The sequence below is a fragment of the Somniosus microcephalus genome, unplaced genomic scaffold, assembly GCF_052327205.1.
Source record: "Somniosus microcephalus isolate GS21.2 unplaced genomic scaffold, FLI_Smic_1.0 unresolved_chr5, whole genome shotgun sequence".
NCBI classification, from domain to species: Eukaryota; Metazoa; Chordata; class Chondrichthyes; order Squaliformes; family Somniosidae; genus Somniosus; species Somniosus microcephalus.
In genome coordinates, this window is record NW_028225183.1 from 51,189,801 (window position 1) to 51,261,889 (window position 72,089).

The 72,089-nt window shown below is 43.5% G+C and overlaps 4 non-coding genes across 4 annotated transcripts; all 4 read right to left on the reverse strand.

Annotated features, from left to right (window-relative positions):
• Positions 1-29,997: 29,997 nt before the first annotated feature.
• On the reverse strand, positions 29,998-30,070 carry trnak-uuu (transfer RNA lysine (anticodon UUU)). Its single transcript has one exon. It is a non-coding gene; the product is annotated as a tRNA-Lys (tRNA).
• Positions 30,071-33,585: 3,515 nt separating this feature from the next.
• trnak-uuu (transfer RNA lysine (anticodon UUU)) lies at positions 33,586-33,658 on the reverse strand. Its single transcript has one exon. It is a non-coding gene; the product is annotated as a tRNA-Lys (tRNA).
• A 1,732-nt stretch (positions 33,659-35,390) lies between these two features.
• trnak-uuu (transfer RNA lysine (anticodon UUU)) lies at positions 35,391-35,463 on the reverse strand. The gene has a single exon. It is a non-coding gene; the product is annotated as a tRNA-Lys (tRNA).
• A 1,717-nt stretch (positions 35,464-37,180) lies between these two features.
• trnak-uuu (transfer RNA lysine (anticodon UUU)) lies at positions 37,181-37,253 on the reverse strand. The gene has a single exon. It is a non-coding gene; the product is annotated as a tRNA-Lys (tRNA).
• Between the last annotated feature and the right edge of the window lie 34,836 nt (positions 37,254-72,089).

The following is a 72,089-nucleotide window of genomic DNA, read 5'->3' on the forward strand; positions in this document are numbered from 1 at the left end:
GATTGTGTACCCTGACTGTGGAGTCCTGAACTAGGGGTCAACGTTTCAGAATAAGGGGCCGGCCGGTTAGGATTGAGATGAGGAGAAATTGCTTCATTCTAAGAGTTGTGTATCTTTTGAATTTTCCACCGCAGAAGGCTCTGGCTTTTCAGTCGTTGAGTACATTCATAACCGAGATGGATTTGTACATTACGGAAATCAAGGTATATGGGGTTCGGTAGGTAATTTTCAGTTGAGGTAGAGGATCAGCTACGATCTTATTGAAAGGCGGAGCAGGATCGATGGCCGCATGGCCAAATCCTGCTCCTATTCCTTTTGATCTAATGTACCGATCTTGGCCGGCGGGGTTGAGAACTGTGGCCGGTCTGGCTTAGTTCATTAATAAGCATCGCAGTAGGAAGTAGCATAAACTGGAAAATGGCTGCTCGGACGACATGCATTTTCTTCAATGGGTTACCAAATAAATATTTTCGACGGTTAAAATTGCTATCACGGTTTCAAGAGCATTAAACAATTTAGTATTTCACCTGTGGTCTAGGCCTCTCGTGATGCCGTGATGTAATAATGGGGTGAAGTGCTTGTTTTACTTTCTGCTTGAATCTTTGTTTGATTGTAGATTTGATTGTGTCTCGGGAACCGAAAGGCAGCGGTTAAATTGCAGTAAAAACGGGTCATATGGGACGACGGTCTCATTTCCATATGTTGAACAGAATCGAATCTCCGCGGGGAAACACCAATGGATTTGCAAGTCCATCGTCTTAACCACTCGGCCACGACTACCGCGTTAGGCAGTTGGACCCACGCACCTTCACCTTTGCTGCAAAATCGGTGCCTCTGCTGTGAACGCTCTGTTACATAATCACTTGGGTTCCTGTGGAATAATTCCAATTGCAAAAGTTTTTTTTAGCTGTCCCTGTGGCGCAATAGGCCAGCGCATTCGGCTGTTAATTGAAAGGTTGGTGGCTCGAGCCCATCCAGAGACGTAACCAGGTTTTACTTTTTGCAAACATATCTATCTATTGTATATAAATGGGGTCTTTGATTCCGTGAAAAGAACAGTGGTGAGCAAACTGCTGCTGCCTTCCTGCTTCCAATGGGAACAATGGCTTCATCGATCAGTCTTCTGCCAGGCAGCCTGGATTTTCTACTTCCCTTATACCAGTATTCCAAGTGCAGAGTTCTTGTCATGAAAATCCAGCAGGAAAATCGGCCACAGTAGATAATCCATTCTGAAAACACTTTTCTATACTTTCCTCAGTTATACACTTACATGGATTAGAACGGAAAGCTTGAAACAATAACAATTGCCAGACAACTTCAGCTGCCTTGCATCGCTCCACACCCTGATCACGTGACAACAACCAACCAATCACATACAGCGGCTCGAGAACTCCCCATTTGAATGTGTCCAATCAGGGCCTGAAGATTGAGCTGCTCCGTCACAATCAGCTCCAGTAGTTTGGAGGACTCGGTTGTGAGCAGATGACTTGTTCCTGTCACTGGCGCTGCGGCCGAGAAGCGAGCAGCCCCTGCAATCTCTTGTTTTCAGCCGAATTCTAGAAGTATGAATTTCTAATCACAAAATCTTTGAAGCGAGCTGTTTTGGTTGCTACGTTCGAATGCGGTTTAGTGACTCTCACGGGCCTTGTGCTTTTTTTTTTGCGTGCGGTTTGCAGTGTGTGATCGCTTAACGTTTTGAGACTGAAACGAAGTGCAATGCCTGATTCAAATTGCTGCTTCATATGGCGTTCGGCAAAATTGAGGCAATTCGACACCAGGAACTGGATTCAACTCGCCTTTTCTCTCATGTGCTGCTTTTGTCCCTTTATACGGCCGCGTGTGTGTCAGAGAATGTGGTTGGAGAATAAATCTGAGGCTGCATTCTATTTCCTGCTGGTTGTCCATCCACTTAAACATTGTTTTCTGTGGTGAAATGAAATCAGCAAACTGTTCGAAGGAAGAACATATTAATTCTTTCAGTGCTTGACTGAGCGGATGCTGAGACGCTATTTACCCTGGCTGTGGAGTCCTGATCTAGGGGACAAAGTTTCAGAATAAGGGGCCGGCCATTTAGGATTGAGTTGAGGAGAAATTGCTTAATTTTAATGATTGTGTATCTTTGGGATTCTCTACAGCAGAGAGCTGTGGCTGTTCATTCGTAGAGTACATTCCTAACCTAGATGGATTTTTACATTACGGAAATCATTCTATATGGGACTAGGTCGGTAATTTTCAGTTGAGGTAGAGGATCAGCCATGATCTTATTGAATGGCGGAGCAGGATCGAGTGCCGCATGGCCAAATCCTGCTCCTATTTCTTATGATCTAATGTACCGATCTTGGCCGGGTGGGTTGAGAACAGTGGCTCGTCTGGCTTAGTTCATTAAATAAACATCGCAGTAGGAAGCAGCTTCAACTGGAAGATGGCTGCGCGGACGACGTGCATTTTCTTCAATGTGTTGCAAAATAAATATTTTCGATGGTTAAAATTGCTTTCACGGTTTCAAGAGCATTAAACAACATAGTATTCGCCTGCGGCCGAGGTCTCTATTGATGCCGTGATGTGCTTGTCATACTTTCTGCTGGAATTGTTGTTTGATTATAGCTTTGAATCTCGGCACAGAATTAAGTAAACACGGATCATTTGGGACGACGTCCACGGTGCCGTAGTCGGCAGAATTTGAACCTGCGCGGGGAAACCCCAACTGGATTTTTAGTTCATCGCCTTAACCACTCGGGCATGAGAACGCTGACGGTGGATTGGACCCACGCAGCTTCTCATTTGCTGCAAAATAGGTGCCTCTGCTGTGAGCGCTCTGCCATATAATCACTTGGGACGCTGTGGAATAATTCCAATTGCAAAGAATTTTTCGTCTGTCCCTGTGGCGCAATGGTGCCAGCGCTGTTCGCCTGTTAACTAGAAAGGTTGGTGGTTCGAGCCCACCCAGGAACGAAAGCGTATTTTAATTTTTGCAAACATATCTATTGTAGAAAAATGGAGTCTTTGATTCCGTGAAATGGACAGTGGTGAGCATACTGCTGCTGCCTTCCTGCTTCCAATGGGAACAATCGCTTCAGCGATCAGTCTTCTGCCAGGCAGACTGGATATTCTACTTCGGTTACACCAATATTCCAAGTGCAGCGTTCTTGCCATGAAAATCAAGTTGGAAATTCGGCCACAGTAGATCATCCATTCTGAAAACACTTTTATACACTTTCCACAGTTTTACACTTACATGGACAAGAATGGAAAGCTTGAAGCAATAACAATTGCCAGGCAACTTCAGCTTCCTTGCATCGCCCCACACCCTGATCATGTGTCAACAACCATTCAATCTCTTACAGTGGCGAGAGAACACCCCCATTTGAGTGTGTCCAATCAGGGCATGAGGATTGAGCTGCTCCGTCACAATCAGCTCCAGTACGTTGGAGGACTCGGTTGTGAGCGGATGACTTCTTCCTGTCGCTGGGGCCGCGACCGAGAAGCGAGCAGCCCCTGCAATCTCTTGTTTTCAGCCAAATGCTAGAGGTATGAATTTGTAATCACAAAATCTTTGACAACTGATTTGGCTGCTGTATTTGAATGTGTTTTAGTGACTCGCACCGGCCTTGTGCTTTTCTTTTTGCGTACGGTTTGCATTGTGTGATCGTTTAACGTTTTGAAACTGAAATTTAATGCAATGTCTGATTCAAATTGTTGCTCCATATGGCGTTTGGTCAAATGAAGGCAATTCGACACTACGAACGGGATTTAAATCGCGTTTCCTCTGGTGTGCTGCTTTTGCTCTTTACAGGGCCGCGTGCGTGTCAGGGAATGTGGTTGGAGAAAAGATCTGCGGCTGCATTGTATTTCCTGCTGGTTGTCCATCCAGTTAAACATTGTTTTCTGTGGTGAAATGAAATCAGCAGACTCGACGAAGGAAGAACATGTAAATTATTTCCAGGCTTGACTTAGCCGATGCTTAGAGGTTGTTTACCCTTGCTGTGGAGTCCTGAACTAGGGGCCAAAGTTTCAGAATAAGGGGCCAGCCATTTAGGATTGAGAGGAGGAGAAATTGCTTCATTCTAAGGGTTGAGTGTCTTTGGAATCTTCTACCGCAGTGGGCTGTGGAAGTCTGAGTACATTCCTAACAGAGATGGATTTTTCATTACGGAAATCAAGGTATATGGGGCTAGGTCGGTAATTTTCAGTTGAGGTAGAGGATCAGCCATGATCTTATTGAATGGCGGAGCAGGATCGAGTGCCGCATGGCCAAATCCTGCTCCTCTTTCTTATGTTGTAAAGAACCGATTTTGGCCGGCGGGGTTGAGAACTGTGGTTGGTCTGGCTTAGTTCATTAATAATCATCGCAGTAGGTAGTAGGATGAACTGGATAATGGCTGCGCGGACGACGTGCATTTTCTTCAATGGGTTGCAAAATAAATATTTTCGACGGTTAAAATTGCTTTCACGGTTTCAAGAGAATTAAACAATGTAGTATTTCTCTTGTGGCCCAGGCCTCTCATGATGCCTTTATGTAATAATGGGGTGAAGTGCTTGTTTAACTTTCTGCTTGAATCGTTGTTTGATTGTAGCTTTGAATGTGTCTCAGGAACCGAAAGGCAGCGGTTAAAATGCAGTAAAAACGGGTCACTTGGGAAGAGGTCCTCATTTCCGTAGTCGGCAGGATTCGAATCTGCAGAGGGAAACCCCAATGGATTTTAAATCCATCGCATTAACCACTCGGCCTCGACTACCCCGATAGTCGATTGGACCCAAGCACCTTCTCATTTGCTGCAAAATCGGTGCCTCTGCTGTGAATGCTCTGTTACATAAGCACTTGGGTTCCTGTGAAGTAATTCCAATTCCAATTGCAAAGCGCTTTTGATCTGTCTCTGTTGCGCAATAAGCCAGTGCGTTCGGCCGTTAATTAAAAGATTGGTGGCTCGAGCCCATCCAGAGACGTGACCAGGTTTTACTTTTTACAAATATATCTATTGTATAAAAATGGAGTCTTTGATTCCGTGAAAGGAACAGTGGTGAGCATGCTGCTGCTGCCTTCCTGCTTCCAATGGGAACAATCGCTTCATCGATCCGTCTTCTGCCAGGCAGCCTGGATATTCTACTTCCCTTATACCAATATTCCAAGTGCAGATTTCTTGCCATGAAAATCCAGCAGGAATATCGGCCACAGTAGATAATCCATTCTGAAAACACTTTTGTATACTTTCCTCAGTTTTACACTTACATGGATTAGAACGGAAACCTTGAAACAATAACAATTGCCAGACAACTTCAGCTTCCTTGCATCGCTCCGCACCCTGATCACGTGGCAACAACCAACCAATCACATACAGCGGCGCAAGAACGCCCCCATTTGAATGTGTCCAATCAGGTCCTGAGGATTGAGCGCTCGGTTAGCGTCAGCTCCAGCAGGTTGAAGGACTCGGTTTTGAGCGGATGATTTGTTCCTATCGCCGGCGCTGCGGCCGAGAAGCGAGCAGCCCCTGCAATCTCTTCTTTTCAGCCAAATTCTAGAGGTATGAATTTCTAATCACAAAATCTTTGAAGCGAGCTGATTTGGTTGCTCTGTTTGAATGCACTTTAGTGACTGTCACGGGCCTTGTCCTTTTCCTTTTGCGTGCGGTTTTCAGTGTGTGATCGCTTAACGTTTTGAGACTGAAATGAAGTGCAATGTTTGATTCAAATTGCTGCTTCATATGGCGTTCGGCCAAATTGAGGCAATTAGACACTACGGACGGGAGTCTAATCGCCTTTTCTCTCGTGTGCTGCTTTTGTCCCTTTATACGGCCGCGTGCGTGTCAGAGAATGTGGGAGGAGAAGAAATCTGTGGCAGCTTGTCCATCCAGTTAAACATTGTTTTCTGTGGTGACATGAAATCAGCAGACTGTACGAAGGAAGAACATATATATTCTTTCAGGGCTTGACTGTGCGGATGCTGACAGGCTGTTTACCCTTTTTTAAATTTATTTCCTTGATGGGATGTGGGCGTCGCTGGCCGGCTAGGCCTGCATGTAGTGCCAATCCCTAATTGCCCTTGAGAAGATGGTGGTGAGCCGCCTTCTTGAACAGCTGCAGTCCTTATGGTGTAGGTACAACCACAATGCTGTTAGGAAGGGAGTTCCAGGATTTTGCCCAGCGACAGTGAAGGAACGGTGATACAGGTCCAAGTCAGGATGGTGTGTGGCTTGGAGGGGAGCTTGTAGGTGGTGATCTTTCCATGTGTCTGCTGCCCTTGTCCTTCTAAGTGGTAGAGGTCGCGGGTTTGGAAGGTGCTGTTGAAGGAGCTTTGGCGTGTTGCTGCAGTGCATCTTGTAGATGGTACACACTGCAGCCACAGTGCACCGGTGGTGGAGGGGATGAATTTTGAAGGTGGTGGATGGAGTGCCAATCAAGCGGGCTGCTTTATCCTGAATGGTGTCGAGCTTCTTGAGTGTTGTTGGAGCTGCACTCATCCAGGCAAGTGGAGAGTATTCCATCACACTCCTGACTTGTGCCTTGCAGATGGTGGAAAGGCTTTGGAGAGTCAGAAGGTGAGACATCGACGCAGAATTCCCAGCCTCTAGCCTGCTCTTGCAGCCACAGTATTTATATGGCTGGTCCAGTTCAGCTTCTGATCAATGGTAACCCCCAGGATGTTGATAGGGGGGGATTCAGCAATGGTAATGCCATTGAATGTCAAGGGGAGATGGTCATTGCCTGGCACTTGTGTGGTGCGAATGTTACTTGCCACTTGTCAGCCCAAGCCTGAATTTTGTCCAGGTCTTGCTGCATATGGACACGGACTGCATCAGTATCTGACGAGTCTCGAATGGTGCTGAACAGTGTGCAATCATCAGCGAACATCCCCACTTCTGACCTTATGATGGAGGGAAGGTCATTAATGAAAAAGCTGAAGTTGGTTGGGCCTAGGACACTGCCCCGAGGAACTCCTGCTGTGATGTCATGTGATTGAGATGAATGACCTCCAACAACCATAGCCAACTTCCTTTGTGCTAGGTATGATTCCAACCAATGGAGAGTTTTCCCCATGATTCCCATTGACTTCAGTTTAGCTAGGGCTCCTTGATGCTACACTTGATCAAATGCTGCCTTGATGTCAAGGGCAGTCACTCTCATCTTACCTCTTGAGTTCAGCTCTTTTGTCCATGTTTGGACCAAGGCTGTAATGAGGTCAGGAGCTGAGTGGCCCTGGCGGAACCCAAACTGGGCGTCAGTTAGCAGGTTATTGCTGAGTAAGTGCCGCTTGATAGCACTTTCGACGACACCTTCCATCACTTTGCTGATGATTGAGAGTAGACTGATGGGATGATAATTGGCCGGGTCGGATTTGTCCTGCTTTTTGTAGACAGGACATACTTGGGCAATTTTCCACATTGCCGGGTAGATGCCAGTGTTGTAGCTGTACTGGAACAGATTGGCTAGGGGCGCAGCTAGTTCTGGAGCACAAGTCTTCAGTACTATTGCCGGAATGTTGTCAGGGCCCATAGCCTTTGCAGTGTCCAGTGTCTTCAGCCGTTTCTTGATATCACGTGGAGTGGATTGAATGGGCTGAAGACTGGCATCTGTGATGCTGGGGACCTAAGTAGGAGGCCGAGTTGGATCATCCACTCAGCACTTCTGGCTGAAGAGAGTTGCAAATGCTTCAGCCTTGTCTTTTGCACTCACGTGCTGTGCTCCACCATCATTGAGGATGGGGATATTTTTGGAGCCTCCTCCTCCTGTTAACTGTTTAATTGTCCACCACCACTCACGACTGGATGTGGTAAGACTGTGGAGCTTTGACTTGTTCCGAAGGTTGTGAGATCGCTTAGCTCTTTCTATCGCATGTTGCTTCTGTTGTTGGGCATGCAGGTAGTCCAGTGTTGTAGCCTCACCAGGTTGCAACCTCATTTTTCGGTGTGCCTGGTGATTTTCCCGGCATGCTCTCCTGCACTCTTCGTTAAAGCAGGGTTGATCTCCCAGCTTGATGGTAATGGTAGAGTGAGGGATATTCCGGGCCATGAGGTTACAGATTGTGGTTGACTACAATTCTGCTGCTGCTGCTGGCCAACAGCGCCTCATGGATGCCCAGTTTTGAGTTGCCGGATCTGTTCGAAATCTGTCCCATTTAGCACGGTGGTAGTGCCACACAACACGGTGGAGGGTATCTTCAACATGATGACGGGGCTTCGTCTCCACAAGGAGTGTGCGGTGGTCACTTCCACCAATGTTGTCATGGACAGATGCATCTGCAACAGGTTGATTGGTGAGGACGAGTTCAAGTAGCTTTTTCCCTCTTGTTGGTTCCCTCACCACCTGTCGCAGACCCAGTCTGGCAGCTATATCCGTTAGGATTCGGCCAGCTCAGTCAGTTGAGGTGCTACCGAGCCACTCTTGGTGATGGACTTTGAAGTCCCCCACCCAGAGGATATTTTGTGCCCTTGCCACTCTCAGACCTTCTTCCAATTGGTTTTCAACATGAAGGAGTACTGATTCATCAGCTGAGGGAGGGTGTTAGGTGGTAATTAGCAGGAGGTTTCCTTGCCCATGTTTGAATTGATGCCATGAGACCTCATGGGGTCCTGAGTCAATGTTGCGGTCTCCCAGGGCTACTCCCTCCCGACTGTATACCACTGTGCCACCACCTCTGGTGGGTCTGTCCTGCCAGTGGGACAGGGCATACCCAGCGATGGTGATGTCTGGGACATTGGTTTTAAGGTAAAATTCGGTAATTATGACTATGTCAGGCTGTTGCTTGACTAGTCTGTGGGACAGCTCTCCCAATTTTGGCACAAGCCCCCAGATGTTGGTAAGGAGGACTTTGCAGGGTCGACAGGGCTGGGTTTGCCGTTGTTATTGTCGTTTCCGGTGCCGAAGTCGATGCCGGGTGGTCCAACCGGTTTTATTCTTATTCTTTTTTGTAGCAGTTGTTTACAGCTGAGTGGCTTGCTAGGCCATTTCAGAGGGCATTAAGAGTCAACCACATTGCTGTGGGTGTGGAGTCACATGTGGGCAGACCAGGTAAGGACGGCAGATTTCCTTCCCTAAAGGACATTACTGAACCAGATGGGTTTTTGCAACAATCGACAATGGTATCATGGTCGCCATTACTAAGTCTAACATTTTAATTCCAGAATTAAATTTAAATTCCTCCAGCTGCCGTGGTGGGATTTGAACCCATATGCCTCAAAGCATTTGATCGAGTTTCATGGCTTCCAAATCTAGTGACATAACCACGACGCCACCGATATTTCATCGCAATGCTATATATTTCATTGCAAATTACTACGATATTGTTTAGTGCTATTCCATTCTGATGTCCTATTGCAATGCTAATGACTGTTATATTGAAAAATGATATTCCACTAAAATTTTCTATTGCATTGCAAATGACTGCGATATTATTAATTGGCATTCCATTGCCATGTCCTATTGCACTGCAAATGAATATTATATTGCAAATTGATATTCCATCGCAATGCTCTATTTCATTACAAATGACTACGGTATTGTTAAGTGGTATTCCATTCTCCCATTGCAATGTTCTATTGCACTGCAAATGGCTATTATATTGCTAAGTGATATTCCATTACAATGTGCTGTTGAATTGCAATGCTGATTTTATTGAAAAATCGATATTGCATTGTAATGTTCTCTTGCACTGCAAATGACTAGTATGTTGCAAAGTGATATTCCACTGCTATGTTCCATTGCATTACAAATGACTACGATATTTTTAACTGGTATTCCATTGTAATGTGCTATTTCATTGCTAATGACTGCTATACTTCAAAATGATATTCCATTGCAATGTTCTATTGCATTGCAAATGACTATATTATTCCAAAATGATATTCCATTGCAATGTGCTATTGCATTTTAAGTCACAATTATATTGCTAAGTGATATTCCATTGCAATATGCTACTGCATTGCAAATGACTACGATATATTAAGTTGTATTCCATTGTAATGTCCTATTCCATTGCTAATGACTGTTATATTGCAAAATGATATTCCATTGCAATGTTCTACTGCACTACAAATGACTTTATATTCAAAATTAATATTCCATTGCATTGTGCCATTGCTTTTCAAATCATTATTACATTGCTAAGTGATATTCCATTGCAATATGCTTTTGCATTGCAAATGACATTTAAATTGCAAAGAGATATACCATTGCAATGTTCTATTGCATTTCAAATGACGGTTAAATTGCAAAGCGATATTCCATTGCAGTAATCTATTGCATTGCAAATTACTATGATATTGCAAAGTGATATTCCATTGCTATGTCCTATTGCTTTTCAAATGACAGTTGTATTGCAAAATCTTATTACATTCCAATGTGCTATTGCATTGCAAATGACTATTATATAGCAAAGATATATTCCATCATAATATACTATTGCATTGCAAATGACGTTTATATTGCAAAGCAATATTCCATTACAATGTTCAATTGCATTGCAAATGACTACGATATATTAATGGCCCAGAAATTCGGGTCAGAGGCTTCCCGCGGGTGCAAGCCCCCGATGTGCACTTACCTTGTGTGCCGGCTGTTGAGCTGCGGGTCCCCATGGAATTCCGATCCTGGGCCTGGTCCAGCAGCCAGTGCGCAGGGCTTGCGTATCCCAGGGTCGCAGTTAGTTCGATGCATCCCCTGGGATCACGTGGGCCATGGGCAGCCAATCGGAGCAGGTAATGCTTCATTCATAATCTGACAGGAAGAACTGTCAAGACTTATAAATACTATGCCGCCAAAATAGCACTAAACATTCAAATACATTTTTAAAAAACATCTCATTTTTTAAATAAACTATAAATTACATGAAATAACTATTTTAAACAATAATTTAAATTTTTGAAAAAGTAATTTTATATTCTAACGGAGCTAAATATAAACTTACCTTCCGTTAAAGTATTTAAAAATAATAAACCTGTGGAAAAAGGTTTAATTATAATTTTTCATCACTTACCTTTTAAAAAGCAGGCCGTATGCCACTTTTTACATTTTTAAATCCTGTAGGTTTTCGACCCAGGGAAAACGAGTAAAAAAACGTAAGTTTGATGCGCACGCGCAGCCTCCCCCGCGCACGCATTCGACCTCTGAACCCCTTCCTTCAGAGGAATGGAAGTGCCGGTTTCCCGCGCATGCTCAGTGCATGCAGGAAACTGGCACTTCCATCGGGCCTACGGGTGAGTACCCCGTGCGTACTCACTCGTGGAGACCCGAATTTCTGGGCCATTAAGTGGTATTCCATTGTAATGTCCTATTGCATTGCTAATGACTGTTATATTTCAAAATGATATTCCATTGCAATGTTCTATTGCATTGCAAATGACTATGATATTCCATTGCAATTTGCAATTGCATTTCAAATGACTATTACATTGCTAAGTGGTATTCCATTGCAATGTGCTTTTACATTGCTAATGACTATTATATTGCAAAGAGAGATTCCATTGCAATGTTCTATTGCATTGCAAATGACGATTATATTACAAAGCGATATTCCATTGCAATGTGCGATTGCATTGCACATGACGATTATATTGCAAAGAGATATCCCATTACATTCTTCTATTGCATTGCATATGACTATCATAATGCAAAGAGATATTCTATTGCAATATTCTATTGCATTGCAAATGACTATTACATTGCAAAATGATATTCCATTGCTATATGCTATAGCATTGCAAATGATTACGATATTTTAAAGTGGTATTCCATTGTAATATTCTATTGCTTTGCTAATGATTGTTATATTGCAGTGTGATATTCAATTGCATTGTGCTTTAGCATTGTAAATGACTATTATATTGCAATGTGATATTCCATTGCAAGGTTCTACTGCATTGCAAATTACTATTATATTCCAAAATGATATTCCATTGCAATGTGACTATTATAAGAACATAAGAAGAACATAAGAAAAAGGAGCAGGAGTAGGCCAATCGGCCCCTCGAGCCTGCTCCGCCTTTCAATAAGATCATGGCTGATCTGATCCTAACCGCCAATCCACTATCACAGAAACATCTCCTGAATCTAACAGAATTAGACACACGAATTAGGATCCAGATCAGGTTACACAGCCCATGGGCCCGCTCCGCTACCCACAGGGCCATGACCGATCCGAACCTAGACTCATGTCCAAATTCCTGCCCGCTCCCCGTAACCCTTAATTCCCTTTGCTTCTAGGAAACTGTCTATTTCTGTTTTAAATTTATGTAATGATGTAGCTTCTACAGCTTTTTGGGGCAGCATATTCCATGGACTTACCACCCTCTGAGTGAAGTAGTTCCTCCTCATCTCAGTTTTGAAAGAGCAGCCCCTTATTCTAAGACTATGCCCCCTAGTTCTAGTTTCACCCATCATCGGGAACATCCTCCCCGCATCCACCCGATCCAACCCCGTCACAATCTTATATGTTTCAATAAGATCGCTTCTCATTCTTCTGAACTCCAATGAGTAGAGTCCCAATCTACTCAACCTCTCCTCATATGTCCATCCCCTCATCCCCGGGATTAAACGAGTGAACCTTCTTTGTACTGACTCGAGTGCAAGTATGTCCTTTCTTAAGTATGGACACCAAAACTGTACGCAGTATTCCAGTTGCGGTCTCACCAATACCTTGTACAACTGAAGCAATACCTCCCTATTTTTATATTCTATCCCCTTAGCAATGAAAGCCAACATTCCATTGGCCTTCTTAATCACTTGCTGTACCTGCATACTAACCTTTTGAGTTTCGTGCACCAGGACCCCCAGATCCCTTTGTACTTCAGTACTTTCAGTTTCTTGCCATTAAGATAATAACTTGCTCTACGATTTTTCCTGCCAAAGTGCAAAAACTCACACTTTCCAGCATTGTATTCCATCTGCCAAATCTCTGCCCACTTACTTAGCCTGCCTATGTCCCCTTGCAGGTTTTTAATGTCCTCCTCACTCACTACTTTCACTCCCATCTTAGTATCATCTGCAAATTTTATATGTTACACTCGGTCCCCTCCTCCAAATCGTTATATTAGATTGTAAAGATTTGGGGACCCAGCACTGGCCCCTGCAGAACACCACTAGTTACTGATTGCCAGTCTGAGAATGAACCATTTATCCCAACTCTCTGCCTTCTGTTAGATAGCCAATCCTCTATCCATGCCAGAATATTACCCCCAATCCCGTGATTTTTTATCTTAAGCAATAATCTTTTGTGTGGCACCTTGTCAAATGCCTTTTGGAAGACTAAATACAATACGTCCACTGGTTCCCCTTTATCCACCCTATACGTTACTTCCTCAAAGAACTCCAGCAAATTTGTCAAACATGACTTCCCCTTCGTAAAGCCATGCTGACTTTGTCCAATTAAATTATGATTATCCAAATGTCCTGTTACTGTCTCCTTAATAATGGACTCCAAAATTTTACCTACCACAAATGTTAGGCTAACCGGTCTATAAATTAAGCCTTCTGTCTACTGCCCTTTTTAAATAAGGGTGTTACATTAGCAGTTTTCCAGTCTGCCGGGACCTTTGCCGAGTCCAGGGAGTTTTGGAAAATTATTACCAATGCATCCACAATCCCTACTGCCACTTCCCTCAAGACCCTAGGATGTAAGCCATCAGGTCCAGGTGATTTATCCGCCTTGAGTCCCATTATTTTACCGAGTACCACTTCCTTAGTGATTTTGATCGTGTTTAGCTCCTCCCCCCCTGTAGCCCCCTGTTTGTCCAGTGTTGGGATATCCTTAGTGTCTTCTACTGTAAAGACTGATATAAAATATTCATTCAGTGTTTTTGCCATCTCCATATTTCCCACCATTAATTTCCCGGTCTCATCCTCTAAGGGACCAACATTTACTTTAGCCACCCTTTTTCTTTTTATATAACTATAAAAACTCTTACTATCTGTTATTATATTTTTTGCTAATTTACTTTCATTATCTATATTCCCTTTCTTAATCCATCTTTTTGTTATTTCTTGCTGTCTTTTAAAGTTTTCCCAATCCTCTATCCTCCCACTAGATTTGGCTACCTTATATGCCCTTGTTTTTAGTCGAATACTGTCCTTAATTTCTTTACTTAGCCACGGATGGCTGTCTTTTCTTTTACTCCCTTTTCTTCTCAGTGGATTATATATTTTTTGGAAGTTGTAAAATAACTCCTTAAATGTACACCACTGATCATGTATCGTCTTACCCTTTAATCTATTTTCCCAATCCACTCGACTCAACTCCGCTCTCATACCTTCATAATCTCCTTTATTCAAGCTTAGCACGCTTGTTTGAGATCCATCCTTTTCACCCTCTAATTGAATATGGAATTCAACCATGTTATGGTCACTCATTCCAAGGGGATCCTTTACTAGGACATTTTTATTTAATCCTGTCTCGTTACACAGGACCAGATCTAAGGTTGCCTGCCCCCTGGTCGGTTCAGTTACATACTGCTCAAGAAACCCATCCCTAATACACTCAATGAACTCATCCTCAAGGCAGCCCTGCCCAATTTGATTTGTCCAATTAATATGATAGTTAAAAAACCCATAATTATAAATGCTCCCCTATTACAAACCTCAACTATTTCCTGATTGATACTCCGTCCAACAGGGTTGCAAATGTTCGAAGGCCTATAGACTACCCCCACTAGTGTTTTTTTTTCCCTTATTATTCCTTACCTCCACCCAAACTGTTTCATTATCCTGATCTTTTGACCCAATATCATTTCTGTGTATTACAGTGATTCCTTCCTTTATTAACATAGCCACCCCACCTCCCCTCCCTTCCTGCCTGTCCTTCCTGATCGTTAAATAACCTGGTATGTTTAGATCCCAGGCATTGTCACCTGCAGCCATTTTTCTGTAATGGCCACAAGATCATACCCATATGTGGTTATTTGTGCCATTAACTCGTCTATTTTGTTACGAATGCTACGTGCATTCAGATAGAGAACTTTCAAATATGTTTTGTGACACTTAGTTCCTGCTTTTGCCCTTTTTATTACCTTACCTTTTACTCCATACCTTCTGCCCCTTCCTGACACGCTCTGGTTTTTAATTTCCCCACTACTACCTAAGTCTATGACCTTCTCTGTTGTCATTTTTATTATTTGCTCTCTAGGAACCTCCCCCCCACTAGTTAGTTTAAAGCCCTCTCTACAGCCGTAGTTATATGATCCGCCAGGACTCTAGTCCCAGCATTGGCCAAGTGAAGCCCTTCCCAATGGAACAGTTCCCTCCTGCCCCAGTACTAGTGCCAGTGTCCCAGGAAGCAAAACCCATTTCTCCCACACCAGTCTTTGAGCCACGCATTTAAATCTCTAATTTTATTTGTCCTAGCCAAATTCGCTCGTGGCTCAGGTAATAAGAGATTATTACCCTTGTGGTTCTGCTTTTTAATTTGGCCCCTAGCTGCTGAAGCTCCCTCAGCAGAACCTCCTTCCTTTTCCTATCTATGTCGTTGGTATCAACATGGACCACGACAACTGGATCCTCCCCCTCCCACTCAAAGTTTCTCTCCAGTCCAGAGGAGATGTCCTTAACCCTAGCACCGGGCATTCAACACAGCCTTCAGGACTCTCGCTCTCGGCTGCAAAGAACTCAATATACAGCAAAGATATATTACATCCTAATATTCTATTGCATTGCAACTTATGATTATATTGCAAAGTGATATTCCATTACAATGTGCTATTGCATTGCAAATGGGGGTTATACTGCAAAGCGATATTACATTACAATGTGATATTGCATTGCAAATGACGATTACATTATAACGGGAATTTCCATTGCAATATTCTATTGCATTGAAATAGACTATTATATTCCAAAATGAAATTCCATTTCAACGTTCTATTGCTTTTCAAATGACAATTATATTGCTAAGTGGTATTCCATTGCAATATTCTATTGCATTGCATATGACGGTTATATTGCCAAGCGATATTCCATTGCAATGTGCTATTGCATTGCAAATGATGATCATATTTTGTAGCGATAATCCATTACAATGTGCTATTGCATTGCAGATGACTATGATATTGCCAACAGATATTCCATTCCAATATTTTTCGCATTGCAAATGACTATTGTATTGCAAAATGAAATTCCATTGCAACGTGCTATTGCATTGCAAATGATTACGATATCTTAAAATGGTATTGCATTGTAATCACAGAAACCCCACAATGCAAATAGAGGCCATTTCGGCCCATCAAGCCATATCCCACCCGATTCCCGTAACCCCTACACCAACACATATCCCCGTATATTTTAATCTCCCTAACACTAATGGTCAATTTATCATGGCCAATCAACCTAATCCACACATCTATTGGACTGTGGGAAGAAACCGGAGCACCCGGAGAAACCCCACACAAACATGGGGAGAATGTGCAAACTTCACACAGACAGTCACCCGAGGCAGGATTCGAACCCGCGTCCCTGGCGCTGTGAGGCAACAGGGCTAACCACTATGCCACTTTGCTGTCCTATTGCATTGCTAATGATTCTTATATTACAGTGTGATATTTCATTCCAAGGTTCTATTGCATTGCAAATGACTATTATATACTGGGGATACTCTCAGGACTCTCGGGAGCTGCAAGCCTACATTTCGTTGTACTGCACTTGTGCACTAACAATGACAATAAAATGACAATAAAAGTTGATTTGATTTTGATTTGATTTGATTTGAAAATGATATTCCATTGTAACGTGGTATTGCATTGCAAATGACTTTTATGTAGCAAATATATATTCCGTCCTAATAATCTATTGCCTTGCAAATTAGGATTATATTGCAAAGTGATATTCCATTACAATGTGCTATTGCATTGCAAATGATTATTATTTTATAACGGGATTTTCCATTGCAATGTTCTACTGCTTGCCAATGACTTTATTTTCCAAAATGATATTCCATTGCAATGTGCTATTGCATTTCAAATGAAAATTATATTGCTAACTGATATTCCATTGCAATGTGCTATTGCATTGCAAATGACTATCATTTTGTTAAGTGGTATTCCATTGTAATGTCCCATTGCATTGCAAATGATTGTTATATTGCAAAATAATAGTCCATTGCAATGTACTACTGCATTGAAAATGACTAGTGTATTGCAAAGTGATAAACTATCGCAATGAAATATTGCATTACAAATGACTATGATATTTTTATGTGGTGTTGTGTATGTACCTTTAAGAGAAGAACTGATTTATACTGCAATACCGGCAGTGACCACACCTGTATAAAAAGCCATAGCAGGCTTCTGTACGTCAGTCTTAAGTTTACCCTCTGTTCAGTAAATACCTGTTTCATTGTTCTCCTGCAGTCCGTGTATTATTGATACTCGGACACTAGAAGTGGTGTTCCATTGTAATGTCCTATTTCATTGCAAATGATTGTTATATTGCAAAATGATAGTCCATTCTAATGTCCTGTTGCATTGATAATGACAGTTATAGTAAATTGATTATCCATTTCAATGTTCTATTGCATTACAAATGACTACGATATTGTTAAGTGGTGTTCCATTGTAATGTGCTATTTCATTGCTAATGACTGTTATATTGCAAAATGATTTTCCATTGCAATGTTCCATTGCACGGCAAATGACTATTATATTCCATTGCAAAGTGCTGTTGCATCGCAAATGATGATTTTATTGCAAAGCGATATTCCATTGCAATGTTCTATTGCATTGCAAATGACTACAATATTTTTGAGTGGTATTCCATTGCAATAACCTACTGCATTCCTAATGATTGTTGTATTGTAAAATGAGATTCCATTACAAGGTTCTGTTGCATGGCAAATTACAATTATATTGCAAAGTGATATGCCAGTGCAATGTGCTATTGCATTGCAAATGTCTATCATATTGCAAAGTTAATTTCCATCTCCATGTTCTATTGCATTGCAAATGTCTATTACAATAAAATTGATGTTCCATTGTAATGTCTTGCTGCATTGCAAAGGATTACGTGATTGTTATGTGACGAACATAGAGCAAAGTCAGATTCCATTGCAAAGGCAGACTCCACTCCAAAGCACTATTATATTGCCAAGGGATATTCAATTGCATTGTTCTGTTGCATCGCAAATGACAATAATATTCAAAATGATGTTTCATTGCAATGTTCTGTTGCATTGCAAGCGACTATTATATTGCAAGGTGATATTACATTGCTTTCTGCTATTGCACCTCAAATGAATAATATATTACGAAGGAATATTCCATTGCAAAGTGCAATTTCATTGCAAATGACTATTGTAATGCAAAGCCTGCTTCCATTGCAAAGGAAGTTTCCACTACAAAGCACTATTATATTGCAAAATGATATTCCATTGCAATGTTCTATTGCATTGCAAATGACTACGATATTGTTAAGTGTTATTCCATTGTAATGTCCTATTGCATTGCGAATGACCGTCATATTGCAAAATGATATTCCATTGCAATGTTCTGTACCACTGCAAATGACTTTTATATTGCAAAGTGATATTCCATTGCAATGTGCTATTGCGTTGCAAATAATGATTCTATGGCTGAAATAAAGAATAGATTTGCCTTTCTAATCTAGGCTTTATTAACTTAAAAATCCGGTAGCACATCTTCAACACCCAGTCCCAACTAAAGGCTGGAAAGAACTGAATTTAAGATGGCCACCACAAATCACATGACATCAACTACCAATGAGATTACAGCATATATCTCAAGGCAGGAAGCAAACAACCAATCACAATACTTCTTACTAAACATAAAGAATAATCATCACATTCACCACTCCTTTTAAAAAATACTCCAACCTAAATAACCTTTACAATTTATAATTAATTATTTACAACTAAAACTATGCACAGACAAAATAAAACTATTCAACATGACACAATACTAAGTGAGCAACAACAAATAATAACATTGCACATAAGTATTAAGTATCTCTCAACTAAAACAATATAATATAATATTTCAACAATTTTAAAACATTACTATCAATTTAAAAGTCCATTTTCAATTGGTCGACCGGATATCTTGTTCATGTCGACCTTCTTAACCTTGGTGAAATTCCTTGCCCTCCCACACCAGGAGACACAGAAGTATCTCCTGCAGGAAGGCTATCCATATCCCGATTTTTAACGGTTTCCGGATTAGAAATCCCATCAGGAGGTAAACTGGGACGGTCATGAACATCCATCGAGGGCTGACTAATAGAAGTATAATTATCTGCAGTCGGATTGGAAATATTCGTAGTATCTGTAACAGCATCCACATTATCTGAATCATGACTATTGTTAATATCCTCAGAAGAGGGCTGGCCACCACAAGGAGCCAAGTCTTCAATTGAAACGGTACTTTCTTTCCCATCTTGGAATCGAATATGAGCATATTGGGAATTTGCCTCCAACAGCTCCACCTCCTCCACTAAAGGATCATATTTTGACAATCTAACATGGCATCGAAGCAGCACAGGTCCCTGCATAGTAAGCCATGAAGGTACCGAATATCCTGTAGTAGATCTCTGCGGATAGTTAAAGAGCCTTTCATGGGGGGTCACATTAGTAGCCATTGAAAGCAATGATCTAATGGAATGCAGGGCGTCAGGCAGTACCATTTCCCACTGTGTATTCTTAAGGTTCCGGGATGTCAAAGCCAACATAACTGCCTTCCAGATCACCCCATTGTATCATTCGCACTGTCCATTACCCTGGGGATTATACGGGGTAGTTCTGCTAGTAGAAATTCCCCGACTCTGGAGGAATTCCTTCAACTGGGAAGACATAAAAGAACTTCACTGATCCGAATGGATATACGCAGGCATCCCAAAGATGACAAAAAGTTGAGTCAGACATTTGATAACTGTAGCAGCTGATACATCTGCGCAAGGAAAAGCAAAAGGGAACCTTGAAAACTCATCCACAACAGTAAATATATATCGGTTTTGAGTAGTTGAAGGAAGAGGCCCCTTGAAATCGACGCTCAAACGTTCAAAAGGAGAAGTAGCCTTTATAAGATGAGCTTGTTGAGGCTTAAAGAAATTCGGTTTACACTGAGCACAGATAGAACATGATGAAGTCATCCGCTTGACGTCTTCAACTGAAAAGGGCAAATTCTTACTGCGTACGAAGTGTATCATCCTCGTAACCCCAGGATGGCATAAGGCATTGTGAAGATTAATAAGCGTATCTCCGTGAATCACAGAACAATAAGCCCTCGACAGCGCATCAGCAGCAACATTATCCTTCCCCGGACGATAAACTATATCAAAATGGTAACATGCCAACTCAATCCTCCACCTCATTATTTTATCATTCTTAATCTTTCCAAAATGTTTGACATCAAACATAAAGGACACAGACTTTTGATCAGTTACCAACGTAAAATGTCGCACCGATAAATAATGTCTCCATTTACGCAGTGCTTCTACTATTGCATACGCCTCTTTCTCCAATGAAGAATGTCTTTTTTCACTATTGTTCAAGGTAAGTGAGAAAAAGGCCACAGGTCTTCCATTTTGGTTCAGAGTGTGGTAAACCACTGTTTGTATTCCACTGTGTACATGCCTGGACATGCCGCGGCTGACTCCTCCCACAAGTCCTAATATAAAGGTGACTGCTCCCCAGCCCTTTGTATTCTGGATCGGTCGACCACTCGAGGCAGACCTTCATTCTTTTGTTAATAAAAGCCTTTAGTTACTCTCTTAACTCTCAGTCTTTTATGAGTAATTGATAGCGCATCAATTTTATTAACAAAATTTTTATAATGGAGAAGATCCTCACACCAGCATGCCTGGACTTAGATCACCGGGAGGCGGACTCATCCACCAAGTTTGCTCACTGGCTTAAGTGTTTGGAAAAATTCCTGACCGCCTCCGCAGCAATCAAATTGGACGAGGACAAACTGGATGTCCTGACCTCCAAAGTGAACCACCGAGTGTACTCGGTCATCCAAGATGCGACCTCGTACGCAGATGCTATCAAGCTCCTCAAAGACCAGTACACGCGCCCAGTGAACGGAGTGTACGCCAGGCACCTTCTGGGGAGTCGTAAACAGCAACCTGGGGAATCGACCGTGGAATACCTTCAGGCACTGTCTGTGCTTGGCCGGGCCTGTGGTTGTAAGGATGTAAAGGCCGCCGTGTACACAGAGGAACTTATCCGGGATGCTTTTGTAGCGGGCCACAGATCCAATTACACATGACAGCGACTGTTGGAGCAGAGTAACCTCGACCTCAACAAGGCCTCTGAACTCGCACTATCATTGGATGCAGCCTACCGGGGCATGGATGCCTACTCCTCTGCACCGTGGATGCCACGGGGAATGACAGCCTGGGACACGGTAGGACCGCCTCATAGCGCCGTGCCACCCCAGCCACACCCCAGCAACGGCCCAACTACCGCAGCAGTGTCCCAAAGCCAGACAGCAGTGCCCCAAGGCCGGAAATGCTACTTCTGTGGCCAGGCAAAACACCCCAGAGAGCGCTGCCCGGCGAAAAACGCGATCTGCTCGGGCTGCGGGAAGAAGGGACACTACGCTAGCGTCTGCAGGGGCAAAGCCACCCCGAACCCCAGCAACACCACGTGTGGGCCATGCGGGCCGCCATCTTGGGCCTCCCCGGCCATGTGCGAACCACCAGTACAGCAGCCATTTTGGACGCCTCCAGCCACATGGGGATCATGGACACCGCCATCTTGGATGACAGCCGGAATGCAGCAGGCCCCCAACACCGCCTCATCTGATACACCGACCCCTACGCTGGCATCCATTACACTGGACCAAGCGAGACCGCACCAGCTGGCCAGTTCCACAATGGACATTAAGGTGAATGGTCACGATACAATCTGCCTTTTTGACTCTGGGAGCACGGAGAGCTTCATCCACCCCAACACGGTGCGGCGTTGCTCTCTCCCAGTCCTGCCTGCGCACCAGCGGATTTCTATGGCCTCCGAGTCCCAGTCGGCGGACATCGGTGGCTACTGCATGGTGACACTCGTAGTAGATGGGACTGTGTACGATCATTTTAAACTTCTGGTCCTGCCCGACCTCTGCGCTGCTGTCCTGCTGGGGTTAGACTTTCAGTGCCACCTTAAAAGTGTTACGATGGCATACGGTGGACCCCTACCCCCACTCACAGTCCGCAGCCAGCAGCTTCCAAATTGCCCGCCGCACACCAGGTGCAACCTCTCCACACTCAGAGTCACCCCCCTCCCCCACTGTTTGCTAACCTCACCCCCGACTGTAAGCCCATCGCCACAAAGAGCAGGCGATACAGTGCCGGGGACAGTGTTTTCATTAAAACCGAAGTGGAGCAGCTCCTGAAGGAAGGGATTATTGAGGGCAGCACCAGCCCCTGGCGAGCCCAGGTCATGGTCGTTAAGACCGGCGAGAAGCAGCGCCTGGTCATCGACTACAGCCAGACAATAAATCGCTCCACCCTGCTGGACGCCTATCCACTCCCCCGCATAGCTGATATGGTCAACCAGATCGCGCAGTACCGCGTCTTCTCGACCATTGACCTGAAATCAGCGTACCACCAGCTCCCTATCCGCCCTGAGGACCGCCAGTATATTGCCTTTGAGGCAAACGGCCGCCTCTATCACTTCCTTAGGGTTCCCTTTGGCGTCACCAACGGGGTCTCTGTCTTCAAAAGGGAGATGGACCGGATGGTAGATCAAAATGCGTTGCAGGCCACTTTCCCATATCTGGACAATGTGACCATCTGCGGCCGTGACTTGCAGGACCATGACGCAAACCTCGAAAAATTCCTCCGCACCGCCCAACTCCTGAACCTGACATATAACAAGGAGAAGTGCATATTCCGCACAAACCGCCTCGCCATCCTTGGCTGTGTTGTGGAACACGGAGTCATCGGCCCCGACCCCGATCGGATGCGTCCCCTTATGGAACTCCCACTGCCCCACTGCCTCAAGGCCCTGAAGAGGTGCCTAGGGTTTTTCTCCTATTACGCCCAGTGGGTCCCCTACTATGCGGACATGGCCCGTCCGCTGATCAAGTCCACCTCTTTTCCCTTGATGGCAGAGGCCCGCTTAGCCTTCCACCATATCAAGGAGGACATTGCCAAAGCCACCATGCACGCAGTGGATGAATCCATCCCCTTCCAGGTGGAAAGCGACGCATCCGACTTTGCCCTGGCCGCTACCCTCAATCAGGCGGGGAGACCCATGGCCTTCTTTTCACGAACACTCCAAGGCCCGGCAACCAGACACTCCGCTGTTGAGAAGGAGGCCCAGGCGATTGTGGAGGCTATGCATCATTGGAGGCACTACCTGGCCGGAAAACGATTTACCCTGCTCACTGACCAGCGTTCAGTTGCTTTCATGTTTAACAACAAGCAGAGGGGCATAATCAAAAATGACAAGATCTTGAGGTGGAGAATCGAACTTTCCACCTACAATTACGAGATCTTGTACCGGCCCGGGAAGCTCAATGAACCCCCGGATGCGCTATCGCGTGGCACCTGCGCCAGCACGCAGATCGATAGACTGCGGGCCCTTCACAATGACCTCTGCCACCCGGGGGTCATCAGGTTCTTCCACTTCATCAAGGCCCGCAACCTGCCTTACTCTATTGAGGAGGTCAGGACCATGACCAGGAACTGCCAAGTCTGCGCTGAGTGCAAACCGCACTTTTATAGACCAGACAGGGCCCACCTGATAAAAGCCACTCGCCCCTTCGAGCGCCTGAGCGTTGATTTTAAAGGGCCTCTCCCCTCCTCCGACCGCAATGTGTACTTCCTCAATATTATTGATGAGTACTCCCGTTTCCCGTTCGCCATCCCCTGCCCGGACATGAACAGTGCCACGGTCATTAAATGTCTGAACGACCTCTTCACCCTGTTCGGTTTCCCCAGCTATATCCATAGCGACCGGGGCTCATCGTTTATGAGCGACGAACTCCGTCAGTTCCTGCTAACTAGGGGTATTGCCACAAGCAGGACCACCAGTTACAACCCCCGGGGGAACGGACAGGTGGAAAGAGAAAATGCGACAGTTTGGAAGGCCGCCCTGCTAGCCTTAAAGTCTAGGGGCCTTCCAACCTCCCGCTGGCAGGATGTGCTCCCCGATGTGCTCCACTCTATTCGGTCACTGCTCTGCACTGCCACTAACGCCACCCCTCATGAGAAAATGTTTGTCTTCCCAAGGAAGTCCACATCGGGGACATCGCTACCGCCGTGGCTGACGTCCCCAGGGCCGGTCCTACTGAGAAGACACGTGAGGACCCATAAAACGGAACCCCTGGTCGAGAGGGTCGAGCTCCTCCACGCCAACCCCCAGTATGCTTACATTGCATACCCGGACGGGCGGGAGGACACAGTCTCCATAAGAGACCTTGCACCCTCGCGGGCAGCAGTAACCCACTACTCACTACCACCCCCCCCACGATCCGATATCCAGCCCCAGCAGATGGCAGGCCTGGGCCCCGCGACCCGCTCGACATCTACGAGGACGACACGCCGGTGCCACAGCCTACGCAGGACTCGACGCCGGAAGCTCCACTACCCCTGCCGTCTCCACGCCGATCACAGCGGCAGAAAAGACCTCTGGAGAGACTCCAATACACTAACTTTTAATACACTTCACCCCGCCGGACTCAATTTTAAACAAGGGGTGAATGTGGTAAACCACTGTTTGTATTCCACTGTGTACATGCCTGGACATGCCTCGGCTGAGTCCTCCCACAAGTCCTAGTATAAAGGTGACTGCTCCCCAGCCCTTTGTATTCTGGACCGGTCGACCACTCGAGGCAGACCTTCATTCTTTTGTTAATAAAAGCCTTTAGTTACTCTCTTAACTCTCAGTCTTTTATGAGTAATTGATAGCGCATCTCAGAGTAGCCCCAATTGCAAAATCAGAACCGTCTGTCTCAATCACAAAAGGAACCTGCTCATCAATAGAATGCACAACTGCTCCAAGGATATCCTTTTTAAAATTATCAAAACATGTCCTGGCCTCCCATGATAGAGGATATGTCGTAACCCGAATAAGAGGCTGGATCTTCTGTGAAAAATTTGCAATCCAATTAGAATAGTAAGAAAACAGTCCAACAACTCGTTGCAAAGCCTTAGAATTAGTAGGACAAGGTAAATCAATCAATGGTCGCAGACGTTCTGGGTCTGGTTTAATCTTGTTTCCTGAGATAATGTACCCCAGTAGATTTACCTCAGTGGTCGAAAAGGTACACTTCTCTTTATTGAAAGTTAAAACAACTTTTTCCGCAGCTTGAAGGAATCTTTCTAAATTAGAATCATGCTCCACCCTTCATTTGCCACACACCGTGATGTCATCTAAATATGAAAAGGTGTCAGAGAGAGAGTTATCACTTATAAAAGCATCCATTGCCCGTTGAAAACAAGCAACACCATTAGTAACACCAAATGGTATTCGGCAAAACTGATGCAGCTTTCCACCAGCCTCAAAGGCCGGATATGGTTGATCCTTCTTAACAATAGGAATCTGATGATAAGCACTCTTTAGGTCAATAGTGCTAAAAACCTTATACTGAGATACTTTATTGATAAGCTCATCAATCTTAGGCAAAGGGTACGCATCTAATTGAGTATACCTATTAATAGTTTGGGAATAGTCTATTACCATTCGTTTCTTATGTCTCTCGTTAGTCGTGACAACTACCTGTGCCCGCCAAGGCGAACAACTAGGTTCAATGATTCCTTCCAAAAAGAGACGTTGAACTTCAGAATTAATAAATTCTCTATCCTGACTGCTATACCTTCTTGACTTGGTAGCAATTGGCTTACAATCCGGCATCAAATTGGAAAAAAGTGATAATGGAGAAATGGATAAAGAGGTTAATCCACAAATAGATAAAGGTGGCTTAGTCCCTCCAAATGAAAGACTGAGACTCTCGTGTAACTGAAGCACATCATGACCAATCAAAATATCTGCACAGAGATTAGGCAAAACAGATAGGCGTACATCAGTATACGTATTACCTAGAAGAATCAATTTCACAAGGCAACAACCAGCTACTTGTGAAGTGAGAGTCGTCTGAGCCATACACACCTGATAGGAAACAGGCGAAATTTTCAAATGCTTCTCCTTTGCAAACTGAAGACTTATAAAACTCTCAGTACTGCCCGTATCTAAAAGGGCCTTCACTTCCAACCCATTAACTTGGGCCGTAACTATAGCTTTGTTTAGGCCATGAGCAAATGCAGCAGAAATTGATGCAATAAACGCCCTATCTAAAGGCTGAATAGTCACAGAGGAGGTAATTGAACCTGATGATTTACACACACGTGCGTAATGACCTCTCTTGCTGCATTTACTACACACAGCCTCCCGAGCAGGACAATTCAGACGAGGGTGCCGGACGTTCCCACAAAAATAACACTTCTGAATCCTAGAGGCAACAGCCGCTGAAGTAGAAACTGTTTCAGAATCTAGTAAACCACTCCTATTAAGTTCACATAATTCCTTTTCATCCGGAACTGCCGAAACCACAGTCACAGGCTGATTAAAAAGAGCAAAAGAATCCGAACTTCTCTGAGCCACATCCAATGTAGAAGCTTGCTCAAAAGCACTCTTAAGATCCAAAGTCTTATTTTCTAACAACCGCTGATGAATTGATCTAGACAGTAATCCAATAAAAAAAGCATCCCGTACCGATTCTTCCTTATATTCTTCAGCCGTCACAGCCTTATAATTACAGTTAACACTAAGGCACCGAAGTGCTTGTAAATAAGTATCCAAAGATTCTCCCACCTGCTGTCTACGGGCAGATAGAAGGTGACGTGCAAATACCTCATTCTTTGCTTTAACAAAAATCTTTTCCAATGTAGAAATAGCCACTTCGTAAGTTTTACAGCCCAAAATATACTTATACACATCCGGAGCAATGTAGTTGATCAGCATATTCAGCTTATTTAGAGACTCTTGATCCAACACGCCCAAAAAGTTTTTTAATGTACAATACCAATGTTTCCATTTATCATCCACTCCTGCCGAATTAGGGTCAGCATTGAATCGTTCTGTTTGAAGATATCGCTCCATTCTGACATAAAGTTAATAAATTGAAATAAAGAATAGATTTGCCTTTCTAATCTAGGCTTTATTAACTTAAAAATCCGGTAGCACATCTTCAACACCCAGACCCAACTAAAGGCTGGAAAGAACTGAATTTAAGATGGCCACCACAAATCACATGACATCAACTACCAATGAGATTACAGCATATATCCCAAGGCAGGAAACAAACAAGCAATCACAATACTTCTTACTAAACATAAAGAATAATCACCACAAAGGCAAAGCGATATTCCATTGCAATGTTCTATTGCATTGCAAATGACTACGATATTTTAAAGGGGTATTCCATTGTAATGTCGTATTGCATTACTAATGATTGTATATTGCAAAATGATATTCCATTGCAATGTTCTATTGCACTGCAAAGGAATATTATATTAGAAAGTGATATTCCAGTATAAAGTGCTTTTGCACTGCAAATGTCTATTACATTGCAAAGTGATATACCATCTCAATGTACTAATGCATTGCAGAAAAGATACAAAAAGCTAATTGAAAAGTGATACTTATATCTGTAGGATTACAATATAAGAGGGTGAAATGATGCCACAGCGATACAAAGCACTGGTTAGACCACAGCTGCGGTACTGTGTTCAATTCTTGGCATCACAGCTTAGGAATGCAGTATTAGGCTTAAAAAGTGAAGCGTAGATTTACCAGAAGGAGACATAGAGTCCAAGGGGCAAATTACAACGGGATATTGCACAAACTCGGTTTTTTTTCCCTGGAATTTAGAAGCTTAAGTGGTGATTTGATTGAAGTATTCACGATATTAAGTGGAAATGCTAGTGTAGATAGCGAGAAGCTATTTCTGATGATTGACCCATGTGGGAGTAGGGGCCATAGCCTCAACGTTAGATCCAAGCCTTTCAGGAGAGAAGTTTGCGTTACAGAAATTTGTAACACACTTCCGCAAACAACAATTAAAGCTGGGCCAATTGTCAATTTTAAACTTGAGATTGAGAGATGTTTGTTAACCAAAGGTATTAAGGGATTTGGAGCAAAGGAATGCAAACGGATGACGATCGATGATTTAATTAAATGGCAGAAATGCTCCAGGCAGTAAAGGGCCTGCTCCTGTTGTTATAGGATCAAAGCACGACTGTAAAATTCAATATCGCGATTTGAAAGTAGCACCCGAACAGGGACTTGAATACTGGACCCTCAGATTAAAAGTCTGAAGCTCTACCGACTGAGCTATCCGGTCTCTTGCAATTCAAAGATCAAAAAATACTTTCATTGGCTGCAGTGCATCGTTGCATCTCCGACAAATTCAATTTACTTGTCTATAATCCAGCCTGCACAGCACATTTCTGCCACAAATCCAGACTGACTGCCTCAGAACACCATCACTTGAGAAATATTAACCCACCCACAAAAGACATGCTCGTTAGCAGCGGCGTCAGATGTGACAAGTGCCGTCCCTCAGATATCTGTATTAGATCATCAACTGTTCACCGTATTTATGATTGACTTGGGTGGAGCAATGCAGCACTGTAGATCGTATTTTGAAGATCGCACGAAGTTAGACGATCCGCTCGTAGTGCAGTTGGGAAATGGAGGAAACCAAATGGACAGAGACAGACACAGTAAGCCGGCTAAACAAAGGCAAATCGAGTTCACTGCACGCAAGTGTGACACCATCCACTTTGGAACAAAGTAAGATAGTTCTGATTATTTTCTAAATAATGGGAAGCTATTAACTTTTGAGGAGAAATGAGGTTTATGAGTCCCAGTTCACAAATTATTATTAGCTTGTTGACATGGAGCAAAAGACATTTGATAAAGTCCCGCAGATGGGACATTGGGCTAAATTTGAAACGCATGTAATTGAAGGCAAATTATTGACCTCGTTAGGAAATTGGTGGCACGACAGGTGACAAAGTTTACAGATGATGATCAGGTACATTAAATGGCAGAATATGACGAGTGGTGTCTCTGATTGATCACTTTTGGGAACTCAACTAATCACCGATTTCATTAACGACTTACTTGATGGGATTGAGAGCCACACATCCAAGTTTGAGGATGACAAAAAAGATAGGCGGCATTAAAATCAGTTGAGATGGAAGCAAGACATTTGACCAGACATTCATAGATTAAGTGAATGTGTAATTTTCTGGCAAATTGATTTAAATATTAGCAAGTTTGACGTGATTCACTACCGATCTTTATAGGAGTATTTAGAATACACTCCTTATAATGTTAAGCTGGAAACAGTTGATATCCAAATAGACTTGTGTCCCTGTACATATATCATTAAATGGTCATGGACAGGTACAGAAATGAATCAAAAAGCTAATTGAAAAGTGATACTTATATCTGTAGGATTACAATATAAGAGGGTGAAATGATGCCACAGCTATACAAAGCACTGGTTAGGCCACAGCTGCGGTACTGTGTTCAATTCTCGGCATCACAGCTTGGGAATGTATTATTAGGCTTAAAAAGTGAAGGAGACATAGAGTCCAAGGGACAAATTACAACGGGATATTGCACAAACTCGGTTTTTTTTTCCTGGAATTTAGAAGCTTAAGTGGTGATTTGATTGAAGTATTCACGATATTAAGAGGAAATGCTAGTGTAGATAGCGAGAAGCTATTTCTGATGATTGACCCATCTGGGAGAAGGGGCCATAGCCTCAACATTAGATCCAAGCGTTTCAGGAGAGAAGTTTGTGTGACAGAAATTTGTAACACACTTCCGCAAACAGTAATTAAAGCTGGGCCAATTGTCAATTTTAAACTTGAGATTGAGAGATGTTTGTTAACCAAAGGTATTAAGGGATCTGGAGCAAAGGAATGCAAACGGATATCGATCGATGATTTAATTAAATGGCAGAAAGGCTCCAGGCATGAAATGGACTGCTCCTGTTGTTATTTTCTTTGTTAAATGATCAAAGTGCGAATGTAAAGTTGAGTATCGCGATTTAAAAGCAGCGCCCGAACAGGGACTTGAACCCTGGACCCTCAGATTAAAAGTCTGATGCTCTACCGACTGAGCTATCCGGGCCATTGCAATGCCAAGCTCACAAAAGTACTTTCATTGGCTGCAGTGCATCATTGCATCTCCGACAAATTCAATTTATTTGTCCATAATCCAACCTGTACAGCACATTTCTCCCACAAATCCGGATTGACTGCCTCAGACCACCATCACTTCAGAAATATTAACCCACCCACAAAAGACACGCTCGTTAGCAGCGGAGTCAGATGTGACAAGTGCTGTCCCCCAGATATCTGTATTAGATCATCAAATGTTCACCGTATTTATGACTGACTTGGATGGAGCAATGGAGCACTGTACATCATATATTTAAGATTGCACTAAGTTAGACGGTCCGCTTGTAGTGCAGTTGGGAAATGGAGGTAACCAAACGGACAGAGACAGTAAGCCGGCAAAACAAAGGCAAATCGAGTTCAATGTACGCAAGTGTGACACCAGCCACTTTGGAACAAAGTAAGATAGTTCTGAGTATTTTCGAAATAATGGGAAGCTATTAACTGTTGAGGAGCAAAGAGGTTTATGAGTCCCAGTTCACAAATTATTATTTGCTTGTAGACATGGAGCAAAGACATTTGAAAAAGTCCCGCATATGGGACATTGGGCTAAATTTGAAACGCATGTAATTGAAGGCAAATTATTAACCTGGTTAGGAAATTGGTGGCACGGCAGGAGACAAAGTTTGCAGATGATGATCAGGTCCATTAATTGGCAGATTATGACGAGTGGTGTCTCTGATTGATCACTTTTGGGAACTCAACTAATCACCGATTTCATTAACGACTTACTTGATGGGATTGAGAGCCACACATCCAAGTTTGAGGATGACAAAAAAGATAGGCGGCATGAAAATCAGTTGAGATGGAAGCAAGACATTTGACCAGATATTCATAGATTAAGTGAATGTGTAATTTTCTGGCAAATTGATTTAAATATTAGCAAGTGTGACGTGATTCACTACCGATCTTTATAGGAGTATTTAGAATACACTCCTTATAATGTTAAGCTGGAAACAGTTGATATCCAAATAGACTTGTGTCCCTGTACATATATCATTAAATGGTCATGGACAGGTACAGAAATGAATCAAAAAGCTAATTGAAAAGTGATACTTATATCTGCAGGATTACAATATAAGAGGGTGAAATGATGCCACAGCTATACAAAGCACTGGTTAGGCCACAGCTGCGGTACTGTGTTCAATTCTCGGCATCACAGCTTGGGAATGTATTATTAGGCTTAAAAAGTGAAGGAGACATAGAGTCCAAGGGACAAATTACAACGGGATATTGCACAAACTCGGTTTTTTTTTCCTGGAATTTAGAAGCTTAAGTGGTGATTTGATTGAAGTATTCACGATATTAAGAGGAAATGCTAGTGTAGATAGCGAGAAGCTATTTCTGATGATTGACCCATCTGGGAGAAGGGGCCATAGCCTCAACATTAGATCCAAGCGTTTCAGGAGAGAAGTTTGTGTGACAGAAATTTGTAACACACTTCCGCAGACAGTAATTAAAGCTGGGCCAATTGTCAATTTTAAACTTGAGATTGAGAGATGTTTGTTAACCAAAGGTATTAAGGGATCTGGAGCAAAGGAATGCAAACGGATATCGATCGATGATTTAATTAAATGGCAGAAAGGCTCCAGGCATGAAATGGCCTGCTGCTGTTGTTATTTTCTTTGTTAAATGATCAAAGGGCGAATGTAAAGTTGAGTATCGCGATTTAAAAGCAGCGCCCGAACAGGGACTTTAACCCTGGACCCTCAGATTAAAAGTCTGATGCTCTGCAGACTGAGCTATCCGGGCTCTTGCAATGCCAAGCTCACAAAAGTACTTTCATTGGCTGCAGTGCATCATTGCATCTCCGACAAATTCAATTTACTTGTCCATAATCCAACCTGTACAGCACATTTCTCCCACAAATCCGGATTGACTGCCTCAGACCAAAATCACTTCAGAAATATTAACACACCCACAAAAGACACGCTCGTTAGCAGCGGAGTCAGATGTGACAAGTGCCGTCCCCCAGATATCTGTATTAGATCAGCAAATGTTCACCGTATTTATGACTGACTTGGATGGAGCACTGTACATCATATTTTGAAGATCGCACTAAGTTAGACGGACCGCTTTTAGTGCAGTTGGGAAATGGAGGTAACCAAACGGACAGAGACAGACACAGTAAGCCGGCAAAACAAAGGCAAATCGAGTTCAATGTACGCAAGTGTGACACCAGCCACTTTGGAACAAAGTAAGATAGTTCTGAGTATTTTCTAAATAATGGGAAGCTATTAACTGTTGAGGAGCAAAGAGGTTTATGAGTCCCAGTTCACAAATTATTATTTGCTTGTAGACATGGAGCAAAGACATTTGAAAAAGTCCCGCATATGGGACATTGGGCTAAATTTGAAACGCATGTAATTGAAGGCAAATTATTAACCTGGTTAGTAAATTGGTGGCACGGCAGGAGACAAAGTTTGCAGATGATGATCAGGTACATTAATTGGCAGATTATGACGAGTGGTGTCTCTGATTGATCACTTTTGGGAACTCAACTAATCACCGATTTCATTAACGACTTACTTGAGAGCCACACATCCAAGTTTGAGGATGACAAAAAAGATAGGCGGCATGAAAATCAGTTGAGATGGAAGCAAGACATTTGACCAGATATTCATAGATTAAGTGAATGTGTAATTTTCTGGCAAATTGATTTAAATATTAGCAAGTGTGACGTGATTCACTACCGATCTTTATAGGAGTATTTAGAATACACTCCTTATAATGTTAAGCTGGAAACAGTTGATATCCAAATAGACTTGTGTCCCTGTACATATATCATTAAATGGTCATGGACAGGTACAGAAATGAATCAAAAAGCTAATTGAAAAGTGATACTTATGTCTGTAGGATTACAATATAAGAGGGTGAAATGATGCCACAGCTATACAAAGCACTGGTTAGGCCACAGCTGCGGTACTGTGTTCAATTCTCGGCATCACAGCTTGGGAATGTATTATTAGGCTTAAAAAGTGAAGGAGACATAGAGTCCAAGGGACAAATTACAACGGGATATTGCACAAACTCGGGTTTTTTTTTCCTGGAATTTAGAAGCTTAAGTGGTGATTTGATTGAAGTATTCACGATATTAAGAGGAAATGCTAGTGTAGATAGCGAGAAGCTATTTCTGATGATTGACCCATCTGGGAGAAGGGGCCATAGCCTCAACATTCGATCCAAGCGTTTCAGGAGAGAAGTTTGTGTGACAGAAATTTGTAACACACTTCCGCAGACAGTAATTAAAGCTGGGCCAATTGTCAATTTTAAACTTGAGATTGAGAGATGTTTGTTTACCAAAGGTATTAAGGGATCTGGAGCAAAGGAATGCAAACGGATATCGATCGATGATTTAATTAAATGGCAGAAAGGCTCCAGGCATGAAATGGCCTGCTCCTGTTGTTATTTTCTTTGTTAAATGATCAAAGTGCGAATGTAAAGTTGAGTATCGCGATTTAAAAGCAGCGCCCGAACAGGGACTTGAACCCTGGACCCTCAGATTAAAAGTCTGATGCTCTACCGACTGAGCTATCCGGGCTCTTGCAATGCCAAGCTCACAAAAGTACTTTCATTGGCTGCAGTGCATCATTGCATCTCCGACAAATTCAATTTACTTGTCCATAATCCAACCTGTACAGCACATTTCTCCCACAAATCCGGATTGACTGCCTCAGACCACCATCACTTCAGAAATATTAACCCACCCACAAAAGACACGCTCGTTAGCAGCGGAGTCAGATGTGACAAGTGCCGTCCCCCAGATATCTGTATTAGATCATCAAATGTTCACCGTATTTATGACTGACTTGGATGGAGCAATGGAGCACTGTACATCATATTTTGAAGATCGCACTAAGTTAGACGGTCCGCTTGTAGTGCAGTTGGGAAATGAAGGTAACCAAACGGACAGAGTCAGACACAGTAAGCCGGCAAAACAAAGGCAAATCGAGTTCAATGTACGCAAGTGCGACACCAGCCACTTTGGAACAAAGTAAGATAGTTCTGAGTATTTTCTAAATAATGGGAAGCTATTAACTGTTGAGGAGCAAAGAGGTTTATGAGTCCCAGTTCACAAATTATTATTTGCTTGTAGACATGGAGCAAAGACATTTGAAAAAGTCCCGCATATGGGACATTGGGCTAAATTTGAAACGCATGTAATTGAAGGCAAATTATTAACCTGGTTAGGAAATTGGTGGCACGGCAGGAGACAAAGTTTGCAGATGATGATCAGGTACATTAATTGCCAGATTATGACGAGTGGTGTCTCTGATTGATCACTTTTGGGAACTCAACTAATCACCGATTTCATTAACGACTTACTTGATGGGATTGAGAGCCACACATCCAAGGTTGAGGTTGACAAAAAAGATAGGCGGCATGAAAATCAGTTGAGATGGAAGCAAGACATTTGACCAGATATTCATAGATTAAGTGAATGTGTAATTTTCTGGCAAATTGATTTAAATATTAGCAAGTGTGACGTGATTCACTACCGATCTTTATAGGAGTATTTAGAATACACTCCTTATAATGTTAAGCTGGAAACAGTTGATATCCAAATAGACTTGTGTCCCTGTACATATATCATTAAATGGTCATGGACAGGTACAGAAATGAATCAAAAAGCTAATTGAAAAGTGATACTTATATCTGCAGGATTACAATATAAGAGGGTGAAATGATGCCACAGCTATACAAAGCACTGGTTAGGCCACAGCTGCGGTACTGTGTTCAATTCTCGGCATCACAGCTTGGGAATGTATTATTAGGCTTAAAAAGTGAAGGAGACATAGAGTCCAAGGGACAAATTACAACGGGATATTGCACAAACTCGGTTTTTTTTTCCTGGAATTTAGAAGCTTAAGTGGTGATTTGATTGAAGTATTCACGATATTAAGAGGAAATGCTAGTGTAGATAGCGAGAAGCTATTTCTGATGATTGACCCATCTGGGAGAAGGGGCCATAGCCTCAACATTAGATCCAAGCGTTTCAGGAGAGAAGTTTGTGTGACAGAAATTTGTAACACACTTCCGCAGACAGTAATTAAAGCTGGGCCAATTGTCAATTTTAAACTTGAGATTGAGAGATGTTTGTTAACCAAAGGTATTAAGGGATCTGGAGCAAAGGAATGCAAACGGATATCGATCGATGATTTAATTAAATGGCAGAAAGGCTCCAGGCATGAAATGGCCTGCTCCTGTTGTTATTTTCTTTGTTAAATGATCAAAGTGCGAATGTAAAGTTGAGTATCGCGATTTAAAAGCAGCGCCCGAACAGGGACTTGAACCCTGGACCCTCAGATTAAAAGTCTGATGCTCTGCAGACTGAGCTATCCGGGCGCTTGCAATGCCAAGCTCACAAAAGTACTTTCATTGGCTGCAGTGCATCATTGCATCTCCGACAAATTCAATTTACTTGTCCATAATCCAACCTGCACAGCACATTTCTCCCACAAATCCGGATTGACTGCCTCAGACCACCATCACTTCAGAAATATTAACCCACCTACAAAAGACACGCTCGTTAGCAGCGGAGTCAGATGTGACAAGTGCCGTCCCCCAGATATCTGTATTAGATCATCAAATGTTCACCGTATTTATGACTGACTTGGATGGAGCAATGGAGCACTGTACATCATATTTTGAAGATCGCACTAAGTTAGACGGTCCGCTTGTAGTGCAGTTGGGAAATGGAGGTAACCAAACGGACAGAGACAGTAAGCCGGCAAAACAAAGGGAAATCGAGTTCAATGTACGCAAGTGCGACACCAGCCACTTTGGAACAAAGTAAGATAGTTCTGAGTATTTTCTAAATAATGGGAAGCTATTAACTGTTGAGGAGCAAAGAGGTTTATGAGTCCCAGTTCACAAATTATTATTTGCTTGTAGACATGGAGCAAAGACATTTGAAAAAGTCCCGCATATGGGACATTGGGCTAAATTTGAAACGCATGTAATTGAAGGCAAATTATTAACCTGGTTAGGAAATTGGTGGCACGGCAGGAGACAAAGTTTGCAGATGATGATCAGGTACATTAATTGCCAGATTATGACGAGTGGTGTCTCTGATTGATCACTTTTGGGAACTCAACTAATCACCGATTTCATTAACGACTTACTTGAGAGCCACACATCCAAGTTTGAGGATGACAAAAAAGATAGGCGGCATGAAAATCAGTTGAGATGGAAGCAAGACATTTGACCAGATATTCATAGATTAAGTGAATGTGTAATTTTCTGGCAAATTGATTTAAATATTAGCAAGTGTGACGTGATTCACTACCGAACTTTATAGGAGTATTTAGAATACACTCCTTATAATGTTAAGCTGGAAACAGTTGATATCCAAATAGACTTGTGTCCCTGTACATATATCATTAAATGGTCATGGACAGGTACAGAAATGAATCAAAAAGCTAATTGAAAAGTGATACTTATATCTGCAGGATTACAATATAAGAGGGTGAAATGATGCCACAGCTATACAAAGCACTGGTTAGGCCACAGCTGCGGTACTGTGTTCAATTCTCGGCATCACAGCTTGGGAATGTATTATTAGGCTTAAAAAGTGAAGGAGACATAGAGTCCAAGGGACAAATTACAACGGGATATTGCACAAACTCGGTTTCTTTTTCCTGGAATTTAGAAGCTTAAGTGGTGATTTGATTGAAGTATTCACGATATTAAGAGGAAATGCTAGTGTAGATAGCGAGAAGCTATTTCTGATATTTGACCCATCTGGGAGAAGGGGCCATAGCCTCAACATTAGATCCAAGCGTTTCAGGAGAGAAGTTTATGTGACAGAAATTTGTAACACACTTCCGCAGACAGTAATTAAAGCTGGGCCAATTGTCAATTTTAAACTTGAGATTGAGAGATGTTTGTTAACCAAAGGTATTAAGGGATCTGGAGCAAAGGAATGCAAACGGATATCGATCGATGATTTAATTAAATGACAGAAAGGCTCCAGGCATGAAATGGCCTGCTCCTGTTGTTATTTTCTTTGTTAAATGATCAAAGTGCGAATGTAAAGTTGAGTATCGCGATTTAAAAGCAGCGCCCGAACAGGGACTTGAACCCTGGACCCTCAGATTAAAAGTCTGATGCTCTACCGACTGAGCTATCCGGGCTCTTGCAATGCCAAGCTCACAAAAGTACTTTCATTGGCTGCAGTGCATCATTGCATCTCCGACAAATTCAATTTACTTGTCCATAAACCAACCTGTACAGCACATTTCTCCCACAAATCCGGACTGACTGCCTCAGACCACCATCACTTCAGAAATATTAACCCACCCACAAAAGACACGCTCGTTAGCAGCGGAGTCAGATGTGACAAGTGCCGTCCCCCAGATATCTGTATTAGATCATCAAATGTTCACCGTATTTATGACTGACTTGGATGGAGCAATGGAGCACTGTACATCATATTTTGAAGATCGCACTAAGTTAGACGGTCCGCTTGTAGTGCAGTTGGGAAATGGAGGTAACCAAACGGACAGAGACAGACACAGTAAGCCGGCAAAACAAAGGCAAATCGAGTTCAATGTACGCAAGTGTGACACCAGCCACTTTGGAACAAAGTAAGATAGTTCTGAGTATTTTCTAAATAATGGGAAGCTATTAACTGTTGAGGAGCAAAGAGGTTTATGAGTCCCAGTTCACAAATTATTATTTGCTTGTAGACATGGAGCAAAGACATTTGAAAAAGTCCCGCATAGGGGACATTGGGCTAAATTTGAAACGCATGTAATTGAAGGCAAATTATTAACCTGGTTAGGAAATTGGTGGAACGGCAGGAGACAAAGTTTGCAGATGATGATCAGGTACATTAATTGGCAGATTATGACGAGTGGTGTCTCTGATTGATCACTTTTGGGAACTCAACTAATCACCGATTTCATTAACGACTTACTTGATGGGATTGAGAGCCACGGGGATGGGATACTGAGTGGAACTATAGTAGGGTGTGATGTACAGACAAATATAGAGGAAAAAACAAGTGAGCCCGGAAGGCAGAAGTAATATGTAACAGCACAACGGAGTATGGCAAGGCTGGATGGCATTTATTTTAATGCAAGGAGTCTTGCGAGTAAAGCAGATGAATTGAAGTTGTTGCTATCACAGAGACATGTTTGAGGGAGGGGCAGGAATGGCAGCTCAATATTGCAGGGTATAGAATCTTCAGGCGAGACAGAGGGGGGAGTAAAAGAGGAGGGGGTGTTGCAATATTAACCAATGATTCAATTACTGCTGTATGGATTGATGACGAGTTAGCAGTTTCCTGCAATTAGGCCATATTGGTAGAACTTAAAAAGAAAAAGGGTCAAGCACTTTGCTGGAATGTACTCCAGGCCCCCAAACAGTCAGGGGGAGATACAGTAACAGATATGTAGGCAAATCTCAGAGAAGTGTAGAAATAATAGGATAATAATAGTAGGGGATTTCAACTTCCCGAATATTAACTGGGATAGTCAGAATGTGAAAGGCTTAGAGGGTGCAGAATTCTTAAAGTGCATCCAGTACAGCTTTTTGAGCCAGCATGTAGAAAGTTCTACAAAAGAGGGGGCGGCACTGGACCTAATTCTAGGGAATGTAGCCGGGCAAATGTTAGAAGTGCAAGTAGGAGGGCATGTTGGTGACAGTGACCATAATTCGGTGAGATTTAAGGTAGTCATGGAAAAGGACAAAGATGGACCAGAAATATAAGTTCCAAATTGGGGGAAGGCCCATTTTTAATGAGATAAAGCAGCATCTGGCAAAAGTGGACTGGGATCAGCTACTTGTAGGAAAATCCACATCAGAGCAGTGGGAGTATTTCAGAAAGTAAATAGAGAGAGTACAACGCCAAAAAGTTCCCGTAAAGATCAAGGGTGGGACCAAGAATCCTAAGGAACCCTGGATGTCAAGGGATATACAGGTATGGATTAGGAAAAAACGGGAGGCTTTTGGGAGGTACCAAGAACTAAGAACAATGGAAGCCCTAGAGGAATATAGAAGGGGCAGGCGTCTAATTAAAAAATAAATTAGGAAAGCGAAGAGGGGACATGTAACAACACTGGCGGGCAAAGTAAAGGGCAATCCCAAGGTGTTTTATAAATATATTAATGGCAAGATGTAAACTGGAAAGAGAGGACCCCATTAGGGACCAAAGTGCCAATCTGTGTGTAGAGCCGGAAGATGTAGGTAAGCATTTAAATGAATATTTTGCAGCGGTGTTCATTACGGAGATGATCGATGTAGGCATAGTTATCAGGCAGTGGGATTGTGATATACTTGAACAAATTATTATCGAGCGATTTTAGCGGCCTTAAAAGTGGCTAATTCCCCAGGTACAGACGAGTTGTATCCCAGGCTGCGGTGTGAGGCAAGGCAGGAAGTTGCAGGGGCTCTGACACAAATTTTCAGAACCTCTCTGCCCACAGGAGAGGTGCCAGAGGGCTGCAGAATAGATAACGTATTACCATTATTCAAGAAGGTTAGTAGGGATAAAACAGGGAATTAAAGGGCAGTGAGCCTAACATCAGTGGTGGAGAAAATATTGAAAAAATTCTGAGCGACAGAATTAGTCTCCACTTGGAGAGGGAAGGAGTAATCAAGAATAGTCAGCATGGCATTGTCAGGAAGAGATCATGTCTAACCAAGTTGATTGAAATTCTCGAGGGAGTGAATAGGTGTGTGGATGAGGGTAGTGCAGCTGAAGTACTCTACATGGGCTTAAGTCAGGATTTTGACCAAGTCGCACATGGGAGACTGGTAAAGAAAGTAAGAGCCCATGCGATCCACGTCAGTTTGGCACACTGGATACAAAATTGGGTTAGTGGCAGGAGGCAGATGGTGATGGTCGAAGTTTGCTTTTGTGACTGGAAGCCTGTGTCCAGTGGTGTAACACAGGGATCGGTGCTGGGTCCTTTGCTGTTTGTACTGTACATTCATGATTTAGATATGAATGTAGGAGGTATGATCAGTAAGTTTGCAGATTAGACGAGAATTGGTGGAGTGATAAATAGCGAGGAGGGAAGCCTCAGGCTACAGGATGAGTTGGTTAGATGGTCAAAACATTGGCAAATGTAATTTAACACTGAAAAGTGTGAGGTGATGAATTTTGGGCGGACTAACAAAGCAAGGGAGTATACAATGAATGGTAGGACACTTAGAAGGACAGAGGATCAGAGAGACCTTGGTGTGCATGTACATACATCCCGGAAGGCTGCAGGACAGGTAAATATGGTGGTTAAAAAGGACTATGGGAAACTTGCTTACATTAGCCGAGGCATAGAATATAAGAGCAGGGAGGTTATGATGGAGCTGTACAAAACACTAGTTAGGCCACAGCTGGAAGACTCTTTGCAGTTCTAGTCGCCACACTAAAGGAAGGATGTGATTACTTCGGAAAGGGGCAGAGGAGATTAACCAGGATGTTACCTGGGCTGGAGAGCTTCAGCTATGAAGAGAGACTGGACAGGCTAGGGTTGTTTTCCTTAGAGCAGAGAAGGTTGAGGGTGCAGCTGATTGAGGTGTACCAAATTTAAGGGGCATAGATAGGGCAGATAGAAATTAACATTTCGCCTTATTAGAGGGTTCAATAACTGAGGTAGAGAGAGATGGCAACAGAGGTAGAGATAGATGCGGCAGAGGTAGAGAGAGATGGAGAGAAATTTAGAGAGAGATGGAGGGAGACGTTGAGAGAAATTAAGTAAAAGATAGAGAGAGAGAAAGTAGAGGTACAGAAAGATGGATGAAGAGGTAGAGGGAGATGGAAACAGAGGTAGAGAGAGATGGAGGGTGAGGTAAAGAGAGATGGAAGGAGATGTAGAGAAAGATGGACAAAGCGTTACAGAACGGTGAATGAAGAGTTAGAGAGATGGACACAGTGGTAGATCCAGGTGGAGGAACAGTTGGACAGAGATGGAGGAAGAGATAGATAGCGATGGAGAAAGAGGAAGAAGTAGATGGAGGAAGAGGTAGAGAGAGATGGCGGGAGTGGTATAGAGAGATGGAGAAAGAGGTAGAGATAGGTGGAGAAAAAGATAGAGAGAGGTGGAGGAAGATGTAGAGGGAAATGGATGGAGAGGATAAACAGGCGGATAAAGATATAGTGCGAGCTGGTAGAAGAGGTAGATAGCGATGGAGAGAGAGCTAGAGGTAGATGGAGAAATTGGTAGAGAGAGATGGAGGATGTGCTAGATAATGATGCAGAAAGAGGTAGAGTTATATGGTGAGAGCGATGGCGGGAGAGGTAGAGAGAGATGGAGACAGAGGTAGAGAGAGATGGAGGCAGGATTAGGGAATCATGGAGGGAGAGGTAGTGAGAGAAGGAAGGAGAAGTAGAGAGAGATGGAGGAAGAGGTAGAGAGAGATGGATGAAGTTGTAGAGAGAGATGGAGGGAAAGGTAGAGAGAGATGAAGGAACTGATAGAGAGGGGTGGAAGAAGAGTTAGTGAGTGATGTAGAAAGATGTAAATGCTGAGAGATAGACGGAGTTGTGGAAGCAGAGAGTTGGGGATGTAGATAACGCTATGGAGGAAGCAGTAAGAGGAACGAGTTGAAGATGTAGAGAGGCAGATACGGGGGTTACATTGGACGATCGTGAGAAGATTTGTGCATATTCAACCCAGGGAACCTCGCTGCCTGTCTCCCATTTTGGAACTTAGCAAAGATTCAAACTCCAGTTTCCCCTCTAAACTCCTCGGGTTCCAAGAGTATGTAGGGAAGGTGAAAGATCAGAACCCTCCTTCAGTGCAGAGACGACAGAATCCAGCCCATCTCTCCACAAGTCCAGAAGTAGAACAGTGTCGAGAAAATAACACTCTACTTGTACAAAAAATAATCAGACTGCTTCATTGCTTGGCCTTGTGAGCGCAAACAGAGAGATAACACTTCAAATCACAGCTCTGTCTAAACCCCCGGGTTAGGCGAATCGGTGAATTCTGGTCACGGAGCGGTCAGGAGATGTAAGAGATTAGACTGCGAGTTCATCGCATTTTACGATCATCCATACTCACTGGTCAGGCACTGTTAAAATCGGGGTGGGCTGTCTACCTGATAACTAAAGAGAGACAAAGAAGGTCGGCACACAGATTGAAGGTGACGGCTCTCTCTCTGACTTTCTCTCTGCTCTCTTGTCACTGGAGTCCCTCTGTACAGAATGTGTCTGCCCCAGTGACGAATCGAAATATGTAGAAGTGTTCTTTTGTATCTTATGCTGCTCTCCCAGTGTGGACACGGAGTAAGTAACACGTGTTCCATTGTAAAGTGTGCATCTGTCCCAGTGAAGAGTCCTACTGTATTGCAAGTGCCCCTGTGTACAGTTTTGGTCTCATCCAGTGTGGAGTCGGATTCTGTACCAATGTCCCTGTGTACAGTGTGTATCTCTTCCAGTGTGGAGTCGGACTCTGTACCAAATTACCTGTGTACAATATGTATCTATCCCAGTGTGGAGTCGGACTCTGTACCAATGTTCCTGCGTACAGTGTGTATCTCTCCCAGTGAGGAGTCGGACTGTGTAACAAATGATCCTGTCTACAGTATGCATGTCTCCCAGTGTGGAATCGGACTGTGTAAGAAGTGTCGCTGTCTTCAAGTTGTGTCTCTCCCAATGTGAAGTCGGACACTGTAACAAATATTCCTACGTACAATCAGTGTCTCCCAGTGAGGTGTCGGACTCTGTAATAAGTAATCATGTGTACAGTGTGTGTCTCTCCCAGTGAGGAGGCGGACTTTGTAACAAGTCTTCCTGTGTACCGTCTGTGTCTCCCAGTGAGGAGTCGGATTCTTTAACAGTTGGACCTGACTACAGTGTGTGTCTTTCCCAGTGTGGAGTTGTACTCTGAAATATGTGTCCCTGTGTACAGAGTGTGCCTCTCCCAGTGTGGAGTTGTACTCTGTACATATCTGTCCCTGTGTACAGTGTGTGTCTTTCCCAGTGTGGAGTTGTACTCTGAAATATGTGTCCCTGTGTACAGTGTGTGTCTCTCCCAGTGTGGAGTTGTACTCTGTAAATATCTGTCCCTGTGTACAGTGTGTGTCTTTCCCAGTGTGGAGTTGTAATCTGAAATATGTGTCCCTGATTACAGAGTGTGCCTCTCCCAGTGTGGAGTCGGACTCTGTAAATATCTGTCCCTGTGTACAGTGTGTGTCTCTCCCAGTGAGGAGTCAGATTCTGTAATTATGTGTCCCTGTATACAGTGTGTGTCTCTCGCAGTGAGGGGCCGGTCGCTGTAACACGTGGCCCTGTGCTGTGTATATAAAATGTGACAGCTTGGTTCAGCTATGTCCTGATCTCGTTCTTGTTTAGAACTGGTGTTATGCTTTTCAGATTTTGAATACGTTTTCCTCTAATTTGTCTCCTAAACCCGGATGATCCGTTTATAGATCTAGGTCTCAAAATAACGTCCTATTATCTGAAACAAATCAAAATGGTGTCCCAATACACGGCATGATACAAAATGGTGGCGCAGTATCTTAAACAAAATGGTTTCCTAATTAATGTAGCAAAATGACGTCCCACTACCTACCACAAAAGGAAATGACGGCTCAGGAACTTAATCGAAATGGCATCCCACTATTACACGAAACAAAATGATCTCCCAGTGTCTTACTGAAACTGGCGTTCCAGTAAGTGATGCCGAACAAAATGGCGACCCAGACACTGACAGAAAATGGTCGCACTTTCTCCACCAGATGACAAACTGCCCGGAAACACAAGCTTTATTTTGAAACTATAGCGGAGCATTTATACGGGATCACGTTTAGGAGTTCAAAGAGCTCACGGCCCCTGTTTGTAAAGTGCTGTTTACCGTGTTTTTGCAACATTGCAGACCATGCTGCTTTAAACTCAGGCTTTAACTTGTTTCAGTCACAAGAGCCTGTGGTGGATGGTGGGGGTGGAGAAAATTAGAGCTCCAGGAACCTGTCCCCACCCCACACAAATTTCGCAACGTCCCTGAAACATATTATGGGCTAAAAATCCAACTCCATCATCAAGTTTGCTGATGATACTACCGTTGTAGGCCTGATCACAGATGGAGACGAGACAGGCTGCAGGGAGGAGGCAAGAGCTCTAGCAGAATGATGCAAATACAACAACCTCTCCCTCAACATCAGCAAAACAAAGGAGATGATCGTGGACTACAGGAAGCGGCAGGGGGAGGGACACACCCCAATTTACATCGAAGGGGCTGAGGTGGAGAGGGTCAGCAGCTTTAAATTTCTGGGTGTATTCATTATGGAGGACTTAACATGGTCAAATCACATCGACGTCGTAATGAAGAAGGCATGCCAATGCCTGTTCTTCCTCAGGAGACTGAAGAAATTTGGAATGACACCCCAGATTATCATCAACTTCTACCGGTGCACAATCAAGAGTATACTGTCCGGCTGCATCACTATCTGGCATGGCAACTGCACTGCCACAGACCGCAGGGCTCTACAGGTGGTGGTGAAAGCTGCACAACATACTATAGGAATTAATCTACCTGCTCTCCAGAATATCTACCCCAAGAGGAGCTGGAGGAAGGCCCTTAGAATAAATACATTCACGAGCCACCAAAGCCACAAGCACTTCGCCCTGCTCCCATCCGGTAAGAGATACCGAAGCGTATGGTCTCGCACCAGCAGGTTTCGAAACAGCTTCTAGCCTCTGGCCATAAGACTCATGAACGTGTAATTTATTATTTTTTGTTACTGTTGTTTTCTTTTATTATTACTGTATTTCTATTAGTATTTTATCATTGTTATGCCATATTTATTCCAATGTTGGGAGGACTTGTAAAAATGAACATTTCATTGTGCAGTACACACGTCTGCTGCATATATGACAAATAAAATTGAATTGAAATTGTAATTGAATTGAACTGGTGGTGGGCGGTCTACCTCCGAAAAGTATAGGCATCTACCTGATGCCGGGCCTCCTGCTTAAACTTGCGCATTGACGCTGTGAGTAGGAGGGTAATGAATGGCCCACAGATCCCAGGTACTCAGCCTGTGCGGAAGCTTACCTGGGATCACCTGGGCCTGGTTCTCCAATCAGAACACTGATTTTCATTCATTCATTTAAATTACTGCAATACTGCACACTGTGCTGAATGTTGTGAAATATATACTTTATTTATAGAAAAAAATCTGCAGCTTTAACATGCGCTAGGATTTCTTCTCATTAAATCTTTTAATGTTCATGGATGTCTTTTAATTAAGAAAAGCATTGTTTTTTCAATTCGGGTGCCCCCTCACACTATGGCATACACCGTCATACCCAACAGAAAATCCAGCGCTTTTATTAATAGCTCGAGAAATTATAGTCTAACAAGAACATTTTAACCAAAGCCCCGAAGCCAGGCTCCAGAGAGAAAACTAGGACCAGTGTTAATAAAGAGACAAAACTCAGGTGTGCATGTTTGGTGCAGCCTGTGGGGATGGCCTCGGCCAGTCTACGATGGAGAGAAAACTTCTTATCTAGTGATTCCTCGTCCAACGATTCATCTCTCTCTGCATCGTGTAATAGCAGCATTTCGACAAAATAAAATTCCTCAGGAATGGGAGAAAAAAAATGGACAAAAAAAATCAAAAGTACTTAAAAACAACAGCGAGATACTGGATCCCTCACTCTCAGTCGGTTACATGGCGAATCTCTTCGCAACAGCATGTACAAACAAATCCCAGCTATACAACAAAACAAAGAATGTACAGAGGACAGAGAGAGAAAAGTTGAGAGAGAAAGAAAGATCCTGAGCACATAATGAAAACCACAGTCTGAGGGAGATGTGCCCCCTCACTGGAGAGAAAGGGGGTGTGTTTGGGACGTGATGTACCCTGCCTCTCCCAGGTGAGCATCTTGTAGACTGCAGGCTGGAGCTTTTTCCCTGAGTCTTTGTCCAGGTTGGGTTCAATCTGGTTGCCTTCTCTACTGCATGGGAAGGGTCCTGTTCAGAGTAATGATAACCAAGGCTTCCCATGGGGGATCAGAACTGAATTGTCCAGGAAAATCATGGTCCCTCTTTGCTGGGACGTGACATATTCCCACTGACTTATTTTTGCTGATTTCATACACTTTCGATGCACTCTAATTCCTTGTTGTGAGCATCCTTGCTGTTCTAAAAAGTTAAAAAACACTGATCGCACTGTTCCCCAGAAACTAGTCACTTCAGCCCCTAGGGGGCAAAGAACATGCCCCAGTGAATAACATCGGGTGGAACCACAGTGCACACCAAACACGCACGCTGGAGCTGGAAGGAGCAAAGTGTGGACATAGAACGCACTCCTTCCAGATCCCTCACCCCCCTCATTGCCCTCCCGTTCCCTCCCTGCCATCTCATCCCAATTCCCTTTCCCTCGTCTTCCCCAGGAGCAACTAAATGGAGTGAATTGATTGGGGTGGTTTGTTAGGGAGGATGAATGTAGCGTACATATCTGTCCCTGTTATTCTCTTTCTCCCATAGCACGTCTGTCCCTATATCTCATTTCTCTCTCACTCCCTTCATTTCTGTCCCACTGTATCTCGCTCTATCCATGTCTGTTCCTCTGTCTTTCTCCTTTTCCATTTCCGTCCCCTTGTCTCTCGACCTTTCCTTGTCTGTCTCTCTAACTCTCTGTTCCTCTCATCAGGACATAAAGAATACGAGCTGCAGTCCAGACGACCCCTAGATTATGCTCCGAAATTAAATAAGGTCATGGTTGAACTTCTACATCAACTCAACTTTCCTGCCCTATCGTGATCTCTCTAGATTTCTTTTGTCCCCTAAGTCTATCGATCCCAGTCTTGAATATGCTCAACAACTAAGCTTCCACAGCCCTCTGGGTAAGCGAATTCCAAAGATTCACAATCGTGTGATTGAAGAACTTTCTTCTCACCTTAGTCCTAAATGGCCATCTATAAGGAATCACACAACACCAGCTTATAGTCCAACAGCTTTATTTGAAATCACAAGCTTTCGGAGCGCTGCTCCTTCTTCAGGTGAAGTGGAGAAATGCATAAAGACACAGCTTATATAGTCAGAGAATCATGTCAGATGTTTACAGGTAACCTTTCCAACTGCCATTTATCACACCTCGGCAGAGAGATAATCACAGCAGTCAAAGGTGTGAATGGTGTCCAAGCAGGTCAGTCAGGGAAACATTACATCAAAGAACAATGAGGTGGGGTCACAAAGGGTAAAAACCTTTGACTGCTGTGATTATCTCTCTGCCGAGGTGTGATAAATGGCAGTTGGAAAGGTTACCTGTAAACATCTGACATGATTCTCTGACTATATAAGCTGTGTCTTTATGCATTTCTCCACTTCGCCTGAAGAAGGAGCAGCGCTCCGAAAGCTTGTGATTTCAAATAAAGCTGTTGGACTATAACCTGGTGTTGTGTGATTTCTTACATTTGTCCACCCCAGTCCAACTCCGGCATCTCCACACCATGGCTAAATGGCCATCCGCTTATCATGAGACTGTGACCCCTGCTTCTAGACGCGCCAGCTAGGGGAATCATACTCGCAGCATCACCCTGTCAAGCAATTAATTATTTTATATATTACAATGAGATCACCTCTCATTCTTTTAAACTGTATGGAATATAGTCCTATTCTACAAAATATCACCGCATAGGAAAATCATCTCATCCCAGGAATCAGTTCAGCGAACATTTGCTGCACTTCCACTAAGGCAAGTGTATCTATTTTTAGTTAAGGAGACCAAAGCTGTACACATTACCCCAGGTGTTGTCTCGCCACGGCCCTACATAATTGCAGTAATACTTCTTTACTCTTATACACCAATCTGTTTCTTTAAGAAATTTGATGTAGAGGTTCCCCCCTGATTTATTGAATGGAGGAGCAGGCTCGAGGGGCCGAATGGCCGAGATCTGCTCCTGTTCTTTCTGCTCTTAGTTGTTGCAGCTGCTGACAGAGGCAGGTCTTAAAATTAACACTCGAAAGACAAACTACCTGCAACCTGTTGTTCCCTTTCTCGGTATTAACAACACAGATGAACGACGCAGCCTCGATCAACATAAAGTAGACGTGATCAAGTGACTGCCCCTGCCTGCTGTTACGACAGCCTTGCGATCTATTTTGCGTGGGTGGGCTTATCCCACAATTTTCCAGACGGCTATATGTTTTGCTGAAGCTCCAGGATAAAGAACTCAAAGTAGCTTGACAGAAGCACACACCATGTCAATTGAAAAATTGTTGACTTCAACAAAGTTCTCTTTGTCCACTTGAGTAATAACGAATTCAGTTGTCCGGTTATAATCATTCTATTCTTTAATTTCAGCTTTAAAATAAATTTACCAGAGGAGTATTGTCACAGATAGAGCACGTGTGCCTAGACATGGTCATAGAGTAATACAGCACGGATAGAGGCCCTTCGGCCCATCGTGTCCGCGCCGGCCATCAAGCCCTGTCTAATCTAATCCCATATTCCAGCATTTGGTCCGTAGCCTTGTATGCTATGGCATTTCAAGTGCTCATCCAAATGCTTCTTAAATGTTGTGAGGGTTCCTGCCTCCACAACCCTTTCAGGCAGTGAGTTCCAGACTCCAACCACCCTCTGGGTGAAAAAGTTCTTTCTCAATTCTCCTCTAAACTTCCCGCCCTTTACCTTGAATCTATGCCCCCTAGTTATTGACCCCTCTACTAAGGGAAAAAGCTCCTCAGCATCCATCCTATCTATGCCCCTCATAATTTTGTACACCTCAATCATGTCCCCCCTCAGCCTCCTCTGCTCCAAGGAAAACAAACCCAATCTGCCCTGTCTCTCTTCATAGCTGAAGCGCTCCAGCCCTGGTAACATCCTGGTGAACCTCCTCTGCACCCTCTCTAACGCGATCACATCCTTCCTGTAGTGTGGCGACCAGAACTGCACACAGTATTCCAGCTGTGGCCTAACCAGTGTTTTATACAGCTCCATCATAACCTCCTTGCTCTTATATTCAATGCCTCGGCTAATGAAGGCAAGTATCCCATATGCCTTTTTTACCACCTTATCCACCTGTTCCGCCGCCTTCAGGGATCTGTGTACTTGCACACTCAGATCCCTCTGACCCTCCGCCTTGCCTAGGGCCTTTCCATTCATTGTGTATTCCCTTGCCTTGTTAGTCCCCCCAAAGTGCATCACCTCGCACTTTTCCGGGTAAAATTCCATTTGCCACTGTTCCGCCCATCTGACCAACCCATCTATATCGTCCTGCAGACTGAGGCTACCCTCCTCGCTATTTACCACCCTACCAATTTTTGTATCATCCGCGAACTTACTGATCATACCTTTTACATTCATATCCAAGTCATTAATGTAGACCACAAACAGCAAGGGACCCAGCACCGATCCCTGTGGTACCCCACTGGCCACAGGCTTCCAGTCACAAAAACAACCTTCGACCATCACCCTCTGCCTTCTGCCACTAAGCCAGTTTTGTATCCAATGTGCCAAGGCACCCTGGATTCCAAATGCTCTTACCTTCTTGACCAGTCTCCTGTGCGGGACTTTATCGAAGGCCTTACTGAACGCCATGTATACCACATCTACTGCGTTACCCTCATCCACACACCTAGTCACCCCCTCAAAAAATTCAATGAAATTAGTCAGACATGATCTTCCCTTGACAAAGCCATGTTGACTATCCCTGATTATTCCTTGCCTCTCCAAGTGGAGACAAATTTTGTCCCTCAGAATTTTTTCCAATAATTCTCCTCCCCCTGATGTTAGGCTCACTGGCCTGTAGTTCACCGGTTTTTCCCTACTAACCTTCTTGAATAATGGTACTACATTAGCGGTTCTCCAGTCCTCTGGCACATCCCCTGTGGCCAGAGAGGTCCTGAATATATGTGTTAGAGCCCCCGCAATCTCTTCCTTTGCCTCACACAGCAGCCTGGGATACATTTCATCCGGGCCTGGGGATTTATCCAATTTTAGGCCAGCTAAAACTGCCAATACCTCCTCCCTCTCGATGTTAATATGTTCGAGCATATCACAGTCCCCCTGCCCTATTTCTATGTCTACATCGTCCTTCTCCATAGTGAAAACAGACGCAAAAAATTCATTTAGATCCCCTCCTACATCTTCCGCCTCCACACACAGATTGCCACTTTTGTCCCTAATGGGCCCTATTTCTTCCCTAGTTATCCTCTTACCCTTAATATACTTATAAAACATCTTAGGATTTTCCTTTATTTTGCTCGCCAGTGCTTTTTCATGGCCCCCCCTTGATCTCCTAATTTCCTTTTTTAAATATCCCCCTGCACTTTTTGTACTCCTCTAGAGCTTCCTCCGTCTTTAGACTTTTGTATCTACCAAAGGCCCTCCTTTTTTTCCTAATCCATTCTCGTATACCCCCTGACGTCCAAGGTTCCCTGCGGTTTTTGGAACCACCCTTGACCTTTACGGGAACATGTTGCCATTGTATGATCTCAATCTCCCTTCTGAAAGCCTCCCATTGCTCCGATGCAGATTTTCCTACAAGTAGCTGATCCCAGTCCATTTTGGCCAGATCCTGCCTTATCCTATTAAAATCAGCCTTCCCCCAATTTAGAACCTTTATTTCCGGCCCATCCCTGTCCTTTTCCATGACCACCTTAAATCTTACCATATTATGGTCACTATCACTAAAGTGCTCACCTACTAGCACTTTTTCCACTCGGCCGGCCACATTCCCTAGAATTAGGTCCAGCACCGGCCCCTCTCTTGTTGGACTTTCTACATGCTGGCTCAGAAAGCTCTCCTGGATGCACTTTAAGAATTCTGCTCCCTCTGAGCCTTTCACACTCTGACTATCCCAATTAATATTGGGGAAGTTGAAATCCCCCATTATAATTACCCTATTATTTGCACATTTCTCTAAGATTTGCCTACTTATCTGTTCCTCTATCTCCCCCTGACTGTTTGGAGGCCTATAGTACACTCCCAGCAAAGTGCTTGCCCCCGTTTTGTTTTTAAGCTCCACCCATATGGCCTCATTCGAGGAACCTGCTTATATATCATCCCTCCTTACTGCAGTAATTGACTCCTTAATTAATATTGCGACACCCCCTCCTCTTATACCTCCCCCTCTGTCTCGCCTGAAGATTCTGTACCCCAGAATATTGAGCTGCCAGTCTTGCACCTCGCTCAACCATGTCTCCGTGATAGCAACAATATCATACTCCCATGTGTTTATCTACACCTTCAGTTCATCCACCTTATTTTCAAGACTCCTTGCATTAAAATAGATGCCATCCAGCCTTGCCCTTATATATTTGCCCTGTCTACCAAGCTGACTTGTTTTTTTCTCTATATTTGGCAGCACATCACCCCCTATTTCAGCTCCCCTCTGTATCCCATCCCCCTGCCAAGTTAGTTTAAACCCCCCCCCCCCAACAGTGCTAGAAAACGTCCCCGGAAGGATATTTGTCCCGCTCTGGCTCAGGTGCAACCCGTCCGACTTGTACAAGTCCCACCTTTCCCAGAAGCAGGCCCAGTGATCCAGGAAAGTAAAACCCTCCCCCCTACACCAACTCTTCAGCCACGCATTCATCTGCTCTATCCTCCCATTCCTATACTTACTAGCATGTGGCACTGGGAGTAATCCAGAGATTACAACCTTCGAGGTCCTGCTCTTTAATCTGTTACCTAGCTCCCTAAATTCTGGATGCAGGTCCTCATCCCCCTTCCTTCCTATATCGTTGGTCCCAATGTGGACCACGACCTCTGCCTGCTCACCCTCCCCCTTAAGAATGCCCTGTAGCCGCTCAGTGACATCCCAGACCCTGGCCCCAGGGAGGCAACAAACCATCCTGGAGTCACGTTTGCGACCACAGAAACGCCTACTGTTCCCCTTACGATAGAATCCCCTACCACTATTGCTCTCCCACTCTTTTTCCTCCCTTTCTGAGCAGCAGAAGCGTCCCTGGTGCCAGGAAGCTGGCTGCTGCTGCCTTCCCCTGGTGAGTCATCCCCCTCAACAGTATCCAACTTGGTATACTTGTTTGAAAGGGGGATGTCCGCAGGGGTTCCCTGCACTTCCTGCCTGCCTCTGTTGCTCCGCCTGATGGTCACCCCCTGTGCAGCCCTACCCTGAGGCATCAACAACTCGCTAAACGTGCTATCCACGACCCTCTCAGCATCACGCATGCTCCAAAATTCATCCACCCGCAGCTCGAGCGCCGCAATGCGGTCGACAGGTAGCTGCAGCTGGATGCATTTCCCGCACACATGGTCGTCAGGGACACTGGCAGCGTCCCTGACTTCCCACATGGAGCAAGAGGAGCAGAACACGGGTCTGAACTCTCCTGCCATGACTTACTCCTTTAATTAATTTAAACATTTATTCAATACCCCAGTTACAGGTATAATCTAGGGCGCTTTATTTACCAACTGTCCCCAAGACACCAGGGACCCGAGAAATTTAACACCAAAGAAGTCAAGCTTGTATTGAAAAGAGAGAAATACTCACCAACCAATCACTTACCTGCTGCCTGGTGACGTCACACTCTGATTACTTTTTACCTCTCTCCCCGCTGCTGAGTTGGTAAGGCTCACCTCCTCTCTGCTGCCGCCCCTGAACTGGTCTCGGGCCTCGGTCTTCGTGCCGGTTTTTAAACCGGGCTCACCTCCTCTCTGCTGCCGCCCCCGAACTGGTCTCGGGCCTCGGTCTTCATGCCGGTTTTTATACCGGGCTCACCTCCTCTCTGCTGCTGCCCCCGAACTGGTCTCGGGCCTCCGTCTTCACGCCGGTTTTTGGACCGGGCTCACCTCCTCTCTGCTGCTGCCCCCGAACTGGTCTCGGGCCTCGGTCTTCGCGCCGGTTTTTATACCGGGATCACCTCCTCTCTGCTGCCGCCCCCGAACTGGTCTCGGGCCTCGGTCTTCGCGTCGGTTTTTATACCGGGCTCTCCTCCTCTCTGCTACCACCCCCGAACTGGTCTCGGGCCTTGGTCTTCACGCCGGTTTTTATACCGGGCTCACCTCCTCTCTGCTGCCGCCCCTGAACTGGTCTCGTGCCTCGGTCTTCACGCCAGTTTTTATACCGGGCTCACCTCCTCTCTGCTGCCACCCCTGAACTGGTCTCGGGCCTCGTTCTTCGCGCCGGTTTTTATACAGGGCTCACCTCCTCTCTGCTGCTGCCCCTGAACTGGTCTCGGGCCTCGGTCTTCGCGCCAGTTTTTATACCTTTTCGTACCGCATGAACAAAGCACAAATCTTATATTTATACACAGTTTTCTTATCAGACTGGAAAAGCCATTGCCTAATATTGGTTGCTGCACACTCCAGAGAGGCAAGTCTGCATTTTCTTCAATATACATCAACAACGTTAGAAGCAGAGGAAAACATCGCGGCCTTGCTGTGGTAAAATATCCAAGGCAGGTTGGTTGCAAACACAAGCTGTTGCTAAGGGAAATCCGTCTCTCTCTCTCCCTCTCTCTCACTCTCTCTCTCTCCCTCTGTCTCTCCAATGATTACAACAGCATCAGCCCACCCCCTATAGCGAAGGAACTAAATATTTCAGAAGCTGAATAACCGAGTGCCATGTGCCAAAATGACCTACTTTTAAAAAACTTTACCCAATGGGTTAGCTTACCTCTTAGCAAGGTGTTTTATTTCCCTCTTTGTCTGTAATAATCCTGGCTTCCTCTTAGTGCACTTGCTATCTCCTTACCTTTCCTTATATTTTCTATGTCACTCATTGATTTCCTCACACGACATAATGCAATGTCCACTACCCTAATGATATTATCTGGGATTTCACCAATCCCATCTGGAATTTTCTATCACATTGCAACTCCACACCATTCAGGATTTCCGAGCTTCCTAATTGCTGATTCTATTTGTTTATTATTTTGCAGCATATGCGAGGCTCTCGTCCTGCAGATTATGGATTTCATACTGAGGGCTAGAGGTGGCAAATAATGTCGCTGGTGTAGGGATACTCCAATCGTCTCATTCAAAAACCTCCTCACTTGTAGGTGGGTCACATTATGATGGTGTGCCGCCACCAGTATTATTTATCATGTGTAAACACACAGAATCAGTGTCCCAGAATGAACCATCTTGCTAATCCAACAGTCTTAAAAGTAGCTCTGGTGATCTCACAGTATCTTTCCTTGCCTCTGTAGACTATATAAGTCCGTCCCTCTTCCTAGAGTATTTGACTCATCTTAAAATTGAGAGGTTCCTCGTCAATTTTAAACCCGCAGCCTGGAGTGGAATGTCTTGGTACCACTTCACACCTACAAGCGCAAGTTGTCCCGTTTATGATGCTGCATTCTACGTCAAGTTTTTTCAATTTCCGCGGTGCTTCATCAGATGACTTGAGTATTCTTCATATTGTTTATGTAGCCGCCCTTTTCCAGAGTCTCTGCTCACTTCGATAGACTCTACTATCCAGTACACTTCTCAAAGTTGACTCCGAATCTTTGCTGACCAGATAAATGCCACTCTCAGCGGTATGGTTTCATCATCCCTGCCTTCATTTCAGAGAACCAAAAATGCCATTCTCATCTGGCGCATCATATTACAGTCTCTGTGGTAATTCATTTGAACCAGTTCCTCAGCCTTTCTTCAGGAATAAACAGAGGGATTTGATTGCCCTCTATGTTGCCCTGACCCCTCTGTACCACATCCATCACAAATATCGCATTAATTGTGAAGAACTCTCTTCACAAAAACTAGCTGACAGATTCAAGCTCATCTTTAACACAACGAGTTCCATTTCAAACCGCCCATCTTATATAAAACATTTCCTGATTCAATTACTTCTAGGTCTTTAACTGTTGGGTTATTTTGCTGGATTGGACAGGTCGCGTTCTTTCTGGGAGCTAGGATGTCTTTTTTTGGTTCCACCAACGTTTTAGACTTGTAACGATCACCAGTAGCGTTTTCACTTGGCAAACGTATAGTTAATATAATTTATGAACGAAAAAAATTCTTATTTTAAAATAACCTGCTGTCATTGCCAGTTAAGCTTGTATTGAAATCATTCACAATATTCTTGAATTACTTGTAGGCCTAGTGTCATACTAACTCTTTAATTAAAGCATATTAATTCCGTGACCAAGTTCGAGGTAGCGGAACAGGGTGTGTGCCCTTTCACCTGGTTCAGGTCAGATTCCTGCTTTCCAGCATACGGGACTCCAAATCTTTGCAAGGAGCCTGCTTTAGGGTACTTTCTCTATTGCAACCGAAATTTTGCTTTCTAGAGGCTATACCTCGGTTTATCTCTGATTCCAAACCTTACACCTTTGAGATCCTCTGCCTCCTCATGCAGGTCGCTCCTTACCTGGAGCCATGCTTTGGTATTGAACTTGCAATTTATGGCCTCCTTGTAACCCACCGACTGCTTGTAGCTGATTTGCATACAACCATGGCCTCCTTGTCGAGACAGAGGCTGTCCTTTGCAGCCGTGAAATAGGTTCCCGAAGGCTGTGTTGCAAACCCGGTGCCAGGGTTAATGATATCTCCCCATGGTTGGAGAAGAACTTGGAGTGGGAGGGGAAGGATCCAATTGTCGTGCTCCAAGTAAGAACCAACGACTAGGTAGATCTAAGACTGATGTACCGCAGAGGGAGTTTGAGGAGAGAGGGTCTCAATTAATAATAAAAAGCACAAGGTCAAGAATCCCGAGATTACTAACTGAGCCACCTGCAAAATGGCATAGAGTCAAGCATATCATAGAGTGGTGTAGGAAGAACGGGTTTCAATTGATGGGACACTGTCACCAGTACTGGGGAAAATGGGGAGCTGCTCCGTAGGGATGGGCTTCACTTAAACCGGGCTGGGACTAGCATGGTGTTGAATCGAATAACTAGGGCTCTTGATAGGGCTTCATTATAATTAAATAGGAGGGGGAGGGGTCAGGCGAGGGAAAAATTGAAATCAAAAGAGTAATGTCAAGGCAATAGAGCAGTGCAGCGATTCAGGTACAAATACACAGAAGGCGACAGGATGCGGAAGAGTTTAACTGTAGCAGTGAAGCAGAGGATAAGGTCAGAGTAGGGAATAATGGCAAAATCATTAAATGAAGGCTCTTTATGTGAATGCACGAAGCATTCATAACAAGATAGATGAACTAGTGGCACAAATAGTGATAAATGGCTTTGATCTAATAGCCATTACAGAGACGTGGGTCCAAGTTGAACAAGGTTGGGAGGTACATGTTCAAGGGTACTTGATGTTTTTAAAAGACAGGCCTAATGGATAAGGACGAGAAGTAGCCTGGATAATAAAGGATGACATAAGCATATTAGAGCGAAAGGATCTCGGTTCTGAAGATCAGGGAGAATAATAAGTATGGGTAGATATAAGGAATAGTAAGAGGCAAAAAACACTGGTAGGATTAGTATGTAGGTCCCCTAACACTCGCTGTACCGCTGGACAGAATATAATTCAAGAAGTAGTAGAAGCTAGTAGCAAAGGTAATTCAATAATCATGGGAGACTTTCATCTAAATATAGTCTTGCCAAATCCAATTGGCAAAGGTAATCTGGTGGACTATTTCATGGAATGCATTCGGGAAAGTTCCCTAGAAAAATACCTCATGCAACCAAACAGGGAACAGGCTATTTTATATCTCGTATTGTGTAATGGGACTAAGATAATTAGCAATCTCACAGTAAATGATCCTCTGGGGCAGAGTGATCATGATATGATAGAATTTCCCGTTCATATTGAGAGTGACTTGCCTAAGTCCAATACTAGAAAGCTAAACTTAATTACAGCCTATTATATAGGTATGAGGGGCGAGTTGGCTAAGGTAGATTGAAAAAATAGATTAAAAGCTAACATCGTAGATAAGCAGTGGCTAGCCTTTAAAGAAATATTTCAAAATTCTCAACAACAATACATTCCATTGAGAAACAAAAAGCTCCGCGGGAAAAATGATTCAGCCATGGCCAACAAAAGAAGTTAAGGACAGTATTAGATTCAAAGAAGAATCTTATAATGCTGTGAAGAATAATAGTCAGCCTGAGAATTGGGGATTTCAGAAACAAGCAAAGGATGACCCAAAATAGATAAAATGGGATAAAATACGAGAGAAATATAGCAGGAGATATAAAAGCTGATTTGAAGAGCGTCTACATGTAAATAAAAAGGAAGCATGTAGCAAATGTAAACCTTGGTCCCTTAGAGGCTACGACAGGATAAATTATTATGGGGAATACGGAAATGGCAGAAACGTTAATAAATATTTGTATCAGCCTTCACAGTAGAAGACACAAAAAGCATAACACAATGGTAGGGAACCAATGGTCTATTAAGGGTGAGCAACTTAACGAAATTAATATAAGTATGGAAAAAGCAGTTGAGAAACTAATGGGACTAAAGCTGACAAATCCCCTTTCCTGATGGCCTACATCCATGGGTTCTAAACGAGTTGGCTGAAGAGATAGTGAATGCTTTGTTATTGATCTTCCAAAATTCCCTTGATTCTAGAATTGTCCCACCGGATTGGAAGGTCGCAAATGTGTCACCGCTATTCAAGAAAGGAGGAAGGGAGAAACCAAGGAACTCCAGGCCAGTTAGCCTGATATCAGTTGTCACGAAAATGCTGGAGTGCTTTGTTAAGGAAGTGGTATCAAGTCACTTAGAAAATCATAACATGATTAGGCATAGTCAACGTGGTTTTATGAAATGGATATCGTGTTGGACAAATTTATTAGAGTTTTTAGAGGATGGAACTAGCAGGGCAGCTAAAGGGGAACCAGCGGATGTAGTATATTTTGATTTCCAAAAGGCAATCGATCAGCTGTCACATAAAAGTGTATTACACCAGATTAGGGGTCATGGGGTTGAGGTAATGAAGTAGCATAAACAGTAGATTGGTTATTGGACAGATAAGAGAGTCGGGATAAACAGATCATTTCCAGGTTGGCAGGCTGTAACTAGTGGAGTGCCACAAGGATCAGTGTTGGCGACTCAGCTATTTACAATTTACATCACTGATCTTTCAAATGTTGGTATTCAGATAGATCTGGGTGCCCTCGTGCAAGAAACACAGAAAGCTAGCATGCAGGTGCATCAAGAAATAAGGAAGGCAAATGGCATTTTGGTCTTTATGGCAAGGGGCTTGGAGTATAAAATTAAGGACGACTTGCTACAATTGTACACGACCTTGGTGAGGCCACACATGCTGGACTGTGCAGAGTTCTGTTCTCCTCATCTAAGGAAGGATATACTTGCCTTGGAGGCGGTGCAAAAATGGTTCAGAGATTGATTGCTGGGACAAGACAGCTGTACTGTGATGAGAGATTTTGAAGCATGAGAGGTGAGCTCAATGAAACATACAAGATTGTGAAGGGAATTGACAGTTTAGATGCTGAGAGGTTGTTTCCAATGGTCGGCGTGTCAAGTACTAAGGCCTTAGTTCCAGGATAAGGGGTAGAACGAGATGAGGAGGAATTTCTTCATTCAAACGGCTGTGATTTTTTGGAAATCTCTGACCCAGAGGGCTGTGAATGCTGAGCCTTTGTGTATATTCAAGGTTGAGATGGACAGATATTTGGATTCGAGGAGAATCAAGGGATATGGAGATCGGCTGGGACAGTGCAGTTGAGCTCGATGACCAGCCATGATCTTATTCATTGTTGTAGGAGGCTCGAGTGGCCGTATGGCCAATTATATTTTGATAAGTTTGTACACGGAACAGAACATCTTTCCAGAGCAGAGGACATCTTTACACAGCAGGAAATATTTTTAGGCAACAGAGAAAACTTTTACACATCAGGAAACATCATTACAAAACAGGGAACATCTTTGCACTGGAGAAACCATCTTCGTTCAAGTCTCTCTCTTCCTCTCAATCTCAGTTTCCCTGTCTGTCTAATCTTCCTCTTTCTCCCTCGCATGCTATTTCTTTCCCTCAGCCATTTGTTAATCAGTCTGTTTGTCTGTCTCTCTTGGGTTTCCTCGATGTCTTTCTCACTCCCTCCCGTTTGTGTCCAGAAATCCTGTTGCTGGTTAGTTGTGTGTCATTCTGTGTCTGTCCCATTGTGGCTGGTGTAAAACTGAGTGCCCTTGTGACATTGTGTATCCAGGGTGAGCCTCCCAACACGTGTGTTGCTATGTCCGGTTCTCTAGGATAGTTGAAGGCAATGCGACCGCTTTCATTACAGACTGGAGGCTGGTTTTTTCCTCGCTAACTCACAGTATAACCAGGAAGTTGGAGAGAAATAGCACCGCACAGCTGGAGACGCCCTGGGCCCATAACCCAGATTCCGCTGCATCAGAACTATCTTTTGCTAGTTACACCAACAACGGAAAACATCGATTGCCACCCACAATCACATCGCACTTATATTTATTTCACCACGCATTTGACATACAACAACTTTACACAACAGAAAATATCTTTTCACTACCTGAAACTACTTCTCCCAACAAGGAACACATTCACACAACAGAGCACACAAGAACACCAGAGGGATCATCCTTACAGAAAATAGAACTCGTTTACACAACAGAGAGCATCTTTACACAACAGGAAACACCTTTACACAACTGGGAACAGCTTTACGAAACTTTAAAAGCAGCACACAACAGAGCACATTTAAGCAACAGGGAACTGCTTTACACAATAAGGAGCATCTTTACACAACAGAGAGTAACTTTAAAGAACGGGGAATATCTTTTCACAATAGTGAACGTGTTCAAACAACAGCGAACACGTTTAATCAGCAGGGCACAGCGTTACACAAGAAGAAACAACTTTAAACAACAGAGAAATGCTTTACACAACAGCATACATATTTACACAAAAAGCAATAACTTTTCACAACAGATGACATATTTTCACAAGAGGGATCACGTTTATACAACAGGAACATCCATTTCACTAATGAGAACACATTACAAAACATGGAAAGCTTTACTTAACAGGGAACATTTTTAAACAATTTGGAACAACTCCACACCACAGGAAATATATTTGCACAACAAGGGACGTATTTTCTTTTCCTCTCTGTCTCCATTTCACTATCTTTGCTTCAGTCTCTCTCGCATCTCTGATTTTGCTTCAGTCTGCCTCTCCCTCGTGATATTTTATATCCTAAAAGTCCCTTGCTTTTTTTCTGTGTGTCATTCCGTGTCTGTGCCATTGTAGGTGGTGTAATACTGAGTGTCCTTCGGACATTGTATATCAGGTTGTGCCTCCCAACACGTGTGTTGCGGTGTCCGGGACTAAGGGCTATTTGAGGGCAATGCTATTGCTTTCAATACAGCCTGGAGTCTGAAAATTGTCTCGCCAACACACAGCGATGAGAGGCATCTGAAGATCGTTAGTTGACCATAATTGAGTGGCGCAGCGGAATCGTGCTGGGCCCGTAACCCAGCGGTCGATAGATCAAAGCCGTCCTCTGCAATTTCATTCTTATTTACCCAATGAAAAACATCTATTGCTAACCAAAATCAGATCGTAATTATTGTTAGCACACTTTAAACATTACGTGCATCAACTTTACAAAGCAGAAAACATGTTTCCATAACAGGAAATAAGTTTACACAAGAGTAAAATCCTTTACAAAACAGGAAATTGATTACACACGAAGGAATTCCTTTACACAGCAGGAAACATCTTTATTTAACAGTGAATATCTTTACACAACAGAGAACACATTTACACAACAGAGCACATCTCTACATAACAGGGAACATCTTTACACACCAGGAACACCCTTACATAACACAATACATATTTAGTCAACAGGGGAACCCTTTACATAACATTTAATTTCTTTATACAGCAGAGAAAACATTTACACAACAGGAAACATCTTTAAACAGCAGGAAACATGTATACACAACAGCGAACACCTTGACACAACTGGCAACATCTTTACATAACAGCAAACATATTTACACCACTGGAAAAATATTTACACAACAGGGAACACATTTACATAACAGTTAACACATTTACAGAACAGGGAATAACTTCAAACACCAGGAACCCTTTTGAACAACAGGGAACATCTTGACACAACAGTAAACACTTTACGAACAGTGAATTTCCTTACACAACAGATGACACAATAACACAACAGGGAACATATTTATTCAAAACATATGATGTTCATTTGGAATAGGTGAATGAAGATGTGGAAGAAAATCTGAACACTTCTGCCCCTTAAACCTCTTTCCTACTCGGCAGCTCTGCGGAACCATGTCAAGCTATGGCTGGGAGCTCAGATATCCCGAAATGAATGCTGTGTGGTTAGAAGAATATAGTTAAAGGATTGCAGTTATAAAAGACACTCAGAATCAAGTGCGATTGCACCAAGACCCAGCATTCCTTCTTGGTTTCAGCACTTTCACCGAGTGAGAAACTCATTGTCACAATAAAAGGAACTTTTGGCAAAAGAGGCTGAGTTTGATTTTTCATCCTCCATTTGTTCCAGCATAAGATCAAACAGGACCGTGTCTGGAGGGTAAAAGGAATGCTAAAATTCATAGAACGAGTGAATGTCTTATACGTCGTTTGCCAGAATATCTGCCCAGGCAGGAGGTCACTGACCTTCTGAACCTTAAGCATTGCAGGCAGAGCATCTTTCATTAGGTCACGGTTGCACGAGGTAATCACCTAATTCAGGACAATTGTTTGAACTGGTGATTGCAGTGGAATTGGTTAGTTGTTGAAGGTTTAGCGTTTCTGTGTAGTTTCATTTAGCGACACATCCAGTTGCTATTTTCTTGATGAAATAGTTGAACAATTGTTAGAACTGTTAAGCTTTAACTGCAGATGAAGGGAGCATATTTTCATATCATTAATACATAATACACATTGCATTCTTCGTGAATTTAGCGCTGTTTTATTTCACAAACCTTTATAACCAGTACATACAGCAAGCTGACTGAATGTGTTTGGGAAATTGTATTTGTTTAGCTCTGAATTGAATCCTTAATTAACAGTTCTGCTTGAAGACACATATGAAACATTTTTACTGACCATGTGAAATATTACAAAGTTAAATTGTGACTCTCGGACCCTTCATTACCAATGGTTAGAAACTTTAATCTTTATGCCGAATGAACAAATAGCGGGAGAAATACAATAGTTAAATGGGGGCACTGAGCATGAAGAATTGTGGAAAACCTTTCATTATAAACAGCACAAAGCAGCGCACCGTCATATTTTAATGAACCAATGCAACAAGTTTTTTCGATGGATCGGCACAAAATGCATTTTCATAGTTTATTGAGGAAAGTAATATTCAGCAAAAATGTCATTACAGGTGATAAGCATCACCCGTTAAATGTACAGTATTCAGCTGCCCAGGTCACTCATTCACTCATTCCTTTATGTCTGTCTGTCCGCCTGTCTGTCTCTCTCTCTCTCTCTGTCTCTCTCTCTCTATTTATTTGTCAATCCTTAAAGCAGTCCCTCTGCGTGTGCAAGAACAAAAGATATGTAATTGACAGATTAGATTTGACCAACTCAAATTTCTCTTGAAAAATATGCAAGTGAAGCTAAGTTACAAATTGAAATAAGTAATACTCAAATAAAGCTTAAATGCAGGTTCAGTTCCAACAGCTCGGGCATGGTCAACCGTCTACAAAAGGGGAGAGAAAATATCAGATCCATAACACAGGTAGATTTCAACAATTACATTGCATTTGAGTAATTGCAAAAGTGAATGCTTTAAAATCTTATGTCATCGTTATGGATGTGAATCATAAGAGATGATGAACATATTAACATCGAGAGGGAGGAGGTACTAGCGGTTTTAACAGGCTTAAAAGTGGATAAATCCCCAAGCACGGACGAGATGTATCCCAGGCTGCTGTGTGAGGCAAAGGAGGAGTTTGCAGGGGCTCTAACACAAATTTTCAGAACCTCTCTGGCCACAGGGGACATGCCAGAGGATAGTCCCATTATTCAAGAAGGGTAGTAGGGATAAACCAGGGAATTACAGGCCAGTGAGCCAGTGGTAGGGAAATTATTGGAAAAAATTCCGAGGGACAGAATTAGTCTCCACTTGGAGAGGCAAGGATTAATCAGGGATAGTCAGCGAGGCTTTGTCAAGGGAATATCATGTCTGAACAAATTGATTGAATTTTTCGAGGGGGTGATTGGTGTGTGGATGAGGGTAGTGCAGTGGATGTAGTATACATGGATTTCAGTAAGGCTTTCGATAAATTCCCGCATAGGACACTGGTAAAGAATGTAAGACCCCATGGCATCCAGGGTGCCCGAGCACATTGGACCCAAAACTGGCTTAGTGGCAGAAGGCAGAGGGTGATGGTCGAAGGTTGTTTTTGTGACTGGAATCCTGTGCCCAGTGGGATACCGCAGGGATCGGTGCTGGGTCCCTTGCTGTTTGTGGTCTACATTAATGATTTGGATGTCAATGTAAAAGGTATGATCAGTAAGTTCGCAGATGAAACGAAAATTGGTGGGGTGGTAAATAGCGAGGAGGGTAGCCTCAGGCTGCAGGACGATATAGATGGGTTGGTCAGATGGGTGGAATAGTGGCAAATGGAATTTAACCCTGTAAAGTGTGAGGTGATGCATTTTGGAGGGACTAACAAGGCAAGGGAATACACAATGAATGGTAAGACCCTTGGAAAAACAGAGGATCAGAGGGACCTTGGTGTGCATGTACATAGATCCCCGAAGGCAGCAGAACAGGTGGATAAGATGGTTAAAAAGGCATATGGGTTAATGGCGTTCATTAGCCGAGGCATATGGAGCAGGGAGGTTATGATGGAGCTGTACAAAGCGCTGGTTAGGCCACAGCTGGAATACTGTGTGCATTTCTGATCGCCATACTATAGGAAGGGTGTAATTGCTTTTGACAGGGTTCAGAGGAGATTCATCAGGATGTTACCTGGGCTGGAGTGCTTCAGCTATGAAGAAAGACTGGACAGGCTGTGGTTGTTTTCCTTGGAGCAGAGAAGGCTGAGGGGGGAACTGATTGAAGTGTACAAAATTATGAGGGGCATAGATAGGGTAGATAGAAAGGAACTTTTTCCCTTAGTAGAGGGGTCAATAACAAGGGGGCATAGATTCAAGGTAAGGGGCAAGAGGTTTAGACGGGAATTGAGGAAGAGCTTTTTCACCCAGAGGGTGGTTGTTATCTGGAACTCACTGCCTGAAAGGGTGGTAGAGGCAGAAACCCTCACAACATAAAAGAAGCATTTGGATGAGCACTTGAAATGCCATAGCCTACAAGGCTATGGAACAAATGCTGGAAAATGGGATTAGATTAGACAGGGCTTGATGGCCGGCGCGGACGCATTGGGCCGAAGGGCCTCTTTCTGTGCTGTATAAATCTATGACTCTATGATTCTGTCTCTGTCTCTCTCTAGCCCCGGCATACAAACCGCTCATCAAAAGAGTGAGAACATCAGTGAGATCAGTGAATGTATGGCCAGAGGGGGCAGTCTCGGAGCTTCAGGATTGCTTCGAATGCACTGATCGGGGCATGTTTGCCCATAATGACATCGAGGAATACGCATCAACAGTGCTATTCTACATTAACAGTTCTGTCGAGCTCGTCACGACCCATAAAAATATCAGGACATACCCCAACCAGAAACCTTGGACGAACAGAGAGGTCCGCTCGCTGTTGAAAGCACATGACGCAGCTTTTAAATCTGGTGACGCGGCGGCTTACAGTGCAGCTAGGACCAACCTAAAAAAGGGTATCAGGACTACCAAAAGGAAACAGACACTGCGGATAGAGGATCATTTCCACAACAACTCGGACCCCCGGCGCATGTGGCAAGGCATCCAGTCCATCACTGACTACAAGAGCAAAAACACCCGCCCCCCGGTTAGCGATGCCTCCCTTCCAGAGGAGCTTAATATCTTCTACACTCGCTTCGACAGGGACAACAGGGAGCCGGCTACCAAAGCCTTGCCACCCCCGGCAGATCAGGTGCTCTCTCTGTCGACCTCCGACGTAAGGGATGTTCTACGCGGAGTGAACACATGAAAGGCTGCTGGACCGGATAGCATCCCTGGACGGGTACTCAAGGAATGTGCTGACCAGCTGGCTGATCTCTTCACCGCCATCTTCAATCTGTCATTGGCCCAGGCAGTAGTCCCTACATGCTTCAAGACTGCTACCATTATTCCTGTGCCAAAGCAAATGGCTGAGACGTGCCTGAACGACTATCGACCTGTCACACTCACACCCATCATAATGAAGTGTTTCGAGAGACTGGTCCTGGCTCACATCAAAGCCAGTGTTCCCGCCTCTCTTGACCAACACCAGTTTGCCTATCGTGCAAACAGATCAACGGAGGATGCAATCACAACTGCTCTACAATCTGCACTGAATCACTTAGATGGTAAAGAGACCTACATCAGAATGCTGTTCATAGGCTGCAGCTCAGCATTCAAAACTATAGTCCCCAACAAGCTGGCCACCAAACTCCACACTCTTGGCCTGAATGCTTCCCTCTGCAACTGGACTCTGGACTTCCTAACAAACAGACCCCAGTCTGTTAGATTAGGTAACCACACCTCCCCCCCCTGAACCAGAACACGGGGGCCCCACAAGGATGTGCGCTGAGCTCCCTCCTCTACTCCCTCTTCACCCACGACTGTGTGGCTGTTCATGGTTCCAAAACCATCATCAAGTTTGCGGATGGTACCACGGTAGTTGGCCAGATCACCAACAACGATGAGTCAGCCTACAGGGAGGAGATCCAGCATCTCATGAAGTGGTGCGCCGATAACAACCTGGCCCTTAACATCAAGAAAACCAAATAAATAATTGTGGACTTCAGGAAGTCTAAAGGCGGAAGTCACACCCCCATCCACATCCATGGGGCTGTGGTGGAATGGGTGGACTGCTTTAATTTCCTCGGAGTCCACATCACGGAAGACCTCTCCTGGTCACTCAATACCTCCTCTCTGGTGAAGAAGGCCCAGCAGCGCCTATATTTCCTAAGGAGACTGAAGGGATGTAACCTGTCACCCCTGATCCTCTCTAACTTTTACCGCTGAACAATAGAGAGCATCCTGACGAACTGTATCACAGTATGGTATGGCAGCTGTAGCTACTATGACCGGAAAGCCCTGCAGCGGGTAGTCAAAACTGCCCAACGCATTAACGGCACCCGGCTACCGACCATAGAGCACATATACCAGAAACGCTGTTTATGGAGGTCACGGACCATCATCAAAGACCCTACCCACCCCAGCCACAGTCTGTTCACATTTCTGCCATCTGGGAGACGCTACAGATGCATTCGCAACCGAACGACCAGATTTAGGAACAGCTTCTTTCCCAGGGCTGTCATCCTACTGAACTCCACAAATAAACTCTAAAACCTGCACATCTGCCAATGAACTTTATTATGGTTATGTTTATGTTAATGTATTACAAGCCAAATGAATGTTGAATGTTTAAATGTCTTTATCGATATGTCCACTCTCGGGAGCCGCAAGCCTACATTTCGTTGTACTGCACTTGTGCACTAACAATGATAATAATGTTGATTATGATTATGATGATGATTATGACATACACACAAAAAACTATTGATAGAAAGAGGTGTAGAACTTCGTTGTATCTACGTTTGATATCAAAATCACGTGGTTCCGATTTTGTGTACTTTCAAACGCTAATCTAGAAATAATGTCACAGGTATATGGCATCTTGAATATGGTCTGCCTGGATTGAAGTCTCGTCGTCGCCCGTTTGGACAGAATGTTTTCCTGCAGTAACATCTCCTGCCAAAATAGAAAGTAAATGGGTCTCATTAAGGCTGCTCAGCAAGTGCTGGACTGTCACTGATATCTCCATGACACTAATCGAACATACAACTACATATTACTTTGGTGCACAATTCCGGTTCACATAACTTATTTCCGGTTGACTTTCATTTCGTTCAGGTAATTTTGTGGTCATATGCTATGGCAAATTAACAGTTCAATATTTCCGATACAATTTTGCGAATTCAACTGTTATGAGAAAAGTACAATTTCTAGCTACAGTGTCGCGCGCTGCAATAAATTCTGAAGTCCAACTCCCGACTTCATCGACTTTTCTTAAAATGTCTAAACAACTTATGTTAAACAAGTGATTATGGGCAACGCCACTAATCATATACTACCATTATTAAATCACTTTCGTGTGTGCGTCTATATCCTGTAAAACCTACGGCTGTAATGATTTCTGGGCACCATCTTGTGGCTGTATTTAAAGCAGAAACTGACTCTGAGAGAAGTTATTTATAATCATGCAGTAGTGGAGTCCGGCCAGTCCGCGGTGCTCTGGATCCAAATTTCTCTTCTCAACCAGGTCCCAATCTTGAATGTGTAAAAACCGTATACATCAATTGACCTTGGACAAGTCACAGGCAATTCCCGAGCTTATGTTCATAGCTTGTTAAGTAACTTATTTCGGCATGTGTTTATCTGAATTAACTCCAGCCATAGTAGTTAATGGTAGAATGCTTGATAGCTCTTTCTATTGGGAGTAAGAGATGAAGGTCATCTATCAATTACTGTGTCTGTGTTGACTCTGCTTTCGCAGTGAAGTGGTTATTATCTTGAAACGGTGCATTTTGATAACTGGAGACCCACATGGTGGCACGGTGGCATACTGGTTAGCACTGTTGCCTCACAGCACCAGGGACCTGGGTTCAAATCCGACCTCGGGTGACTGTCTGTGTGGAGTTTGCACATTCTCCCCGTGTTTGCGTGGGTTTCCTCCGGGTGCTCCGGTTTCCTCCCACAGTCCAAAGATGTGCGGGTTAGGTTGATTGGCCGTGATAAAAATTGGCAGTTATTGTTAGGGGGGATTAAATATGTGGGGTTAAGGGGATAGAGATTGGGTGGGATGGCTGTCAGTGTAGAGACTGAGTACTAGGATTTGGATGATCAGCCATGATCTTGTTGAATGGCGGAGCAGGCTCGAATGGCCTACTCCTGCTCCTAGTTTCTATGTTTCTATTATTAACAGGCTTGAAATGAGTTTAGCATAATTTTGCAAATAGATGTAACAGGAAGCAAAGAACATTATGATTGGTGGAAACGGGGCTGAAGGGTAATCTCGCAGAGTTCTGTCGCAACTAGCAATTACAACTGGTAAATATCAATAAACTGAAAGATATTTTGATTCAGATATAATCGGTGTAGACAATCTGAAGGAATTTCCAAATGACCAATCTGAATGGATTTAATTCGCTAGTTATTTACACCTCAGCAACATTTTGTTAGGTTCCCGCCAACGTCACAACTTCGTTGTTCTTATCGCCTCTCCTCTTGTGCTGCCAATGAATGATGATGTAATGTGCACATTTTGTGTCGAAGAGGAACATTATAAGGCCCTTGATTTTCAGCATTGGGACAAACTTTAGTCATAGTGTCGACATTTAATAACGTGAAAATCAATACTTATTTCCAGTGTGGTGTGAAAAGCAAAATCACTTCATTTCTGACTTTATTCCAGTATGAAATATTGCAGAGTTTCAGCAATTCTTCAAACGTACCTGTACGATGTTGCTTTACTTTTATCGGTTTGCACTCTATTCCCAGGATAATCAGAGTCCAAAGCAGGATAAATGTGGCGAGACACAATCGAATTGGGATTGAATAGGACGTTAAGTAAGAACCTAGATGAACATATAAAGAGAGAATTTTAATGGGAAATTCTCCCGTTTCCACTGCAAACAGAAGCACAGCGTCAGTCTGTAATGCTATCTAACCTTTGCCTGGCAAGTACAGATCCATCATGATATTTTCATTCAGCATTAATTATCAGGGGCAGACGCACTCGGGAAAGACTTTAATTGCCTTCCATTTCTAAGTGTGGTTCTCCCAACATAAACTTGAGCTCATCCAAAACTCTGCTGCCTGTATCCTATCTGGCAGTAAGTCCCATTGACCCTTGGGCTCGCTGATCTGACTTGGCTTCTTTCCGACAGTGCCGTGAATATATATGGTAATTCTTGATTTCAAATCCTTCCATTGAACTCATCCTCTTCCTATCTCTGTAACCTCCTCCAGCCCCTACAATTTTCATCCTCGTGTTTGAATCCCTCCGTGTCCTCGTCCCATCGCTATCTCTGTAACCTCCTCCAGCCCCAAAAATGTTCATCCTTGTGCTCAAATCCCTCCGTGACCCTTGCCGCTCCTTATCTCTGTAAGCTCTTCTAGCCACTACAATTTTCATCCACCTGCTCAAATCCCTTGTGGCCCTCCCCCCTCCCCATCTCTGTAAACTCCTCCAGCCCCTGCAATTTTCATCCTCGTGTTCACATCCCTCTGTAGCCCTTTCCCCTCCCTATCTCTGTATCCTTCTCCAGCCCTACAATTCTAATTTTCGTGTTCAAATCACTCCATCACCTCACCCCTCCCTATCTCTGTAACATCACCCAGCCCTAAAATTTTCAAACATATTTTCCAATCCCTCCATGGCCCTCGCTCCCATCCCTATCTCTGTAACGTCCTCCAGCTCTACAATTTTCAACCTCCTGTTCAAATCACTCCAAGACCTCACACCTCCATATCTCTGTAACTTTCTCAAGCCCTACAGTTCTCATCCTCATGTTCAAATCATTCCATCACCTCACCACTTCCTATCCCATTATCCTCCTCCAGCCCTTCAACCCAACAAGATCTCTGTGCTCCTCCAATTCTGGCCTGTTGAGGATCCCTTTTATAATTCGCTCCACTATTCGTGGCCATGCCTTCAGCTGCCTGGCCCCTGATTTCCGGAATTCGCTCTCTAAACCTTTCCAAGTCTCTAACCCTCTCTCCTCATTTAAAAATGCTTGTTAAAAACTAACTCTTTGACTAAGCTGCCGATCACCTGCCCGGATATCTCCTTATGAGGCTCTTTCTAATTGTGTTTGAAACTGCTCCTCTGAAGCGCCTTAGGTCGCTTTTCTCCTTTAAAGGCTCTTTATTAATGCAAGCTGTTGCTGTTTTTGTCACTGTGGAATCCAAAAGCACTGGATCCTTGGTATTTGTAACGGCAGCATCCGTTGCCTTTTAAAGTTCATTGATTAATTACTTGTTTGATTTAAAGATTTAAAAACAATCTAAATGCATGGCCATTTACAGAGCGAAAGCCGTTCGAAACACGTTGGCAGATATTACCAACAGAATAACATCACTGTCACCCATCAGACAGCATAATAATCAGGGGATATGGTAAGTTCGAATCCCCAACTGCTGGTTTATTTATCTTCATTCCTCCATCTGATAGACAGGGAATCTCAGGCGGAATACAATATGGATAGAGCGGAATGTTGTGTGTGAGTGTGTCTGTGTGTTAGTGAGTGTGTGTGTGTGTGAGTCTGTGTGTGTGAGTGAGTGTGTCTGTTTGTGATTGTGTGTGTGAGTGTGTGTCTGTGTGAATGAGTGTGTGTGAGTTTTTTCGTATGTGTGTCTGAGAGTGTATGTGAGTTTGTGCGTTTGTGTATGTATGTGTGTCTATGTGAGTGTGTGTGAGAGTGTGTGTGAGTGAGTGTGTGCATATTTGTGTGTGTGTCTGTTTGTGATTGTGCGTGTGAGTGTGTGTGTGTGAGCATGAGTGTATGTGTGTGTGTGCACATCTGTGTGTGCATGTGTGCGAGTGTAAATTTGTGAGTGTGTTTTTGAGTGTGCATATGTGTGTATGTGTGTGTGTGAGTGTGTCTGTATTTGTGCGTGACAGAGTGCATGTGTGTGTCTGTGTTTGTGTCTGTTTGTGTGTGTGCGTGTGTATGTGTGTCTGTCTGTGTTTGTGTGTCTGTGTGTGTGAGTTTTTGTGACTGGGTATGTGTGTATCTGTGTGTGTGTCTGTTTGTGTGTTTCTATGTGTGTCTGTGTTTATGAGTGTGTCTCTGTATGTCTCTGTGCGTGTGAGCGAGTGTGTCTCTCTGAGTGTGTGTGTGAATATGATTTGTGTGTGTATATGTTTTTGTATATGTGTGTGAGTGTGTTTGCAAATGATTGTATCAGTGTGCATATCTGAGTGTGTTTTTGTCTGCATGTGTGTGTCAGTGTGTGTGTGGATTATTTTGTGTAAGTGAGTGTATTTGTCTGAGTTTGTCCGTTTCTCTGTGTCTGGAATGGGAATAAACTGACCGTTACAAGGCAAGGCGCAGCCGTGCATTAAATTACTGGTACATTGTCATACTATGGGGTAGGTTGTGAATATGATTGAAACATGCATAAGAGGATTCCAGTTTCAACCTTTGAAATTAGTTGCATTTGCACTGGATGGATCTGATCTTGCAATCATTTAGTGCAGAGAGCGAGAGCAAGGAATGTCTGCATTTTCCTGGCAGTAACCTGGCAGAAAAATTCCGAGAAAAATTGCAACAACAGGTACCAAATTAAATGCAGAAAAAATTTCCCAATATCTCGTCTGTCTGATTTTTGCACACTGGTTCTGGGAGAGGGAGGTTCGCTGACATGAATATTTAACAACACTTTAATACTTCCCTCTGAAGAAAATTAGGAAGTAGCATCGACTTTATTGGACATACATGTGTTACTGGGAAACACGCAGCGATCGGATGTGAGAAATACTTTCAATCCTGTAACACATCATTTTATTGGATACAGCTGAATGTAGTTTCAGCTAATGACAGACTGGTTCATTAATTGTTTCATTGAGCAATTGCATTTTTAACTATTTTACTCATACAGTCATTGATTCGGTGTGTGATTCATTTATTCATTCATTCCTTTTGCATTCGATCAATAAAACAACTGATTCAACCTAAATGGAACAGAAATAAACACAGTGATTGTGTGAATCTCACTGACCACTTACAGTTATATGTACCGGGTCACTCAGAGCTGATGCTAGCTCTTTTCCCTCCACATTCCCCTTATACTGACAGATGTAATTTCCTCCTTCGGCGTGATCCATATTATTGATAGTGAATGAGACAGAAATGCTCCCTGCAGCCGCAGGCTGGACATCCGAGTAATTCTTTTCTCCGCATTTATATAAGTAAAATGTGAAGCCAAGAAGCTCCCGGGAGATTGTACAGTTAAAGGTAACATTTCCACCCTTCACTGCAACACTAGAATCCGCTGATATATTTGGTTTGAGTAGACCTGT